General features: G+C 52.2%; 2 protein-coding genes across 4 annotated transcripts; one reads left to right on the top strand and one right to left on the bottom strand.

The window, feature by feature from the left end:
- The first annotated feature begins 1,744 nt into the window (after window positions 1-1,744).
- On the top strand, window positions 1,745-9,407 carry COX4I2 (cytochrome c oxidase subunit 4I2). The gene is made up of 5 exons (XM_075527798.1): window positions 1,745-1,860; window positions 2,845-2,926; window positions 4,139-4,303; window positions 8,431-8,562; window positions 9,181-9,407. The coding sequence occupies exons 2-5, from the start codon at window positions 2,845-2,847 to the stop codon at window positions 9,315-9,317; spliced, it is 516 nt and encodes a 171-aa protein (XP_075383913.1). The 5' UTR covers window positions 1,745-1,860; the 3' UTR covers window positions 9,318-9,407.
- A 5,930-nt stretch (window positions 9,408-15,337) lies between these two features.
- On the bottom strand, window positions 15,338-63,728 carry BCL2L1 (BCL2 like 1). Of its 3 annotated transcripts, none has more exons than XM_075563823.1 (3): window positions 63,607-63,728; window positions 61,381-62,081; window positions 15,338-16,870 (listed from the first exon to the last, which is right to left on the bottom strand). In XM_075563823.1, the coding sequence occupies exons 2-3, from the start codon at window positions 61,942-61,944 to the stop codon at window positions 16,733-16,735; spliced, it is 702 nt and encodes a 233-aa protein (XP_075419938.1). In that variant the 5' UTR covers window positions 61,945-62,081; window positions 63,607-63,728; the 3' UTR covers window positions 15,338-16,732. The 3 variants fall into 3 exon arrangements, with proteins under 3 accessions (XP_075419938.1, XP_075419939.1, XP_075419937.1); XM_075563824.1 differs by having other exon boundaries at window positions 63,494-63,630; XM_075563822.1 differs by lacking the exon at window positions 63,607-63,728 and adding an exon at window positions 62,383-63,274.
- Window positions 63,729-70,002: the final 6,274 nt, after the last annotated feature.

Here is a 70,002-nt window from a genome sequence, read left to right as displayed (position 1 = left end):
GTTCTCAACCTGTGGGTCGCAACCCCTTTGGGGGCCTAACGATCCTTTCACAGGGGTCGCCCGATTCATAACAGTAGCAAAATGACAGTGATGAAGTAACAACAAAAATAATGTTATGGTCGGGGTTCACCACAACACGAGGAACTGTATGAAAGGGTCGCAGCATGAGGAAGGTTGAGAACCACTGCTCTAGATAGTGGCGACGCCCTGAGGCCTCACCGGACTGTGGGAACCCAAGGGATGGTGGGAGCTGGGCACACCTCAACAGACCCGGAGCCCTGAGAGCTAGAAAGTACTCTTCCCTAGGCCAGAGGGGAACAGCCGTCATGTCCGAGCCCACCCCCAGTATGCCAACAGTCCCAGGCCACGCTGACTGGGCTGGACACAGGCTCTCCCCTGCTTCCCTGGCAGAGGTCTCACATTGTCTTTGGAATAAAGTTTAAGGTTCTCATCCAGTCTCTGGGGCTCTGCGTGGGAGTCCAGCCCCACGTCCTCTGCCCCCCCCCACTAGAGTCTGGACAAGCTGGCCCCCCTTCTGTTCTTGGTACCCACCTTGTGTCCTATCTCTGGACCTTGCACAGGACATCTCTTCTGCCTGAGGAGCACTGCTGGTGTCATGGTTACATGTCGGTGACCACGAGGTCAGCTGCTTGAACCCCCAGCAGCTCGGCGGGAGAAAGACGAGACGGTCTTCTCCCATAAAGAGTCTCAGAAACTTGCAGGGACAGTTCTCGCCGTTCCTCGCAGTCTCCAGCAGTCGGGAAAGGCTCAATCGACAGTGAGGTTTGGTGGTCTCTTTCTGTCTGAGCTGGACTCCGCCGGTACAGTAGAGGCTGGAGGGGGCTGGCTGTGCTCCCAGGCGACCCCCACCTCACACTGCGCGTGGAGAGCAGCACCAGCAGTTACCTGAGTCGTGGTAAGCCCGTGTGTCGGAGGGATCGGTAAAGGTAGCCCGTTGGGGTCTCAGTCACTGACTTTTAAGAAGTGAGAAAACTCACTGCCATCCAGTTGATGCTGACAGGTAGCGACCCTTAAGACAGGGTAGAACTGCCCCTGTGAGTTCCTGTGACTGCAAACTCTTTATGGGAGTAGAAAGCCCAATCTTTCTTCCTCGGAGCAGCTGGTGGTTTCGAACTGATGACTTTTCAGTTAGCAACCTCAACGCATTACTGCGACCACGCCCTCTGCTAGGGCTCCTCTCCTGGGCAGCAGGTCATAACAAGTCTTGGCTCAACATGTCCGATGCTCTTGTGTTAGCCGGTGCTTGCAGGAGGCCTGCGAGGTGGGAACTGTTGTTGGTTCCCTTTCACAGCAACTGACACCAGCTCAGAAAGGTTCCATGCAGTGGCGTTCTCCCTTTTGGGGTGGCGGGGAGGTACATCACAAACCAGCACCCAGACATTTGAGGGCCTCCTGGAAGACCCGGGTCCGAAAAGATTCAAAAAAAGAACATTCCAGGCCGAGGGGAAAGCAATGAACAAAGGTGTGGTGTTCGGGCCGGACGGGCCTGAGCCTGGGACGGCTCAGCTCGGAGGCTTGGCCAGAAGGGACACACAGGGAGCCAGGATAAGGCTGGCTGGCCTCCCAGGCGCTGTCAGCTCAGAGTCTCTGGAGGCAGGACCCCCACAGAAGGGAAGTCACTCTTTGGTCCTTCCCCTGACTGTAGCCTCCAGGGACTCCCACGCTCCCATGCTCCCTCCTGCATGAGGCAGGATCTTCCCAGGAGGGGTGGCGCCAGGGGCAGACTGTGGGGCGGGTCTAGGGGAGGCACGGAGAGCTCCCATCCCTGGGAAGGCCATTCTCCTCCGTTACCAGCTCCCCAGATTGGTGTCCCTGTCCAGCTGCTGCCGGGTCTGTAAGGTGAGCCAGTGGGTGGTGTCAGATCACTGCCTGTGGTAGGGGGCTTCTGGCAGGTCAGGGTTGGGGACTCCATGGGAGTTATTCTCTATGAGGCGGGTCTCTTTCCCCAAATGTAGATTTCCCTCCCTCTGCCTAGGTGTGGGGCGCCCCCCAGCTATCATATGTGGCGTGCCCCATCTAGTTACTCTTCTAGAAGTGGGACACCCCTTGTGGTTTGTTTTGGAGCACCCCTCTCCATAAATGTGGAGTCCCTCTTTCTTTTAGAGGTGGGTGTTTTGCCTTCTCTCTGTCTTGGTTTGGTCCTCCCCCTCCTGTAAAGCCTCTCTTGCTCGTGTCAGAGACACGTCTCCTGTCTCTGGGGCCGGGGGACCCCCACTTAAAGCCTCTCCCCACTCTCCATGGGATGCTGGACCCTGCCACTTCCTTGGGGTTGGGAGACTGGGCTCAGCTTGCTTCCCTCCCCTCCCCAGATCCAGTGGAACGGGCTCTCCAGCACGTAGGCAGCTAATTAGTGGTGGTGGTGGTGGGGATGGGGACCAGACCTTCCTGGCAGATGGCCCCGGTGCTGGGAAGGGAGATGTCTCCAGGACCTGCTCCCTCCAGACACCGACGCTTACCCAGGGACTTTTGGGAGCTGGTACTAGAAGGGTCTCCAGCTTAGACAACTGGGGCTGGAAAAAGAACTTGGGGTCCCAGACTCAAACTCTCAGTGCTGCTTCAAGAGAGAGGCCTCCTCCTACTTCTCAGATGGTGAATTGAAGTTCCAGGAGGCCTATGATCATGCCCTCCCCACCCCTGCCCCGCTCCTGGTTGATATCAGAGAGATAATGACAAAGTTGGAGGCGGGCCAGAGAGTGACCTTAAAATTCTTGGAGCCCCTCCCCACATCCCTGGAAAGAGGGGCTTGTAGTTTGGGTGCCAAGGCAGGCATCGTGGGGAGTGGCTGAGAACCCGGGGGCAGGACTCACCCATGTGCCCACCCAGATGCTCGCCAGAGCCCCCTGGAGCCTGATCCTGAGAAGCGGAGGACTCAGTACACGAGGGGTACACAGCCCCGGAGGCACTGGTAAGTCCCCGACCGCTTCCTCTCACCCGGACTCCAGGGCCAGGACACAGGGGTCCTGCAGCCTGCAGGCTGTCCCTGCCCTGCCACCCATTGGGCCCCCAAACCACTTCCCACAGCCTACTCCTTGGACCCAAGCCATGTTCCCTCACCCCCAAGGTTCCTCAGGGCCAGACCCCAAGCCCCAGGTCCCCAAGACCCTTGTGGGTGTGGGCAGAACCTTGGGCTCTAGGCCCTCCTTTTCAGTGCTCCTCAGAAGGACCCAGAGCAGGAGAGACTTGAGGCAGATAATAGAAGGGCCTTCCTGACCCTTACCAAACCAAACTGACTGCCATGCACTCATAGATACCCTGCAGGACGGGGCAGGCTGCCCTCTTGGGGTTCCGAGAGGAGAAGGAAAGCCTCGTCTTTCTCCTGCAGAAGGGCTGTTGGTTTTGAACTGCTGACCCTTTGGTTGGCAGCCCCATGTGCTATTCCTGCACCACCAGGCTCCTTGTCCTGATGGTCGTGACGTTCCTGAGCCCTTCCCGTGGGTCAGGCAGCCATGGGGGCACCACAGCGCAGTGCAGGTCACTGGCCTGAACCCACCAGTCACTGCTGGGGAGAGAGAGGAGGCTGTGTCTGCTTCTGTAAAGATTGGCCACCATGGAAACCCCAGGTGGCACATCCCCTGGGTCCCGGAGGCTCACAGGAGTTCGATTGACCGGACTAGGCACTGACCCCTCACGCTGTGACAAGCATGTCCATGGACTGACATAGATATCACAGCGGGCCTCTGAGTGGGGTGCTGGGCCGTTGTCTGGACGAACTGAGCACCAGACACCAGAAGCGCCAGGACTCCTTGCCCAGGAGGGATGGTGCCAAGGCCATCCCAACAAGGTGTTAATCGGCGCCTCTGATGTTGACAAGCAGGGGCATGTTGACTGAGACCACAGGGAACTTGTAGGTGCTCAGCCCTGGCCTCGAGCCTTCCCGCTCTGTGAATTTCACCCAGTTAACTAGCTGCCTGGTTTCTTTGTTAGTGCAATGGGGTAACCATCTTGCCTGGCCTAGAGTGACATTGTGTCGTGACTGAACACACCCCACCAGTGGGGCCCGAGACTGCTTCCCAGCAGAGAGGATGTGCCCAGAAATTCAACTCTCTCCATGAGCAGACTGATTTGAGCGTGCGGGGAGGGGGCAGCCTGGATTCAGCTCCCTCCCTGTCGCCCACAGCCCAGACTGAGGGCAAGATGCCCCCCTACACCAACTACCACGCCCAGCGCGCCTACCCGATGCCGGACGATCCGTACTGCACAGAGCTCAGCGCCGAGCAGCAGGCCCTGAAGGAGAAGGAGAAGGGCAGCTGGACCCAGCTGACGAAGGCCGAGAAGGTGGCCCGTGAGTGTCGGCGCCGGGCAGGGTGGACGGGAGATGGGGGTGTGTGTCTGAGGAGGACCCGTGAGGGAGCAGGGAGAGGCCCACAAGGACAGCCAGAAACCCTAGTCTCCTGAGTGTGCATGCAAAAGGTGAAGCGAATCCATTTGTTCATCCCCTCTTCCTTCCCTTCATGCACACCCTTCAGAAGCCCCTGTCTGTGCACAGCTTGGCGATGGCGGGGACCCAGGGGCTCCCTCAGCAGATGCTCCCCATCCAGGGGGACAGGGGACACAGGATATAGGGTTCGGATGGGGTGTGTGCCATGGCTGGGGAGGCCCGTGGGGGAGAGGGCTAGAATCTGGACTCCTCAGAGGAGGGCAGCTTCCCACTAGCCTGGAGGGTGAGAGGGAGGGGCACCAGGAAGTGGGGACATCACGGGGGAGGGTGTGGGTGGTGGCCCCACTGAGAGGGTGGGGGAACTGGAGCAGAAGGAGGCAGGTGAGGTGAGTGGGGCAGGGATTTGATCCTGGGAGGCAAGAGAGATTCGGGCCCCGTGTCCTGCCCGCCGGGAGTCTCCGTGGGATGACCTTGAGCTCTCTGTAGCCTTGGGTCCAGCCTGAACTCCTGCGTGTCTGGGGACTCTGGAGTGGAGGAGTGCACAGGATTCTCACCCCCATTCACTCAGCAAGGTGCTGCACACCCACTTCAGGGCCAGGTACCAGGCGCAGGGTTGGGAGCAGGCGGCTGGCGGAAGTTGGCCTGGTGAGAGCCGACCTTCCCAGACTCCTCTCCTGCTCTCTTCCTCCTTCTCTTGTTCTCCATCCACATGAAAAGGCCACAAGCCTCTTCTTAAGAATGCCATCCAAATGCCACATACACAAAGCCATGACTGAGGCTGGCATTCTTTCTAGCCCCCAGTTCAGTTAAGTCAGCGGTTCTCAACTTTCCTAAGGCCACGACCCTTGAATACAGTTCCTTGTGTGGTGTTGACCCCTCAACCTTAACATTATTTTCGTTGCTACTTCATCACTGTCATTTTGCTACTGTTATGAATCAGTTGACCCCTGTGAAAGGGCCTTCCAACCCCAAGGGGGTTGTGACCCACAGGTTGAGAACTGCTGAGTTAAGGAAATTGAGACTCAGAAAGGTGATGCCACTTGTAGACCGGGGTCCAGCTAGAGAGTGGCGGGGGCAAGATTGAAACCCCCCACCCGCCCCGCCACCGCTTGACCCCAGGACCGCGCTATCCTGGCGGGTGAGTGACAGCGGAGCTCAGTCAACATCTTCCTTTGACCACTGGAAATGCTGGGTTCTCAACTCTTGACCTTCTCCACTGGGTAGGACTCCTCCCTGCCCCCCACCTCAAATGTTTCCTTCACCAACTAACAGGGTGGGGTCGGTGGGGTCTGACCGCCCAAAAGGGTCAAAACAAAACAAAGCCAAAACCAGACTGACTGCTGTGGTTATGTTGCTCGGTCACCAGTCTGACACACCACCCGGCCCCGCACCACCCTCTCCACTGTTCCTCTGCCACGGTGCCAGTCCACTCCCCGAGGGCTGTCCTCCTTTTAGCTGCTCCTTACTTTACCAAACACGACGTCCTTCCCCAGGGATCGGTCTCTCTACATGAGATTAAGTCTTGCCCCCCTTATCTCTAAGGTTATACTTCTCCTGACTCACCGTGACCCTCTAGGACAGGGTAGAACTGCCCCAGTGAATTTCCGAGGCTGTAACTCTTTCCAGGAGTAGAAACCCATCTTTTTCTCCCGTGGAGCGGCTGGTGGTTTTGAACCGCTGACCCTGTGGTTTGCAGTCCAACACATAACCACTAGGCTACCAGGGAAAACCGAGCTCCACCTCAGCCTGTGAGGGGAGGGCAGCCATGTCCTCCGTCCTCCTCCCTCGTTCTTCCCAAGGTCCTCTGTACGCTTTTACCCAGCCCCCCACCCCACCCCAAACAGTCCTTTCTCCCTGTTCACACCACAGTCCCCGCCCTCTGGAAATGCCAATGCCTTCTGCTGGCTGGTCTTGTTCTCACACAGCCAGCCACCCACCAGGGCATCTTGCTCAAACCCAAGACAACTCGCCGGCTCCCCAAGGAGTTCTGCCGCCAGCGTTTCCCCTTTAGTTATTTATTTTCATATTTATTTAATGCCCCTTGGAAAGATCACACACAGAGAGCAACACATTAAAGGGATAGAGTGAAAAGATTCTCTTCCCTTCTACCCAATCCTCGGTGATCAGGCTCCTATGAGTATGTATGGAAGCCTTCCTGCCCCTTGTGGGAGGACCCCCGCCTCCCCCCGTGCCCTCCCTTCTGCACACTGTCACTTCACTGGGCGGTACAGCTTCATGGCATCTGGAAACTAAGGTGGCGCTCTCTGAAGTGAGGGAAGCCCCCCTCACTGCCCTGAGTCCATTCTGACGCACAGTCCAGTCCCATGGAGGACATCTGAGGCGCCGGTCTTTCCGGCAGCAGCCAGCCTCAGCGTTCTCCCAGAGCAGCTGGTGGGTCTGAGTGGCCGGCCCTGTAGTTCACAGCCCCTGGCTGAACTCTCAGGACCACTCGAGGTGAGAAAGTTAGCACTGAAGCCTGAAGCCGCAGCTGGTTGGACTGAAAGGTGTCTTCTGGCTACTGAATGGATGGAGGGAGAACAGGCAGGTGGACCAAGGAGGTGCCAGTCCAGGTGAGAGGCAGTGGAATTGTCTACCAGGGCATGGACCAAGGGGGTGAGGAAGTGGAAGGGCCTTTTTTAGGGTAATAATTATAGGACCCACTACTTATTTGGTGACAGAGACGTGGTAGCGCTGTTAAGTAAGCACTGGACTGCTGACCACAAGGTGGGCGGTTCTAACCTGCCAGCCACGCCGTGCGAGCAAGATGAGGCTGTGTGCTGCAGGGAATAAGGTGCACACTAATGGTGGTTGTGTAACACGAAGAGTATCATCAAGGGCACCAGATCACACAGGTAGGAGCTGTTGGATTGGAGCAGGTTTCGTTGCGTGTGTTTTTGCCACAATTAACAGAAAAGGACACTGGTCATAATGAGTACAGGAAGAAGAAAATGTTCTTTAATGGATGGATGGTGGTCACGATTGTACAACTCTTTTTTTTTTAAATTAAAAAAAATTTTTTTTGTACAACTCTTCTTGAGATGAGCGAACTATTGAATTGTAGGATATGTGGATGACGCGTCAATGAAACTTTAAAAAATAAGACTTGCAGCAGGGATGGGGGATCTTTTTTCTGCCAAGCACCATTGAGATGTTTGTAACATGATTTGCCAGCGGTCCTGGCATTTAATTAACTGCCCCCTCGTGGGATGACTGGAAGCGCTTCTCTGTGGGGGGGGCGTGCTGTCAGCGGACACTGATGATGGGCGTGACTGCTAACTGCAGGTCAGTCGTTCGAAACCACCTTCTCGGTGGCTCCTCGGGAGAAAGGTGCGGCTTTCTACTCCCGTAGGGTTCAGTCTCTCACCATGAGTAGCAGGAGAACATGTTCTGAAATCGATTGTGGTAATGACTGCACTGATCTTCTTAATACAACTGGATGATTGTGAAGTATATGTCAATAAAAGAAAAAAAATTTTAAGTTAGAAATCTTGGAAACCGAGAAGGGCAGTTCTTCTACCCTGTCCTATAGAGGCGCTATGAACTGGAATGGAACCGATGGCAGTGACGTTGTTTTAATATTTATATATAGAGAGAGACAGCCCGCGGATCCCACCCCTGATGGGCCATCTCAAAAACTCTCTCTACAGAGTTGGGATGAATCAGAACTGACTCAATGGCAGTGGGTTTGGGATCTGTTTGTGTTTGGGGGGGTGGTTATTTGTAGGTGCTGGGAAGTATGCAATTGTCTGGTCCCAGTTCACCCCACATCACCCTCGGAGGGAGACATCCACCCATTTCACAGATGAGAAGCAGAGGCCCAGGCAGTTGGCATGCCTGACCCAAGGCTCGGAGGCCAGCAGTGGGGACCGCTGTTCCAGGTGCTGGGGACGTAGCTGCAGTCACAGATGTCACTCACGCCCTGTACTTGCCTCCAGGGCCTCTCATCCACTGTGGGGAGGGGAGGGCCAGGACCCCTGGCTGGGGTCCCTGGGACAAATGTACTGATGCCACCCCCACGTCCCATCCTCCAGTTTACCACATCCAGTTCAACGAGACCTTCGCCGAGATGAACCGTCGCTCCAACGAGTGGAAGACGGTGATGGGCGGGGTCTTCTTCTTCGTGGGAGTCACAGCGCTGGTGATCTGGTGGCAGCGGGTCTTCGGTGAGTGGGTGGCCACCCCATCCCAGAGACCCGGGAACCATGGCGGCCCCTGGCTGAGCCCTAGCGCCCTTGGAAAGGGGAGGGGTCTCCCCAGGGCCTGGCAGTAGATGGGAGCCAACGCAGGTAGAATGCTAGGAGCCATCAGGAAGCACTGGTCAGGATCTGTCAGGCATGCCCATCGCTTTATAAGAACGATCACCCTGTCTCTGACAGACAACACCATGGGGCTCTGAGAGGTGAGGGGACTTGCTCAGTCACACAGCAAGTGGGTGGTGGGAGTTGGGATTTTAGATCCAGGCAGACTTCAGCCTGGGGCTCCTGATACCACTGGGCCACACAGGTAGGTGGGGAACCTAAGGCTCAGTCAGAGAGGGGACAGACCTTGGTGGCCCAGGTCACAGGGTGGTATCAGGCAGAACTGAGGTCGGAGTCCTGAGGTCCCTGGAATGATGCTTTGGGCAGGAGATTGGCTGTGCTAGCGGTGTGTGTGATGGAGACGTGGGGGGCACACGGGGAGGGGATGTGGGGTGATACGCAGGGTGGAGGGTGCTCCTCAGCAGGAGCTCTGTGGCGGAGACAGCCTGACAGGGTCCTCAGTCTCCCCCGTCCCCCTTCCAGTGTTCCCCGAGAAGCCCATCACGCTGACCGACCAGTGGAAGGCCCAGCAGCTCCAGCGCATCCTGGACATGAAGGGCAACCCTGTGCAAGGTCTGGCTGCCCGGTGGGACTACGACAAGAAGGAGTGGAAGAAGTGATAGTGCCCCCCAGGCCGACTCCCTGCAGTCCCACCCCTGAGGCCCCTCCTCTGCCTTCACCTCAATAAAACCGACCCGATTGATTGCTTTTGCCGGGCAACTCCAGCTCTGTCTTTACAAGGGGGTCGAGGGGGGGGGGAGGCTCAGTGGGGTGCTCAGCTGGCAGGAAGGTGGTGGTCCAGAGCCACACAGCACCTCACAGAAGAAAGGCCTGGTGATGGGTTGCCTTTGGAAGATGACAGCCTGTGAGTTGGCACTGACTCGATGGCAATCGTTGGCTTCTTTTGGGACCTAAAATTAACTAGCGTAGTAATCAAGGGGGCGAGACTAGGTCACTTACCAGCCTCTCAGCGCCCAGTGCGTCCGGGAGGGCTTCCTAGAGGAAGAGAGCCCTAGATGGAGACTTAAAGTTTAGGTGGGCTTAGGAAAGACAGAAGGGCAGGTGTTCCACGTAGAAAGAACTACTTGACAGGCTGTGTGCTAAGCGTGTGACTGAATGGAGCCAGGTGCTAACCGAGGCCCTGGGGCAGCAGCAGTGAACAGGACCAAGTCTTGGCCCTCAAGGAGGAGACCTGTTCCAGAGCGGGGAGCCGGGAACATAGATCAGGGAGTGTTACACGTAGCAGATCGCCCGGCGATCGATGATCAGAAGAAATAAGACAAATACAGGTACACAGAGTGCAGCGGGGACAGTTCCTTCCCACTTGTTTGGAGAGAGAGAGAGAGAGAGAGAGAGAGAGAGAGAGAGAGAGAGAGAGAGAGAGAGAGAGAGAGAGAGAGAGAGAGCGAGCGAGCGAGCGAGCGAGCAGGGTTTGCTCTCTGTCCACCGGCGTTTCTGGATCGCCAGCTTCTAGGACTCCAAGTGTGGGCTCCAAAGGGTTTGTGAGCAAATGGAATTCAGGAAGAAAGGACTTGTTACCCACACACTCTTCAAGCCTCCTCCTCTGGGGTAAACTGGAAACGTAGAGAAGCCACCTCTGTGGTTCCTGAGGTGCTGGGGTCCTTCGCCAGCCTGCTGCCTCCTTTGACGCATTGCGTCCTTACTGGGAGAAATAGGGAAGCATCCGTCTACCCCAGGCGCGGCGTGGCTGCGCATTAGGCTGGTGGGTCCTGGGGGAAAGATGAGCTTTTCCACTCTGGCAGAGGTTTCCTCTCAGAAGCGCCCAGGGGCAGTTCTCCCCTGTTCTATAGGGTTGCTGTGAGCTGGCATCGACCCGACAGCAGGGAGTTTGAAGTCTACCCATCTTCTCCGAAGCTGAGCGCCAGCGATTCATCCACTTCACACCTCTCTTTCAATCTAGTCCCGCCCCCTCCCCCCCTTACATTTCAAGACGTTGAAGAAATGGGCCATTCGTCCTGAGCAATTGTTTGTTCTGATCCCAGGCCACTGTATGATGCCATCCGGTGCCCCGGTGTTTTCTATAAACAGTGGTTAGATTCAGAGGTCTAATCAGATTTCGGTTTGAATTCTTTGGCAAGCATCTTTCGTGGGGCGGTGCTGAGCTCCTCTGCCAGGCCGTCAGCCGCCCCCACTGGCCAGTGCACAGACTCATTATTGACTTCTTAAGAAGGCAGATGGCTTTCAAATACAGTCCAAGACGCCCACCCCAATTCGCATTTCAAAGGTGTGATTTTGAGAGTCTGTGATACTATTCCCCCAACTCCCCCTGTCTATCGGATTCACAACGATCAAAGAGTGTGGGCAGATGTGCGTGAGAGTGGCGGAGACAGGCAGCTGCTCAGGACATCCAGCAAGACGACAGGATGGAATGGAGCCTGTGCACGGGTGTGAGGGTTAGGGTTGTTGCACCGTCGTGTTTAGATTAGCAAACATCGAAAACCACCCACCTGTCCCTTCCTCAGGCAGGGTGGTCCATCGGGTGTGCTATCAACACAGACAGAGTGGGGGCCGACGGCGTGTTGGTGCCCTTGGCCACCCTTGGAGGTAGGTCACCAGCAGCTTTGTGGACAGTGCTGCTGGGTCTCAGCCCCAGCCTGGACCAGGCCAAAAGCGCCAACTGCTGAGGACGGATAGCCCACGGCAGCTCTCACACAATAAAGGAGGGAGCTGGCGGATGGCATCCTGGGCCTTCTTGGCCCTCGGTGATGAAGCCAAGGATCAAATGTGGGAGGATCCCCATTTCCTGCAAGGGTCAACTTCCTCATTTTGCTCCCTATCCTAGCTCCCTGCCCCCACCCTGGTCTCATATCCCTACTTCCCTGGGATCACTCCCTAGACAACTTATTTGCTCCTGAATCCTTGTTGTAGCTTTACTTTGAAGGGAGATCCATTCGGACATAGCTAGAGCTTGGGCCATTGGTACGTCCCTAGTCCAGTCCTGCTAGGTCTTGGTCCAGAGTTCATCAGATGAGTGGGAGTAGGGGCCAGTGGTCTGACAGCAGAGCTTGAGAACATTTGTCTAGGATTCTAATGCCAGACAAGAAGCCATGGTAGTCATGGGTTAGATTAGTAGTTCGAACTCACCAGCCGCTCCTTGGAAGAGAGATGAGGCTTTCTGGTCCCATAAAGATCTACAGCTTCGGAAACCCAAAGGGGATGGTTGTATTGTGTGCTAGAGGGTCCCTAGGCGTCAGAATGGACCCTGTGGCAGTGACTTTTTGGATGGTGCCTCACACCATTTTACAACACAAGGCTCAATGCTCTGCACGAGCCTGCCAGGCTGCATGTATGCTCATCACACTCATTTTACAAGTCAAGAATGTCAGAGAGAGCCAGAGACACCAGCGAGTACATGGTGGATCCAGGCTTCTACTTCAGGCTGTCTGGCTTCTGAGTGGCTCCCTCGACCACTTCACCGTCCTACTCTCCTGTCTCTTCTTGGGTCCTCGTTGAGTACGGTCAAGGCGGGTCTGTTCCAGCCTGGACAGGGGTCAGCAGTCGAACTTGCCAGCCACCCTGGTAGCCAGGTCAGTGGGGCCTCTGACATTTGCACACCACGTGCCCAGGGAGCTTGGCACACAGCACAGGTGAGATTGTGAGAGGCCACTTGCAGACAGCCAACCAGCTGCAGGGGTGTCCTAGGCATCAATGATTCGCAGATTAGTCTTCTCAATATTCGTATTTATGATGATGATTTTTACAATGCAAGGGGGGGGACAGAATAGCTGTGGATGTTGGGGACGTGCTTTTTTTGACAGTGCAACTGAAGGCAAGACTTTCTAAGGGTCAGCTTGGGCACGTTCCACCTGCAACCCATTTTCAAACCATCTCGGGCTAGGTCATTACGATGTTTCCATTTTTTCCTATTCTATAGTCAAGCGAGAGATTTTTTCTTTCTTACATTAGGTCCATGTTCTCAGTAGTGGTGTTTTAAGAATAATTTCTTGAATTAGGAACTAGTTAAAACTTTGCCGTGGAGTCATCTGCATTTCTTAAGTAGTCTCAAGGCTCCTTATAATGGAATTACTCACGCTAATTATTTATGTGTGAACCTCCGGAAAGAAGATGGCTTAAATAATGTAAGAGGAATTAAATACTCCACATGCTCAGAATTCTCACATTAGTGTGCAGGTATATATTAAAGGGCAAAAAAGACATTTCATACATTATATATGTCCATTTTTATTATTTTGTCTATATTAAGAAAGAGTTCTTGCAATTATTGTCTCATGGAAAAACTGTGATGACTGGGGTCTAAAAACGGAGAGCTGGACCTTAATGGGATGTTTGACCATGAACCGCTCTGCTGATTTTTCCACATGACTTGACAATTTTTCCTAAATTTATATTGAATTTGGAGTATAAAAATGTAAACACTGACTGGGCTCTTTACACATTTTTTTCTGAAAATCATGAATCGGTATATCAAATGTTACAAAATACTATTTTGATAACTACCTAAATAATCCATTGGCTGTTCTGTGTTCATTTCCCAATACAGTCAATTCTATCAAAAGATCTCCTAATAGAGTCAACCGTGTTTACCTGGGGTGAGTCTTTTGTTATGATACATTATGTTCTTTAACATGTTGTCAGAATCTACTCCCCACTGCTGAGTGAACTCTGACTCATGGCAACCCTACAGGGCAGGGTCGAACTGCCCCTGTGGGTTTCTGAGGCTGTCAAGTTCTATGGGAGCAGAAAACTGCATCTTTCTCGCATGGAGCGACTGGTGGTTTTGAACTGCCTACCTTCTGGTCAGTGGCCAACATGTAATCCACTACGTTCCCAACCAGGGCTGTGTCAGTCCATCTTGAGGGTCTTCCTCTTTTTCATGGCCTTTGTACTTCACCACACAAAATGCCCTTTTCCAGAGACTGGTCTCTCCTGATAATGTCCAAAAACTGTGACAGGAAGTAGTGTAATACAAAGAAAGATACTGTATATACTCAAGTATAAGCTGACCCGAATATCAGCCGAAGCACCTTTTTACCACAAAAACTGCATTAAAAATGTGCTGCAAAACTCGTGATCTACAGAAATGGAATGACTCATAGGCAGCCCCAAGTCCTTCTAGCTTTCCCTCAGCGTGCAGTTGTTACATGCATCATGACACGTGAAATGTCTGGAATCACCGGTCAGAAGGCTGCGTGACAATTCACAACTGGAAGAAATGAAGTTGCCGGATGATCACTGAAGTTTAATCTTGAGGACAAGTGGGCCCACTACACGATGGTCTCTCTCATAGCCGTAGAGTTGACTTCGACTCACAACGACCCTACAGGGCCGCATAGAACTGTCCCATGAGCTTCTCAGATTGTAACTCTTTATGGGAGTAGAAAGTCTCATCTTTCAGCTGGTTTCGAATAGCAGTCGAACATGTAACTACTATGCCACGATCGCTCCTACTTTTGTATATTTGAAATTTCTGGCAGCAAAAAACCTTTGAAAAATGAGAAAACTACTTATGTACGAACATAGACACTTCCGGGATGTACTTGTATCTGTGCATTAGTCTAGATGTGAAAGGCCATTTCCAGAAGGTTATTGAGGTCCTGAGTGGCCTTGAGGGGAGGAGCGAGGGGTGCATCACCAGGGCAGTAGCTCATGGAGGTTGGAGGTGACTTTCAGCTCTGGGAGAACTGTGGCTACCCAGAAGTCGCTACCCAGAAGTCGTTCCCCAGGACTGTTGCCTACAGGTCCTTCTGGTAAGCAATGGAGGGTACCACAGGTGAGTTGGGTAGGTGGTTCCCAGACCCAGGTGCGGGGTGCCTTTCAGAACACATCCCCACAAGGCCACCAGGGGGCAGTCAAGATCGCTCCCAGCCCAGCCTCCAGCCCCATGCCCAATGGCCACGCCTGGAATTTTCACCCACCTTCCCAAGCCCTCCAACCGCAGCCACAAGGAACTTGGGGAGCAGTTCCAGGTGAGGAGTGTGCCCCACAGCCTGCTGGGTCATCAGGTTCAATCTTGATCACAATCGTGGGAGATGGGGGCTATGACATGCCCATTTCGTGGAAGGAAAGGCTGGTGCTTGGAGAGGTGAGGGTCAGGTCCGCGCAAGCCTGTCTTGCCAGAGCACGGGCCGATTTCCTCACAGGCACCCTTTGCCTCTCAACAGCCAGAGTGGTGTGGCCATTGTGCTGGTCAGGCTGTCCTTCCCATTAGAGCGGATGCGCCAGGCTTGTTGGCTGTAGATCCCATGGAGTGGGCCTTGTGCCTGGCAGCGCACGACTGTCAGTGCCTGATGAGGGGCGACTGCAGCTTCTCCCGAGGGCAAGCAATGCGTGCCTGTGTCTGCCCCGTCCACACCGACCCAAGTGCCTGGCACACACAGACCCTGGAACCTCGACCATGTACCTAACCCAGGTTCTTGCTCTTACATTCACCCCGCTGGGCGAGAGCAGACCCCAAAGGGTTTGGTGGCTGCCATTTTTGCACAACTTCCTTCCCTGGTGTTCAAATGGCCACCCTGACGGTCAGTCAGTCGGTCATCCAGCTCAGGACCTTCCGTACAGGTGGAGTGATCCAGCAATGGGACGGAGAAGAGGTCCTCCCCCAGTGGCAGTCCACCCCCACTGTCCCGCAACACCGAGTCCACAGAGTCCAGACTCCTGCTCACTGATTCAACACAGTTTATTACTGAACTGCACTTTCACCTTCACACGGATTATGTCAAAGAGCTGGAACAAGTGGGGGGATTAGGGAGGAGAGGGAGAGGCACCCCTCAGGAGCCGGGACCCCTGGCGGGCTTCCCTGGGCCAGGGCAGGGGAGGGAGCATCAGGCCGTCCAATCTTGGGGCCCCAGCTCTCCACGTGCACGCGCACAGCAAGCCAGCAGCTCCTCACACATAAATACAGACACGCTTAACAAAAATAGTATATCATCTTCACAAGGAATAAAAACTAGTCTTGAGTATGTACAGCAGAGAGCCCGGGGTGGCCAGGACCCCAGGGACGAGATAGGCCATGGGTGGAGCAGAAGAGGGAGGTCTGAAGGGTCCCTGGCCAGGTGGCTCTGGCCTTGGCAGCCCTGCTGCCCAGGCCAAGTGTGGGTGGGTGCCTCCAGCCCCCTCCGCCCCGGACGCAGCGTCTCCTTCCTGCTCGAGGTAGGGAAGACCCGAGGTTGCCGCAGCTACTCCCAGAGCCCTTCCTCCCTCTGGCGGGGGGTGGGGGTAGGGTGGGGTGGGGGGCATGGGCACTGGCCCAAGGCAAAGATGCCAAGGCTGACATCCTTGCAGAAAAGAGGCAGCTGGGGCCGTAAACAGCTCTGGGGCACCTGTCCTGGGCCCAGTTGGCCCCTTGGTCATGCTCACGGAGCCAGAGGAGAGGCAGGGCGTGGTGGTGCTAAGCTGCGGGGACCACCCTTGCTCTGGCCTGAGGGGCCTCCTGCTGTGAGTTTCCATCTTGGGAGGCCTGGCCCTCTCTCGGTGGCCTCTGGAGGCTTGGTGAGTCAGGATGTTGGCCAGGTCAGAGGTGGGAGCCTGGTCTTTCGTTGCTTTATCCTAAGCAGCCTGACTTTCTAATTCACCCAACTTGTGGCCCATACATAGCCTGAGGGGGTTGGAGATGGGAGGGAGGGAAGCCCAGGCCCAGGAGGGCGAGGGAAATGGTCAGTTCCGAGGCCACAGATATCACAACGAGGCAATCTAGTCTTTCTTTCCGGGAAGAGAGTGAGGAAACTTTCCAGCTCCCTGGCAGACAGCTGTCTTGGGAGGCCAGGGGCTGCGGGGCCTACCGAGCAGCAGGGCTCTCTTGTCCCGGCCACAACACCTGCCCCCACCTGGCAGCTTCCACAGAGAAGCCGTAGGTTTTGAGGCAGGAAAACTGAGGTGCGGGGAAAGGTGGCCCTCACAGAAGCGTGGGAGATTCTAGAAGAGTTAACTGTGGGGGGACCAGGTGGAAGCCCTGCCCTGTGGTGGGGGGTAGGCGAGGGCGGCATGTAGTGGTTCTCCTGGTGGCAATGGTGATGGAATGGAGGGGCGCTGAGGGGAAAGGGCTGTCAGTGTCTGGTCATTTCCGGCTGAAGAGCGAGCCCAGCAGAACCACACCAGCCACAGTCATGCCCGTCAGGAACCAGCGGTTGAAGCGCTCCTGGCCCTTCCGGCTCTCGGCTGCGGCATTGTTCCCATAGAGTCCCACGAAAGTGTCCTGCAGGGAGAGAGGAGGGGAGGGCATGTGAGTCCTCAGACAGTGACCTGAGTCGTGACGCGGGCCTCTTTCTTGACCCCCAACTGAGACTGACCATGTCATTTTACTACAGAGGAAACAGGTGCAGAGAGGGAAGGCACCCGGTCGATGGGCAGGCAGCTAGGACGTGGCTTACTCCCTGCACAGCCTCAAGTGGAAAGGGATGGGCAGGTCCAGGAACTGATAGGCCAGGAGGCTGACCAAGTTCAGGAAGGAGAGGATGCTGGGAGATGAGGGGCAGGCCTGGGTCCCTGCCTGGAAGCCACAGGCAAAGATTTGAGTCTAGGGAGGGTGACAGAGAGATAGGGCCCTGGTCTTCCCACAGCAAGGACAGGGGTGGGAACACAGCCTTATGGGGGGAAGCACAGGGTGAAGGAGAGGAACCAGATACTCAGATTCAAGAGGCTGTCAGGTAGAAAGGCCCAGTCCCCACCCAGGGGGCCTGCCTCTGAGCCCAGGGCAAAGTATACATTGACCTTCTGTCCTGAGGTCAAGGTCTTGAAGGGGTTGTGGGCTGTAGTTGGGGGGAAGGGCTTTGGAGTGCATGTCAATGGGAGCGCATGGTACCCACATTGCACCTTTGTAGCTGCAAGACAGGCTCACCCCCAATTACGGACTTTGAGGGGCTCAAACAGGGTCACCACCTTTGTCAGTGCTGGAACCAGGATCTAAGCCTGCTATCCAGTCCTCAGAAACAAGTACTTAATGTGGGTCCCAGGCCCATGTGCATGGCTCTGTAACTCCACACAGGGGTGGGGTGGCCTTTGTTGTCACCTGCTCCTCCCTACTGACCAAGTTGTGGCCACTCCCTGTCACAAGGCTCCACTCAGCCAGTTTGCTTACCTGTGACACCTGCCTGGCCCACTTCTAATCTTGCCCTCTCGCCACCTCCCCCCACATCCATGTTCCACAGAGACCTGAACAGAGATCAGCTCAGATGAGGGCACCTCCCAACTTGTTCCCAGCCCCGAGGTCCTGGCAGAGGCCCGCCCGATGAGAAGAATACTCAGCATGGTCGGGGCCACAAAGTGTATGGTCTAGTCGGGGGGGAAGGGCCTGGAGAAGCAGGCGGAGGGGGACAGCTCATACCACCCCCAAGCTCCCTTCCCCAAACTTCCCACCACACCTGGAATAAAATCCCCACTCCTGACCACTCCTCAGACCCTGCACACTCCACGCCACTGCTCATTCCCAGAGCGAGCTCGGTGCCTGCCTGCCTCCCTAACTCAGCAAGCTCATCTCCTCAGACAGCCCTCCACCTCCACCTCGCCTCTCCTCACTGTCTTCTTCCTTCCTTTGCTGTCCGTTCTTTTTCTTCCCAGTGCTTGCCATCACCCCATTCTAGCCTTTGTGCTTCAATGTGTTCAGCTGCGGACAGACTCCCCTCGCTCCCAGGGCCGTGCCTGGAGCAGCGCTGGCACACTAGGCGCTCCATAGCCCCGGGGGAGCAGAAAGCACAGGTTCCGGAGCAGAAAGCACAGGTTCCGGCAGTGTCACCCACCGTACTGTGCTGGGTCCTTAGATGCAGCAGTGGCAGCCCCATCCTGAGGATGAGATCGCTGAGTTCTGGGTAGGGAAGGCCCTGCCTGGGGCCACCCAGCTTGCAGGTGGCAGTGGCAGGACCAGAACCCAGGCCCGAGCACTGTCAGGAGGGGCTGAGGGAACTGGGAGGGAAAGGATGCTGGTGGGGCTGAGGCCGAGCCTGGATCTGGGGGCAGGAGGGCAGAGGCAGTAGCAGACGCCACCTCCCCGGTGACCATGCTGCTGCCCAGGCCCCCCTGCATCCTGAGTACTTAGCCTCCGTGGGGCTTGGCGGACAAGGACATTCTTAGGGGAGGTTTCCTTTTCCTGGTCCCAAGTGAAACAGACCCAGGTGAAGTCACAGAATAAGAATTCTGGCAAGGGGGCGGGGCGTGGTGGTGGTAATCCTGGACTGTGGGAAACCAAGGCCAGAGACCCTGGTGATCCCAGGGGGCCAAATGTCCCAAAAGAAACCAGGGACACTGGGGTTGCAGCCAAAGAGGGAGAGGCCTGGCTCCCTGGCTGGGAACTTTCCTGAAGCCGAAAGCTGGCAGCCACAGGAAATCATCAGCTCTGGGGCTGGGCTGGAGTAAACAGGCCCTGTTCCCACAAGGGCACAAAGCACTCACTGTCCAGGAACAGTCATTCCAGGGCGGAGGGAACATTCTCGCTTCAGTACCACAGAGAACATGCTGGGGCCCGCCCGCCCGCCCGCCCAGCCCCTCCCCTGCATTCCTGGCCTGGCACCGGGTACCGCACCAGGCACCCTTCCTTTCCTCCGATGCTTAGGAGCTCTTCCCTGAGGGCCACGGACTCTGGGGAAGGCTTCTGCCAGGAAAGCACAAGCAAAGCGGGCATGCTATTCCAGAGTCAGTCGGGGTCTGGGAGGCGGCAGCGTGGGTATATTTAGCCCCGGCTCACACGGCACCCTGGGAGACAAACAGCCATGTTCTCGGCGGGGGTGGGCGGCTGCTCTGGGTAAACAAACAGGCCTGCGGAGCAGCGCAGGCCTGGAGAAGCAGAGATAAGCTCACGGGCTTCAGGCTTCAGCTCCAGTGGCTCCCACTGGATTCAGCCAGGCCTGCCCTGGCAGGAGGGAAGGGGAGAGGACCCGGAGGGTGGGACATGGAGAGCATGCTCCTGTCACACAGGTTCCCAGCAAAGCCAGGTCCCAGGCTAGAACCAAGTGAGGCAGTTTCTCTGTCACTGTGACAGCTGCCACGGGGACCCATGTGGGTGTGGGTGTTTTCAGGGCTAAAGGCTGATGAGCACCAACGTTGACTAGTCACCCCAGCCGGGAAAGCCCACTTTCCCACTCTACAGGCTCCCACAGCTGTTAGGTGGCACAGCCTCCGACCATGGAGGCTAGGACTAGCTGTACATGGGGTGACCGGCCCCAAGCACCAACAGGGCTTCACGCCAACAGTGTCTCTGGCAGGCCACTCGCACTCAGTCTCCAAGACCCCACTGCGGAGACCCCTCCCCATCTATCCATCCACCCTCTTCCCCATGAGTGGCTGCATCTTTTGTGTCCCCAGGGTCCTGGACTTCCCTTCAGACCATATTTGTGGAACATCTACAAAGCACCCAGCCAGGCCCTGAAGATACTGCAGCGAACAAGTCCCCCAAGGCCTTGCTTTCCTGAGCAGTGCTAGTCTACGCATTCTCCACAGGGGTGCCATCACCTCCACACGCTCACTGCCACTGAGTCGAGGCCAGGTCACGGTGACCCTACAGGACAGGACAGCACTGCCCCTGTGGGTCTCTGAGACTGGAACTTGACATGGGCATAGAAAAGCCTGTTAGCAGCCTACTTGTAACCTGCCAAGTCACCCAGGGACCCTTCTGAGACCATCTCCATGGAGGCAAAAAGTATTGCTTTGAGGGTATTGTAGCGGTTGGTGCACCTGTAACAAATACACAGTTCAGCTGTGACATTTACACTTCATGGGGAAGGGGGACACTTAGGACAAAGTGTCTAAAAAGGCTCCTTAGGGTGGCCAAGAAGCACCCTTCGAGTCAGAAACAGAGAGGCTAACCAGAAGGAAGCCAGACCATCTGAGGGGATGGAGCTCAGAAGAAGTCACGGGCTGGAGACAGGGGATGTGGAGGTGGGCGCAGATGACGGGCAGGCCTGCTTGAGGACGGCCAGTATGCTCTAAGTTCAGAGTGACGAGGATCACAAACCTTAGGGAAGAGCATGTATGCCCAGCAGAGAGGGCAAGTGCAAAGGCCCCCGGGGCCAGGAGAGGCATGGAGTCTCTGTTAAAGGCCCCTGCCTGTCTGCGGGTCTCTCCATCAGCCTGGTGGCTCAGAGCAGGCAGGGACCACGGCTGAGCCCCCATCTGAAGCCTGAGGCCTGAGGCCTGTCCAAGCAGGCAGAGACTGACTTCGGCTAGGCTCCGCCCAGAGGCAGAGATTCAAAGGGTAGAGAAGTCCGGGATATGTTAAAGTTTTCAGGACTGTGCCCTGTGAGGAGGCCCTGTGAGGAGGCCCACGTGCCAGCTGACCACCCACACTAGCAGGCCCCAATGCACCAGCCCTTGCTTGAGTGTGCCCCGTGCTCCACTTCACGGCCTGCTCTTTACATGCCCACTCTGCTTCATGTTCCCAGGCCTCTTCCTAGCAGAGGGCTGAGAGCAGTTACTTCAGCTCAGCTGTCAACGAAAAACCTCCTCCCAGCTGCTTTCCGCTCGCTGACCAACCCTGGGCCAGCCACCGAGCGGAGGCCACATCCCTGTGACCCGCACAATTCCTCTTATGCAAGTGCTCTGTTTTTGTCCTGTGTCCATAATGGGATGGCGTGTGTCTTGTCATCTTTGTTCCAGAATCATCGCCACCCTATGAACAGAGAACGGCTCCTCAGGATTTCCAAGACTTTGAAACAAGGTGGTGACAATAGCTCCCTCGTGTGGAGCGGCTGGTGGGTTTGAACTACTAAACTCGTGGTTAGCAGCTCAACATTTAACCCATGTCCCCACCAGGACTACTATAAGCCCTAAGTGCCCCGATGGCAGTGGGTACTTTGGAGTACTTAAGAACCTTGCCCTGTGCCTGGGACACAACAGGCATCATTTGAATGGAATAGACAGTGAATGCTGTTTAGTTCTACATCTATTAACAATAGTCCCATTTTACAGATATGAAAATGAAGGTCCTCAAGTTACCCAAAGGTCTGCTGTCTAGGAAATGCCAGGGCTAGGGCCCTGCCAGCTCTGCCACAGAACACCTGGGGCTCACCCTGCCTGGGTACTCATTCGGCAAGGCATTGTCTTCAGCCCTTTGCACGGATTGCTCAGCGCCGGCTCCCACCGGCAGAGGTGGGCGTCCCTGCTAAGGGCTGCCTGGGAGCCCTGACCTACCCTGTCACACAACCTAGCACTGTGCCCCATGCCCTCCGATTCAAAAGGGCAGGCCTGGTGCATGCATGGCTATGGCACAAGGAGGTAGGGTCCTCTTGCTCACATCAGGGAAACTGCGGCTCAAACCTCCGGGACCTGCCCAGGGTGCGTAAGCAGGGAAGCAGGTTTGAAAGCCCAGCATGTTAGGCAGCAAACCCCACTACATTCTGGGGCAGGGCTCCAATCCGAGTCCCCACTCCTATAGGGAGGGGACTGTGGCCTGAGGCCGTCAGCTGACTGCAGAGCGCTGGCTGGTGGCCAGATGCGGGGGGACTGGGTGCCAGGGGAAGAGGCTGTGACGAAGACCTGGACCAGGAGGGAAAGTGAAACCCTCCCGTCCTGGCTTCAGAGGGGAACAAGCACCAATGTCAGACTTTCCTTCCTCTGGGGTGATGCAGAGGGGCCAGGCCCACGGCTTCCTTCCTGTGGGGTTATTTTGGGAAAGAGGTAGGTGGAGAAGAGGAAAGGGCCCTGAGCAGCACAGGGAAAGTGCTGTGCTCTGGCCTGGCTTTGTCAGTCTCCCACGGGCAGGCCCTGGATCACTTGCAAAGTCCCTCTGTGCCTGGCCTTAGTTTCCCTGATGGAGGGGCTGATAACGCCTGCCCAGTTGACATATAAGCCCCATGAGGAGCTGCGTAGGAGGTGGCAGGGTGGGGGTGGGGCAGAGAGAGCAGCCTTATCACTTTTGGCAGGGAGCAGCAGTCTGCAACTCGGAAGAAGTGAGGTTTGTGGTTGGAATCCACTTCCCCTGGCTTTCCGGGGTGGGGTGTGTGAGGGGGGAGCAGTGAGGGGAAGTCTTGGGCTCAGTGAGGGAGAGGACCCAGCCCTGGCAGGGGCCTTAGCAACTTCACTTTTGTACCTTAGCTCCATCTGCTCTGCCCTTTCAGTGACAGTCCTGCTGGAAGCAACTGGTGAGGCAAGGCACCTCTATGTTACTGGTTGAAGGGGCTGTCAGGGGGCCAAAGCCATGTGGATTTCGGGGAGTACTGAGGGTCATCTTCCTGTAGCCCTGCCCTGTCAGCTGCCAGCATCTCCTCCTGCTGCCTCCGTCACCACTAGCTCTGAGAAGCTGAGCCTGACAGATGTGCTTGTTGTGCAGAGAGGAGATAACACCTCCCAGGGAAATCAAGAGAGCTACAGGGCCCAGCAGTGCGGGTAAGGGGGTGTGGGCTCCACACAGCCCCAGCTGAGCACCACGGGAGCTGGGCTTGGGGGCAGAGAGAAGTCAGAAGAGAATTCCAGATGCTCCTTGGGGCCCCTGACCTCCATTTCGGGAGGATGGTGCTAACACTGCGGTTCTTTCCCCAGTCGCTTGCCTGCGGACCAGGCTCTGTGCAAGTGGCCCCTCCTCCCCCTGCCAGGCCGTGCCGTGCTACCCCAGTCCATCTCACGGGCGAGGAGCAGGCACCTTCCCCAGGTCACACAGGAAGGGATTTGAGTCCAGGCAGTCTGGCTCCAGTGCCCAAGCCCCTGACCACTGCTCCAGGTAGGGCGGCTGCCAGGCACTCACCCACATTCTCAGGGCTTCTGAGGCCTCGCTCATGCCACGGCTGGCAACTCTCTACTCCTTCATGAGTAAGCGACCACACCTCCTCACTCTTCTCCCAGGGTCTAGGGCAGAGGGCCCAAGGCAGACCCTTGGAATGGAACCAGAACTTCACAAGTGACCTGACACATCCACCCAACCCAACCTTCCACAAGAGACTCAAGCTCACCCCCAGCACACCCATTTCACAGACGAGCTTCAGACAGGCAGTGTCAAGGCCAGGCGCTGGTCTATTTCAGCCCTGACGGTTCAGGCTCGCTGTCTGCCACGTGGTGTGTCCATTCTTTGGCCAGTCCAATGGGAAAGTTTTCCTTTGCTGGGACCTGAAGCCTCTCTCCCTCGAGATTCCCCCCACTAGCTGGCCTTCCGGCTGGCTCTCTTTCCTCCAAATCGGTCCCAAGAGTGGCCACCAAGGCAACACGGGCAGAGGAAGCTCTGCCAGGCCCTCTCTGGCTCTGGGCCAGTTCCTGCTCCTCTCCAGATCTCAGCTCCCTCATTCATAAAATGGAAGTGCTGGCCTGAAGGGGGCCAAGGCTCACTATAAGATAACAAGTGAACTTTGCTCTACACCATGCTGGGCTGTACAGAGGCAGCAACTATGAGCTAGGTCTTGTAACGACTAACTTTCCTGGCCTTGAGCCTCCTCTGTAAACTGCGGACCGTTTTCTCCAAAGACAACTGTGTAGACTGAATGGCAACGTTACACAGAGCTTAGTGCCTGGCACACAGGAGACCCGGACCCTAAATCTGAATGTCAGTCAGGGTTACGCTTCCATCCTGTGGAGGCACAAATGGTTTCCTCTCTTGGCTATTAATTAACCTCTGGGGTTCAAATCTTCCCAGAGGCATCCTGGTAGGAAGGCTGGGTGGTCTGTCTCTACAAGAATGACCCCTCAGAAATCCGTGCGGTTTTAGAAAGAGGTGGGACTGACTCACCAGCAATAAGCCTGCTACAGGCTGTTGTTCTTATTGTTGTAATGATTAGATCTAGGCTCAGCGTGAGTCCTGGAGCCTTCTCTGGGGCCTGTGAGGGCCTGCAGGATTCCCTCAGCTTGGCCTTCATTCTTCACATGCCAGGATCAGGTTCAGCCTCGGGACCTCTGGCCACGTGGGTTTCTCTACTGAGCGCTCTTCTTACTCATCTCCCATGACTTCACCCACAGGTCACGTCTTTCACAGGGGCCTTCCCCTTCCCATCGAGCTGCCAGCTTCCTCTCCTACTTGACCATAGGATGTCACAAGCATGGAGAAGGCTGCACAGTCTGGCTGATTGGTGGCCTTTGAAGAGGGAAGACAGGCCAGTTGCACCCTCTCATCATACTCATTGCCGGGCAATCCGAAGAGGCCCTGAGACATCAGACCACTGGGGCAGGGTGGCAACACTCCCCAGGCCCCGAGTTCGACACAGAGGGCGGCAACTCTAAGGAACCGGGTCTTGGTTACTAGGGAAATTCCCTCTGCGGTTTCCTTCTGGGGTCTTTGCCTCAAGGGTTCCTTGGTCCAAAGTAGTTCCTCCCCATCCTTGGCAGCCCCAACCCTGCCCTGAGGGGGCCACATTGAGGGGAGGACTTATTGCCCCAAAGGAGTCTGAGCCCCTATCTCTGAGGCTGCAGGATTCCAGGGCAAGAGGCAAGTTCCATGCAGGGCTCTTTGTGGCCCGACCTCCTCACCCCAGTGCCACCTATCTTAACTCGCCTCTAACTAGCCCAGACAAGTCCTGGGTATTTTCAGCACCTTTATCTGATCGGAAATGTTTGGAATTCCATAGCAGAGGCAACAGCTTCAGAGGATTTGGGGAGGGCAGCAGCAACCCCCCCCCCCCCACCCAGTGAATTCACATGCACGGTGGCATTTTCCACATTCTGGTTCCTTGTTTATCTCTATACCGCCCCCCCCCCCCACCACACATCAAGGTACAGAGAGGCAAGATGCCCCAATGGTGCCAGGAGAGCCGGTATACCCAGTCTACAGCTGCTGCAGGGGGAACCCAGAGGCAGGTTTGCTGTTCACACCCAGCAATACACAGCAGAAGACGACCATGGCCACTCACAATCCCTCCTGATGTGGCATGTAGCCCGCCCTAAGTCACAATCCACAGAGATGTCAAGTTCAGCTCCCCCTCCCCCAACTGCTCAGGGAAACTGACTCAAGGGCCAGGGCAGAGCCTGTCCCAAGGCCTGCTGACATCTGGAGTCAGCCAGTGTGGGTTCTAATTCCAGCACAGGACAGGGAGCAAGAGAGACCTTTCGCCTCTGAGCCCGTTTTTTCCAGTGTAAAAGGCCAGCAGCTGCCCCTCCTGCACCGACGCAGTGAGCGTTAATGTGGCCTATGGTAGGCGCTCAGTATATGTTAGCCATTAGGACTGTTTTAATAGTCCCATTTGAGCGGCCTTATTTGTGCCCCTCCTGCTGCCTCTCATTAGTTGTAGCTATCAACAATAATAAAAAATAACCGCTAATATTGACTGAACCCATGCTTCAAAGCTCGCAGAATCTTGCCAGTAGTCTTGGGGACCCCTTAACTCTGAGGACACAAGACTCCAAGAGCCTGAGGTCATCTGCTAGTGTGGGAGGCTGTCAGCCTCCACAGCACGTACCATTTGCTGGGGCAGAGGTCAGAGGGAACTACGCTAAGTCTACTCTTCTCCCCTGTCACCCACCCAATACTTATGTAAGTAAGCTCAGGGACTGCCACAGGAGCAAGAAAAGCCTATAAACTGGCAGGAGTGCCAGGGACGAATGCAGAATGGAGAACACTGAGTTGGGGGTCAGGCTGGAGGAGGCCTCCTTGGAGAGTAGGTCAAGCAGGAGGCCAGAAGGCTGAGTGGAAGCCTGCTGGCTGGGCTGAAGTGTGAAAGGCCCCCTAACAGAAGGGAGCTTCTCTGGCTGTGAGAGAGCTGGCCCAGGTCAAACACCTGAGTCATGTCTCAGAGACCTCAGTCTGGGCCCTGGAGTCCCAGGGTTCTCAGGGAAGTCAGAGATGCCTAGGCAGGCAGGAAAAAAGTAAGGGTGTGAGGATGACTGCTCTGAGGTTGCTCCTGACCCCAACTCGGGCCCTACCAGGCCAGCCAGTCCCAGGTGAGTCCCTCCTTCTATCTGGTCTGTGTCTTAGAAACAGGGGATGTCAAGTAACTGTGTGTCTTTAGTGGAACTGTTAGCCGGGGTCGAACGTGGCCCTTTGTGAGCAGGAGACCTGTGGAGTTGCAGAAGGTCCAGGCAAGCTGCCCTGCTTTGCTGCAAACACTCATGCATCCAGCAAACCTTTGCAGCACCCACTGCGTGTCAGGTCCTGTTCTATGTGCTGGGATAAGGGACAAGGGGTGAATAAATCAGGTGAAAATTCCTTGAGTTTATACTAATCTGATGAGAAATGTTCCAGATGGTGGTAAGTACTAAAGTGACAAACGTGAAAAAAGAGGGGAGAACGAAACACAGAGGACAGGACTAGAGCTTCCCTGTCAGAGATAACTTAATGACGGGAGAGAAAGCTGGCAGCAGGAACACCAAGTCCAAAGGGCCTGAGGCAGGAAAGATGCTGGGATGGCTGGTGGGCTGAGGTCTGTAGTGTGTGGCCTTGTAGGCCACTGAGGTACTTGGGCTTCTCCTGTGAGAGGAGGTGTGATTTTGCCTTTGGTTCTTTAGGGTTCCCCTGGCTGCTGGGTAGAGATGTCCAGGGGGCTAGGGTGGAAGCCAGGGATCTAGTGAGAGCAGGCCCTCATGCAAGAGAGTCCCAGGTGGCTTAGCCAGAAGGGGGGGCAGAGAAGGTGGTGAGCAGTAGTCACAGCCAGAATTTTATTTCTGAAAGTAGAGTCGAAAGGATCTGCTAATGTGGAGTAGAAGTGGACTTACAGGCTGTGGCCTGTGGGAGCTGTGGGCCTCTCTGGCCCTCTGTTTCCCCGCACACAGAAATGGCAGGAAGGAAAGAGGGCCTGGAGGATTTCGTCCCACTCTGATGACTGTGGAGACCCAGAGGGAGAGAGACAAAGCTCCTCTCATGGAGCAAAACCATTTGCTCACCAGGTCCTGGAGCGGCTGGCGATGCGGGCGGAAGGTAAGGCTGGCAGAGTGAGGACAAAGGAGGGCAGGAGTTTGTGTAGGCTGGGGCTGCCCTACTCTCAGCAGACACCTCACCTGAACTCCAGCACCTGCCGGACTGCAAGTGGCCAGACGGGAAATGGGGGTGAGGGAACTTGCTCTACATCAGGAGGGAAGAGGCAGAAGGTGCTCAGTGAATGAGTAGGCAATGCAGTGCCAGCAGTCAAGAAGTGTACGAGAAGTTCCCAGTTCTTCTGAACTACTAGTGTACGCCTGGTCCCAAGGAACTCAGGAGGCACCATGCCTTAGATGTTGGGCCGGTAACTTCAAGATCAGTTCACACCCAGCAGCCTCCCCGTGGGAGCAAGAGGAGGCTACCTGCTCCTGGGAAGATTTATTTATAACCTCAAACACCCACAGAGGTTCACAAACTTATTTGGCCTAATGCCCCTTTTCAGGAGAAAAAAAAATTATTACGGCCCCCCTCTGGCAAGCAAAGACTTTCGTACTACATACAGCTCACAATCTGGGATAAAGTGTAGGCATCTGCTTTTGTAGCCCCCCTGGATCATTCCAGCCCATCCCCACCCCCAAGGGTGCTATCAATCACTTTTGGAAACACTGCCAGGGTCCATAGTAGGCTCTCAGTTCCTAGTCTTTGTGAACCAGTGACTACCAGCACTGAAATCGACCCAGCGAATTCTGGAGCGGCCAGAAGAGCTGGTCGACCCCCACCCGTGATTTCCCCATTGCAAACTATCTACTACTATGTACTGAGAATTTCTTTCAATTGACTCGACTTGCTTTAAAAAATTTTAAATAAATGTATTGAAAATGCTTAATCCCCACTCTTTTTTAAAAAAACATTTTATTAGGGGCTCATACAACTCTTATCACAATCCATACACATACATACATCAATTGTATAAAGCACATCCGTACATTCTTTGCCCTAATCCCCACTCTTTCAACCAGCGGGTCTCAACCTGTGGGTCTCAATCCCTTTGGGGGTCGAATGATCCTTTCACTGGAGTTGCCTGATTCATAACAGTAGCAAAATGACGGTTAAGAAGTAGCAATGAAAATAATTTTATGGTTTGTGGGGTCACCACCACATAAGGAACTGGATTAAAGGGTCACGGCATTAGGAAGGTTGAGAACCACTGCTCTAAACCAGGGGTCCTCAAACTTTTAAAACAGGGGGCCAGTTCACTGTCCCTCAGACCCGTTGGACTATAGTTAAAAAAAAAACTATGAACAAATTCCTATGCACACTGCACATGATCTTATTTTGAAGTAAAACAAACAGGGCAAAAACAGCCGGCGGGCTGGATAAGTGTCCTTGGCGAGCCACATGTGGCCCACGGGCTGTAGTTTGAGGACGCCTGCTCTAAAACAAAACAAACCTGCTGCTTCTGCATCTATTCTGTCTAATCAATGGAAGCTTCTTCCTACCAGGTGCCAACACCAAGCTTAGGAGTGACTTCCACTGCAATCATGAGGCCCAAGCCAACCTCATTTCTTGCCCGGGCCACTCTAATAGCCTCCTCACTACTGACCTTGCCCCTCTTTGGTCCCCGCACTATGCGGCAGACCCAGGGATCCTTGGGAAAAGCATCATCGATGTCCATCATCTGTGAGAAACTGGCCCCTCACCTTTTCACCTCACTCTGAGGAAGAGGCAAAGTGCTTCACTGAGGCTCACACACGCCTTCACCTGCACCACATTCTCATCTGCTGGCTCGGACTCTTCCTGAGGCAACCAAGCATGCGCCTCTCACAGAGGGCCCTCTGCCTGGAGAGCTATACCGCCCTTTAGCCTAGGCACCTCTGTTCCCGGCTCCTCCTCAGAGGTCTTGCCTCTCACCACCTACCCTGTCTCCTCCCTCCCCTAGACTGTCAGCTCTCTGAAGGCAGTTGGCTCTCCCCAGTAGCTAGACTGGTGCTCAGCACACTGTAAACCAGTCTCAGCCAGCTGCCCCGGTGTCGATTCCAACTCATGTAGATGACGACGGCTCCACAGGGCTTTCCAAAGGCAAGTAAGTGTTCTTTTTTTTTTTTTTCTCTTTCTTCTTTTGGGTTTTCTCTTCCCCTATTTAGTGCCCCCCTCCCAAAACTGGGTTGTCCAGGCTGTGGCTTATCAGGCCTTTCTTCCAAAGTGTCTTTGGGGCGTTCCAAACGGCCAGCGTTCGGGTTCCTAGGTGAGTGTCGCACCACTCGCATCACCCAGAGCCCCTGCAACACAGCAGACCCCAAGCATTTGATACGGAATGAGGGAGTGAAAAGACACCTTACATTACTACTACAAAGAGCCCAGTATTACCTGCCACGGGTTGAAAGCAACATAAACTGGTCATTGGTATGCTCAATGGGACATGGACTGATCTTTGTCTAACAGCCTTTGCAGAGGAGATTCCCCAGGCCCAGGGCAGGAGAAGCCTCGGCTTGCAGACAGTCCCCAGCGGCGGCTAGTCCACAGCACCCACAGGTGCACCCTCTTCCACTCACTGCCCTGGAACTACAGGCACTCCCTGCAGAGTGCGGGCAGAAACTGCCTGCTGGGAAAGGGGCAGCTGGATCTGGCTAACAGTCTGTCTTGGGGGCTAGAAAAGCACACCCCACTCCTGGCCCTCCACAGGGGTCAAGGAACTGGCTGTTCTGATGGCTGCAGAGAACAAAGGCCAAAGGAGGAGCATGCCAGGGGAGGAGCTTCTTGGGGTTGGCTGCCTTGTGGGGAACGGGCATGTAGGAACCTGTAGGTGAGGTCCAGGGAGACCAGACAGCTGAGAGCAGAAATAAAAACAGACTAGGTCCCCAAGGGTAGCAGATTCAATCCTGTAAACACCAGACAGGCATGGGGGTTCAGGTGCAGGTGTGGGGGCCCAGCTGAGCCCAGTCAGTGAGGATGACTCTAAGCTGAGCAGAGGCAGCATGAACTCTGCTACCATTCACACCAGGGACCAGAATACTATGTGGGGGTGGGGGAGGAAGTTGGGTAAAGGAAGAGCCACCCCAAGCTCCGTATTCCAAATGGTCTCTTCCAGCACCCTCCCTTTCCAGCCAGCTCCACCCAGCCAGGCCCTTGGAGATTTCATCCTCATTTGGAAGGGACCATCTTTTTCCAGCCCCATGTGGCCCAGCAAACAAGGGTGCAGGTGCAGGGGTGAAGCTGGAGCAGTAACTGCCAGGCCAGCAATGCCTGACCTACATCGCCTTGGTTGGTTGCATGCAGAGAAAAATACTAGGTGTTTCCGTTGCTCCTCACCAGGCGCAGCTGCCCAGGGAAGGCTTCAGAAGGCCCCGTGTCAGCAGGGCGAGATGGGTGGGAGCTGGCTGGGGCAGCGAGGAGGCTAGCCTCCAAATGGTTTCCAGGCTTTGGAGGCCTCTTTAGATTTCAGACACTTGATCAAATCTTTACCTTTTTTTCCTGCCAAGATTCTCCACTGAAACACCCCACCCTACCCCGCTTTATGATTCTAATATTTTCTTTAAAAGCAAGAATGAAGGAAAAGGCAAACATGATTCCGCCGTGAAAAGACTCTCCACACTAGAGCTGTTCTAATTGTATACCAGCCGACACTAGAACTAGCTCTTCATAGGAAAAAGGCCACTGGAAAACGGCACGGAGCTGTGCCTTCAGGGTCAAAAAAATTCCAAAAACCAAACTCACTGCCGTTGAGTCAATGCTGACACACATGACCCTACAGAACAGACTAGCACTGTCCCGGTGGGTTTCTGCGGCTGCAGCTCTTTGCCTCATCTTCTTCCTGCACAGCAGCTGGGGGTTTCCAATGCTGACCTTGTTTAGTACTCAGTGAGTAACCCGCCACACCACCAGGGCTCCTGAGAGTTGGGAAGCTGGGGCTTAATGCTGTACTGTGGTAGCTCAGTCTGGGCCCATGAACCTCAGCTTTCTCACCTGTCCAGTCTGAAGGAAGGACCAAGTGAGCTTTAAGGCCCCCTCTCTCTGTTCTGCAAGCTGTGATCCTAGCCTTCCCCCCTCCCCTCCCTCCCTGCAGGGAGCAGTGAAACGTAAGGACAAAGTATTAAGTTTGAACAAGAGAACTGTGTTCTAATCCCAGCATCGCCAATAATTCACTGTGTGGCCTTGGGCCAGCCTCCTCACCTCTTGAGAACCTCGCTTTCTTAATATGTACATCAAGGGTTCTAAAACATTGCTAAAACAACACACAATACTACAGGAAACCTTTGGTGTTATTACATCCCCATATGTTGTTCGAGGAGCCCTGGCAGCATAGGGGGTTCATGCTGGGTTGCTAGCCATGTGGTCAGCAGTTTGAAGCTACCTGCCGCTCAATGGGAGAAAGATGAGGCTTTCTACTGGAGTAAAGAGTTACAGTCTTGGAAATCCGCAGGGGCGGTTCTACAGTCCTACAGAGTTGACTGTCCTACAGAGTTGCTAGAGTAGGAATCAACTTGATGGCAGAAAGTTTATGTTGCTCAGCCCTCAACACATCCCTCCCCCTCAGAGAGCATTGTCCCAACGTGTGAACCCATCCTTGAGAATTACCAAGTTTTATGTGGTGTGCCACACGGACCAGCATAGTCTCCGGGGTTACAACCCCATGGTGAAGCTACATAATGCCTCTTGATTTACGGAACGCCTTGGATGTGCCGTGCGTGTGTTTAGAATCCACCTTTCACGGACGAGTTCGTTTGATGAAGGTCCCACAGACACACAGCGTTTGTTGGTGGGCTTTGGACCTAGCTCTAACCTGGGCTCTTCCCGAGGGGGAAATGTGCAGGTGCATGGCAGGTGAGGAGGACATGGGGTGTAGTCCAAGGAACCCGTTCCTTCCTCTCTAAGAGGAAGGCCCGCCTCCCTCTCTGTGTGTGGGCACACAGAAGCACTAACTCTGTGTGCTACGATGGTGTGGCCCCACATATGGAAGGAAAGGGGAAGGCACAGCTGTGCTATCTACGGATATTCTAGGCCCACTTCGTGCCTCTGGTCCTAGAAAAGCCCCATCTGTCGTCCTGGTCTCTCTTTCCAGGCTCCCTTTTACCTGGGGCTGGTAGGCCACCCAGCACACAGCCTGAGTGCTCTTCCCTTGTGGGGACCTGAGTTCCATTTGTCATCTACTTGCTATGCAACCTTGAGTTACTCACTTCGAGTGAGCCTCAGTCAGGCCCCATGCATAGAAAATGGGTACAGTTTGACGTACTGACCTCACGGTGCCCTGTGGCAGTTTGCCAGCTTGCTGATTCTGTATGTCTCTCCTCTCAGCTCCTCTAGCACTTGTGGTCTTCTCCATTCACTCTGACATATCCAACCTCATGCTTTAAGTTGTGGAGAGTCAGACACACTTGTACTTCATGTCTCTTCTCTACCCAGTGAACAGTGAGCACCTAACAGGTATTCAAAAGGCACCTGTTCTGCAGCTGGGGGGTGGGTCCTTTCGGAGGCAGTACCAGTGGGGGCCACCGCCAATGATCCTCACTTTTCATCAGGCATCATGCGGCGACACCTCTTTGGGCTTCACAGCACTGAGCCCGGGGAGCAAGGGACTACCCTTTACTAGAGCCTCTTCCTCTACAGTACGCACGGTGAGGTGAGGAAGCCAGGCTGGCACTTGGGCAAGGGCACCAGACAGCAGAGAACTGGGCAAGGGTCACAGGAAGTCAAGGGAGGCCCATGAGGCAACTGGACACCAAGGAGTTCGGAAAGCATTTCAGTCTGACAGACTGGGTCTGAATCGGTCCTTATTAGCGTTTGGCTTTCTGGCTCTTTCTGAGTCTATTGTGTCCTGTTTCTTAAACTGGCCATTGGAGACATGAATGTTTTCCAAGGTGCACCGACCCCAACCAAACCCAGTCATCCAGTGAGTTTGACTCACAGCAACCGTATAGAGGGCTTCTGAGGCTGTAAATCTTTTACAGGAGCCAAAAGAATTTTTATTCTGTGGGGTGCTTGGTGGCTTTGAACTGCTGACCTTGCCATTAGCAGTTCAATGCTTACCCAGGATGTCCTCAATAAATGGCAGCAACTCTGTATTGTCATAAAGGAACACCCTGACTAAAGTGCTTGGCTCCTAGCTCAAAGACTGGTAGTTTGGACCCACCAACCACTCAGGAGAAAAGGCCCGGAGATCTACTCCCATAAAGAACACAGATAGGAAACACTATGAGGCAGTTAGTTCTACTTTCTCTGATAGAGTACAACTGATGCTATACAGCAATAGTGTCGTATGTCTACCCATCATAGATGGATTGAGTCTATAGTTCTCTGACGGTGGCTAGTCACACACCAAGAACCAGTGAGGCTTAAGGCTCTCGACTGGCAATGCTGTGCTCTGTGCGACGTAAGTTTGCCATGCGTTGACTATACAGCATACATACGTGCATCCATCTGCCTGCCCTCCCCCATCATTTTGTCAATCAGATCTCTGAGCAGACAACCTTCTCCCAAAAGAACCCTAATTAAGGTTGGAAAAGAATCTACAAGCCACAGGCCTAAGTGGGTTACTGCTGGGGCTCCACGACTCTGTGGCTGTGGGGTTTTAGGGCCAGTCACTGACTCTGAGAGCCAGTCAGTCCTCACTTGTGTTAGGCTCTCAGGCCATCCGCCAGTGCTGCATCTCCGGGTGGGCAGCAGTCAAGGGCGCTCTTTAGCAGCACAGGCATTGACAGCTTTGAACTGGGTTTCACTCCCTGCTCTGACACTTAGTAGCTGCCCAGTGACCAGGGCACCCTGTTAGTAACCTTCCTGAGGCCTAGTTTTCTCATCTTAAAACCTTCTAGTTGGGTGCATAAGGGATGTGAGCTCATCCCTGTGCTTGGCAAAAAGTAACACTTGCCCTTGATACATGATAGCGCTGCGTCTTTGTATCCTGGGCCTGGTCTAAAAGGTGCACTGTGGGGGCCTGAAGAGAAGATGCTCCTGCAAAGTGCCACCACCCTGCGGGCTCAGACTGGCAAGGCCTATTAAAACCCTGAGGGCATACATCCTTTGGCCCTGCAGTCCCACTTCTAGTGAGTTATTGCCCACAGATATATTCTATGCACACAGGTGCTATTCTGAGTGCCATGATTGAGAAACCAGAGCAATGAATGCTAAGATAGAGCACAGGGTGGATTATGCTGCTATTAAAAAGGAAGAGGAGGCTCCTTATCGACTCAGAGGGGATGCTCTCTAAGGGAGAAAAGCAAGGTGGGTGTCTGCTTGTATCTATGGTCTCCTCTCTCAGGAAGGGAGCTGGGTGGAATATATTATCCGTCTATTTCAAAGCAATAAAAACATTGAAAGGATGGGGGCAGGGAAGCACAGGAGAAAGACACTGGAGACCCTTAGCTGAGAAATGAGTGGGACCCCCCCCCCCAAGGGATGGACTCTCTGGCCGGTTATTACAGTATCAGAGAAAAACAATAAAACCTGGTGCTTGGCTATTTGCATCCTGTGATACCAAAACACCACCACTACTGTGATGTACCAACTGCACTGTGGCTGCCACCAGCTGGGACTCTGTCTTTAGATGCTGTTAAGTGGGCGAGGGCCAGGATCCATGCCGAGGTTTTCTCTATTTGTGCTCTAGATTCAGTATGTCAAGGTACAACAAAACAAAAATGATCCCCCGGGAGCGGAGGGAAGCTTATCCTGGAGGGAGTGAGGCTGTCAGGCTTCAGGTAAAGGGCCTGTGAACGACCCCTGCTCCCGGATATCACCCTCTTCAGCCCCTACCACTTTCTGTCTGCATGCTAAGACCACCAGTCTATCAGGGATTCTTAGAAGTAGATGGAGACCAAATTGCCTCTGGAAGAAATACAAATGGCTGAGCCCTCTGGTGGCATTGTGGTTACATGGTGGGCTGCGATTTGCAAGAAATACAAATGGCTACTACAACATAAGAAGCTCTATCTCACAAGTAACCTTTGAAATTATCCTTGGCTAAGTTAACCTTTTTATTATAAGGATCAGGTGCCCTGGTGACGCTATTGGCTAAGCATTGAACAGCTAACCTTGAGGCCAGTGGTTCAAATCCACTAGTCGATCTATAAGAGAAGATGAGGCTGCCTACTCCTGTCAGGATTTACCAAGCCTGGGAAACCCCATAGCATTGCAATGAGTCAGAATTGACTTGGAAGTGGGCATGGTGAAACTACTTAGACCCAGACAAGTAGAAGGAGCCACCAGGCACCTATTAGTCAGCTTCAATAATTGTCAATTTGGTGCCAACTTGATTTTATTTGTTCCCCAACCACTCTCCCTCAGCCCTAGATTACTTTGAAGCAAATCCCGGATACAACTCAGTATGTATCTATAAAAAACATTTTAGAGAGGGAGGAAAAAACCAAGCTCACACCACAAAAGCATTACCATGTTCTGCCTCTAAAAACAAAACAAAAACACCAACACATCTTGTTTCAAGTTTTAAATGCAGAAAGAATTTGATCAAAACTCTTTCCTTAAGAGGGCACCTTTGTTCCATGTGAAATATTAATGCGGCATAGATAATAAACTCTAGGTATAAGTCAAGTCATAAATAATTCAGATTGGCAGACCTTTAAAACCTACTGAAATAAAAATACTCCACAAACAAAAACACTAAGGTGACATGGCAGTCAACTTCAGATCTACTAAGGACTTAAATTTGAAAGGCAAAACTTAAACTTTTTAGAGAAAATTCAGACAAATGTCTTTAGGACCAGAGAAGGAAGGCTTTCTCCAACGAGACATAAGAGGTACAAAAGGTAAGAAAAAAAAAGGCCAGTAAGCTCAACTGCATTTAAATGAAGATGTTCCAGCCATGAAAAGACTTCATATGAAGAAAGTAAGAAGGCAAACTATAAACAGAGATTTTATTTGTAACACGTGGCGATAAAAGGTTGGAATTTAGAAATATAACAAGTATGAAAAAAGAAATTCTACAAAGCCATTAAAAAAACCACATGAAAAAAAAGAGCAAAAGATCTTAGCATGTATTTCATGAAAGAAGAATCATGAATGGTCAGTAGGTGAAAGAAAAGCTTCTCACCCCCAATTGTAATCTGAGAAATGTAAATTAAAACCACAAGATGCCATCTCACACCCACCAGTCTATAAAAATTTTAAATGCTGGCCTGACAGAGCATTAGCAAAGCTGTCAAGCAATGGAAGCTGGGGAGCTGCTAGAGGCTGGGTCAACGCGTGCAAACACAGAAGCAAACACATTGGTATTACCTTAAAAACAAACAAAAGTGCCTTCAAGTGATTCCCTCATCGGTCAGGGTCTGTGCGCCTTTGGAATTTCAGAAGGTCTTCCCCTTCTGGGTGCATCAGAACCTCCAACCTTCAGCTAGCAGCCAGTAGGATTAACCTTTTGCATCACCCAAGGCACACAGTCTACAGCAATGCTGCCCAAAGATGGGCTCTGGGCCAGCAGCAGCAGGGATGGAGCTAGAAATGCAAATTCTCAGGGCCCCACCTCAGACCTAAGAATTCGCTGAGCTGGGGGGTGGAGCTGGCAATCAGTGTTCTAATTCTCAGGGGCCAAATGCAAGTTTGGGAACCACTGCCCAGGTGCACCCCAGCAGACACACACACAGAATGTTCCTAACAGTACTGTTTGAAAGAGCAAAAACAATGAAACAACTTAAATAACCACTGAGGCAGACTAGCATTCTGATTTACAGTGACTCTATACGCCAGAGAATTGGTTCAGAGACATGCCAAGGCTGTAAAGTCCTAACAGAAGCAGATTGCCACATCTTTCTCCTGTGATGAGGTTGGGGGTGGGGAGTGGGGGAGGTCAAACTCTTGACCTTTCGGTTGGCAACTGAGTGCTTTAACCACTGTGTTATCAGGGCACCATATAACCACACAAAGGGATATGAAACCAAAGGAGCTGCAGGTAGGTACGTACACACACACCCCACCCCCACCCCCAAGTGGGGCTAGATCCCATGATACTGACTGGTAAAAGCAAAGTGCAGAAGAATATATATATAGTAAGTTCTTTTACCCCCCCCCTCCAGACAGATTTCTTGAGCATGCTGCAAAAAGCATTTATAAAATTATTCTATTGTTTAGCAACATACACAATGTTAGTACAGCTATAAAAAAAAAAGAAAAAGAATGATAAACACCAAACTCAAGAAAATGGGTAGGGTAGGGGTGGCTGTCATTGGGGAATGGCACCAAGGGACTTTTACCAAGGGGAAATAAGAAAAAAAAAAAAAAAGCCCAAGTCCATTGCCATCAAGTGGACTTGGCCCTACAGGTTTCTACGGCCTCTGCATTCCTAAACAAGGTGCTGAGTTTACAAGCAATGGTTTTCCTATTTGTAAAACTACATAGATGCATTAGACATTCTTTGGTGGACTTGTGATCGATTTCTTGAACTGCAATTGCTAACTCTGGCTACGTAAGCAGTGCGCAAAGGGTTAAGCCTGCTTCTCTGCCAGTGGGTGGGAGGATGGCAGCAGCTGGGGCACAGTGGGAGTTGCTGGCTCCAGCTGGCTCTAGCCTGAATCCGGCCTGGATCAAGCACCACGCCCAGGAACTGGCACCTGTGGGGGGCTCTCTGGACAGGTGGCACCTGCAGCCCTTGGTGACCGGATACATGTGAGGGTCCAGGACCAGTCAGATGGAAGATGGGCCACCTCCGGTTGCAATCCCTCCATCTCTCCGGCATGGAGCTGGTGAGCCAGAGCAGAGGGTGGGGGTAGGGAAGTAAGTGGGTGAGCTGGGCTCTGGGGACCAAGGGAGGATGGTGGGCTTAGCACCTGCTGAGAATGAGATTAGGTTTCTTGGGAAGGGCTCATCTATCTCATGCCCCCTGAAAGCTGTCTCCTTGTGGCTTTTCTCTGCTGGACAGATGGTGTCTGAGCTGCCTCTCGGAGGGTGGGCTCCTTGAGGATGGTGGGCGTGGCCTGATTTCTGGAGGCTTGTTAGGCCCAGGAGTCTCTGCTTTCCAACAACACAATGATGATCAGAGCTCACACTTACTAAGCAGGGCTTCCAATGTGCCAGGCAACTATCCTAAGCCTGCACACAAACAAATTACCCTGTCTGGTTTTCACAGCTGCTGACTGCCCAGTCCGGTTTACTAGGCAGTAGGTTTGAGGAAACTGAGATTTGGTAAAAGTTAAATATGCACCCAAAGTCAAACAGCAAACAGCCTGAGACCTGGACACAGACAGCCGGACCCCCAAGTCATTCCTGGTCATGGCCACATCCCCCCCTCTTTCAGGGCCCCTCTCCCTTGCTCTTAATCCTTGCCCTTTCGTGACAAATCCAGTTGGCACAACCTTCAAAGTATATCGAAGCTCCAACCATTGCTCACCATTTACCTCACCTCCGCCCTTGTACAAACCAACATCAGCCACCTGACCAGATTTCTCACTGGGAGGCAGGTCCTATGCTTGCTCCTAGAGTGTGTTCTTCACATAGCAATCCGAGAGAGCTGCCCCCTACCACCCTGCATGGCTCTAGGTCTTTCCAGGGCCCTCGGCTCCTTCCATCAGTCTTGTGGCCCACTTGACCTGGCCCCCGACTGCCTCTCCTCTCTCACCCCTTTCGCACCTGTTTACCCTGCTCCAGCCACACTGGCCTTGCTGTACTTTCAATATGCCAAACCCCCCCAAACCCACAGCATCGAGTCGATTTCTATTCATAGCAATTCGGTATAGGGTTTCTGAGGCTCTAAATCTTTACAGGGTGCAGACAGCCTCATCTTTCTCCTGAGGAAAAAGCTGGTGGTTGTGAACCACTGACCTGGTCAGGGATCCTTTCATGCACTTGCTTTGGAACTTGCTGCTCCTTCTGCCCACAACACTCTTCTTGCAAATATCTGCATGGATCATGCCTCTCACGCCAACCAGACTCATTGTCACCTATTAGAGGGGCTTTCCTGATCACCCTACTTAAAGACCCCCCCCATCTCCACCCTGGAGCTCTGGTGGTATAGTGGGCTATACATTGAGCTGTAAACCTTAATGTCAGCAGTTCAAACCCACCAGCCACTCTACAGGAGAAAGATGAGGCTGTCTACTCCTGTAAAGATTTAATGTCACGAAAACCTCAACAGGTGGTCTACTCTGCCCTGTAGGGTCTCTATGAGTCAGAAGAGATGCAATGGCAGAGTGTGGGTTTGTTCTGAACTCCCTAACCTATTTCAATCTACTAAAGACCACCTGAAGTGCTCATTTATTGAGGATCGGTCTCTGCCACTGGAATGTTCACTCCATGAAATGAGGACTTTGCTTCACTCACAGTGTATGTCCAACCTGCAGCGTATGCCAGGCACTCAATAAATATTTGTTAATGAGTGAGCGAATGAACAACACCCCACAGGAAATGACTCAGATTCAGAGCGAATGAAGGCCTGCCTGAAGGTCCTTGGCTTTCTTAACCCTGGGAACCTTCAGTAGTCCCAAGGCAGTGGTCAATGTCCTTCCTTGTTACGAAATATCAGTTCATAGCATCACCGCTGTCATTGACCAGCACTCACTGTGAGACACACTGAGACACACACACACACACACACACACACACACACACACACACACACACACACACACACACGGCACACGGAGATCAGGTGCTGTGGTCTCTCAGGAACTTAATTTCAAGGTAACTGCCCTCACCATTGCTGCTCCAACCAGGTCCCCCAAACCTGTGTCCACCCGGTACACATTAGCTTTCCTCTCATCTATGACGAGGTCCTGGAGGGTGTGGAACACAGGAATGACAGAATCCGACCTACATGTTAAGAACACTGGATGCCGCATGGACAACAGACTGGAAGAAGCAAGGGCAGAGCAGAAGGCAGGGCCTGGGCGAGAGATGCTGGCAGATGTGAGAAGGGGAGTAGCCATGGTGGTACCCTCTGGTAGCTACTTCTCAGGCTTGGCCTAGGGCAGTTTCTGCCCATAGAAGAAATAGCTATAGCACAGGCTGGGCTGGCTACTCCGTATGTCATTGCTCAAAACAGTACACATCATGCATCCTCCTAACATTCCTGTGAGGTGTGTTTTAGTATTCCCGCTTTTACAGCTAAGGAAACTGAGGTTTAGAGAGGTAGTCACCCATCAAAGATGACACGGCATCCCAAGGCTACTTTCTTGGCCCTGGACTGGGCTGCTTCCTGCCAGCATCACCTGCAGCCTATCCAGTCTCCAACGTCCAGTTCTGAGCTTGCCTTTCCCTGGAATCCAACTCCCAAACCTTTACTCAATGGCCGGGCGGCCTCCCACCAGGGAACCCATGCACCTAGTTGCCCTCTAAAACGGGCTCACTGCTGTTTCCCCTAACACCCAAACACCCCAAGGAGTCAAGTGTCCTCATAACAGCCACCACTTTATCCAGGAAGACAGTGAAGCTGACAGAGGCAAAGTCACAGAGGAAGGAGCTGTCTGCTGCTCAGTCTACTTGCATAGCACCGAACTACCCTCAACTTTCTTTGGATGGTCTTTCTTTGTACGCGTGTTCTCACTGGAGTTTGTTTGGGGGTCAAGGGTGGCTCTCCAACAGATCCTAGTCCTATGGCTGCTCTGCTCTGAAATGGTAGCTTTCTGTCCCTTTGATCAGACTTGCAGAGCTCTGTAGTTCAAACCCACAAATAACATTTTGCTTGCTTGCCCTACAGGGCTGGGGCTCGGCCTGAGCCCTGGACTTCAGCAAAGGAGATTTACAATAAACTCACTGCCATCGAGTTGATTTGGACTCACAGTGACCCTAGAGGGCAGAGTAGAACTGCCCCCAGGGGTTCCAACATCATAACTCTTCACAGTAGTAGAAAATGTCCACTTTCTCTGGCAGAGCGGCTGGTGGTTTCGAACTGCTGTCCTTGTGTTTAGCAGCCCGAAGCATAACCCACTATGCTACCAGGGATACATCTGCTACATCACCCAAATGAACGGAGAAGGCACTTGGGGTAGTCAAAGATTCAGGGCAAGGCCCTTCTATGAATCGTCCTATCTCTCAAGGACACTTTCCTCCCTTAGTTTGAGAAGTCACGAGGACAGCTTCCTCTGAGCACATGCACCTGACAGCTCTGTAAGAGCAGGGGCACTGTTCTAGGCCTGACCTTCGCAGACAGGTAGAGCACTAGACCCCAGCCTCAGTCTGAAGAGACATGCAGAGCAGGAAGGAAGGAGCAATGACTTTCAGTTCCCGTAATGTGTCTAGAGGCAGCAGCTGATTCAGCTAGATGATGTCACCTCCCCAAACCTCCTGACCAGCAGCTGCGATGGTAAAAGCAGGAAACTGGGGGCTGGCTGGGTCTGAACAGGCCTCTGGCAAAGGCCTCCCAGTAAGCCCAGGCTCTGGGAGCGCCCCTGCAGGTAAACTGAAGCAGGCCTTCAAGAGCCATCTCCCAGAAGCACTACTCCATTCTCCTTTTGCTAAACTGCTTTCTGCTGGTCCCCAAACAGCCATGTTTCTTATCCTCCAAGAGTGGAGCCGTGAAAAACCTGGCTTTGGAGAGGGACCTAGTGGGTCTGAATCCAGGTTTCAGTGTGCACAAGCCACAGGAGCCCACCCAGGCGATGTCATCTCCGTGTCCTCACTGAAGAGAGTAGGGCCAACAGGCTGGGTGGGAGCACTCAATTAGAAAATGCTGTCGAGTGCCTGGCATGAGTTAGGTGCTTAATAAATTGAAGTCCCCATCAGTCCCTTTCGGTCTCTGTGGAGGAAATGAGAAAGACTGTCTTCATCCATAGCACAGGGCAACAAAGGCAGAGCTGGGACCATTAGGGTCAGAATTAAGTGCCTGAATGTGCCTGAGCCTTGCATGAGCCAGGTTCAATCCTGCCTTGGTGCTCTCTGCCTCAAAATCTTTGCTGCACACCTTCCCAGGCAGTGTCTCCTCAGTCTGTCCTCAAGCTCAGCTGTCGCCTCTTCCCAGAGGCCTTTCTTAACCACCCTGCAGACCGCTGCTACCTAGAGCCTCTGCCACTCAGATTTAGTTTCCTTACACCGTGTATATATAACCCACCAACAGAAATCTAGCCTGAGTTTCTTGTGCTCTCTTCCCTAAAGAGAGCTCTGTGAGACTGGGCTCAACGATCTTGTTCACCACCACACTCCTGGCACTTAGCACAGGGCCTGCCATATACTTGGGGCTATTTCACTGCCAGTGAGGCAATTCTGGCTCATAGGAGCCTGATAGAAGTGCCCCTGTGAGCTTCCCACACTAACTCTTTACAGGAGTAGAAAGCAGCTGGTGGTTTCAAACTGCTGACCTTGCAGATAGCAGCCCAACATGTAACATAACACCACTTGGGCTCTGGTGCTCAGTATACACCTGCTAAATCACCGAAGGAATGCCTTGAGATGGACAAAGGCTAAACTGTCAGTGTCAGTTCCAGACCCTGGACCGCCCTTTGGATACCAGCACTGGCAACCAGTGAACCAGCAGGCTGCCGGCAATGTGACCTACTGGATCCCAGGGCTGCTCAGAAAGGTCTTGGAATCCTTCTTTGGCGCTTGAGATGCCCATAAATCTGGCTCCAGCTGACCTTTCTGGCTTTACTGCCTAATGACAGACACCCCTCCATGATGGTCTCTGTTCACGGGTCTCTTCTTGAGGGCTGATCCCAGCCTGCACAACTTCACTCATGGACTCTGCTTCACTCGGCTCTGTGTTAAGTTCTAGCTCCAATCCTGCCCCTTCTGTGAAGGCCTTCACTTACGGTATTTGGCATTTCATGTTTATTGCTGGTTTTCCCAAGTCCTCTTTCCACATGCAGGATGTTGTTTCGCCCTAGCCCAACTGGAAGGGCCTCAGGAGCAGAACCAGGTCTTGAGAGGCAAGAGCTCAATAAGTGCACCTTCTGGAACAAGAGTCCTTGACACAGAGCTGGCTGCCTTCAGAGGGCGAGGAGGAGGTCCAGGCTCCTCCCTGCTGGACAGTCCTAGAGTTGTGCGTGCGTTTCCATGAAATCGAACATACACAACCATAATTTTCAAGATTCTGGACTGATGGGTCCTAAGGAGGGCTAGGGCAGACTGTTCAGTGGCGTACAGCTGTGGGAACTCATCTTGGTTCTGGTTCTTTCCCTGTCACTTGATCACCTCCTTCATTCCCTGGGTTTGTCTGACTTTCCCTAAGTTGCCTCCAATTCCTTGTAAAGCAGACCAAGACTTCAAGAAAAGAATGAGAGCCAGCTAATTTTCTTTAAATACCAAAAGTGATGTTTCGCACAACTCCTTCTAACAGCTACGGGTAAACGGCGACAACAAGGCATACAGATCAGAGTGCAGTGCCCGGCACCAGCAAGTCCTCAAAAGGCAGATGGAAAGAAAAGTGGCCCTTCTCACCAGGGCCCCAGTCTCCTCATGTGTAAAACGGAAAGACCGGCTCAGGCTGCTTCTTTTCGACAATCACTCCCTCTAAATGGATTTGCTGGATGTTTATTACCTGTAAGGAGAAGTTCCAGCACAGGAACGGCAATGAGGAATAAACCCTGGAGCTTAACGTCTATCATCATGGGGCTTACATTCTAGTGGAAAAAGGGAAAAAGGGAAAACAGGCACACAGAAAATTGCGGAGAGGTCAGAAGATAACACACGAAGGCACCAGACCAGAGAGTGGCTGGGGAGAAGGTTGCTCTAGAGCAGCGGTTCTCAACCTGGGGTCATCCGATTCATAATAGTAGCAAATTACAGTGATGAAGTAGCAACAAAAATAATGTTATGGTTGGGGGTCACCACAACATGAGGAACTGTTTTAGAGGGTGGCGGCATTAGGAAAGTGGAGAACCTCTGCTGTAGGCAAGATAGTCAAGGCAGCGGTCTGGAGGGGTGACACTTGAGTGGAGCCAAGTGAAGGTACCAGCAAGGCCAAGAGACAATACAGGACCTATGTGACAAGAGACAGGAACAGCAAGGAGCAGGAGGAACTGCTCTGAGTGATGGGGGTGGAGAGTCTCTGGAGGCGTCAGAAGCAAGAATATGAAGAGGTCAGAACTTGGTTTGAAAGGACCATTCTGGCTGTAGTGTTGGGGCAGGAATGGTTTTTCTAAGGTCCCTTTTTCCAGCTCTAAACTTCTGACTCCCCCAACCCCATCATTCGAGGCTCTCAAACTGGTGACTTGTGAAAGAAAGCTGGAAACCTTCTGGCTAGAGAGGAGCTGAGGAGGCACAGGGGTCCAGTAGAAAATCAGTGCCCCTTGGTCTGCAGGAGGTGGAAGGAGTGGCCCCCTTGGGGAGGGGTGGGGATCCCAGCTTGGAAAGCATCCCTAAACCACCTGTATTATTTCAGCCTCCCTCATGGAAGTCTCTACAATGAGACAATGTTCTGGAATGCACCCCACCCCACCCCACCCCCAACACACACACCTAATCTTCCATTTACAGAGCATAGATGTACTTTGCATTCCTCTCAGGATTTAACTCAAGCCTGGCCTACAGGAAATGGTCGATAAAGAGCTACTGACTGATTAATGAAGAGAGGGAATATTCTCAGCCATTAAGCAAATATAAATGAGTACTATGAGTACTGTGTTGGTCTCCCGGGGAGCAAGGTGATTAAGATGGGCTTCTGGCCTTCACTGCGTTCAGAATTCAGAAGCTCGACCAAAGCCAGCAGAGCCCGACACAACAGCCACAGCAGTGACATAAACTCGGCCTGTCCTTATCAGAGGCAGGACCTGTGTGGGCTTTGGCGCCACACTGCCCAGGGTCACTACCACTAGCTGCGCACTTACAGACCGAGGTCTTATCTACGCCTCCCCTCCCTCCTCTGTACACTGAAGCGCCAGTGCTCAATACATGTTAGCTGTTCTTGACTACTGCCAATCGTCCTCTGACATCCATCTGGACTCGACTCCACAGGTTGGCCTCTTTTCATCCTGACAAGGGCCCTCAGAGGTTGTGCTGTCCCGTTCCTTTTTCAGTCAGGAAAACAGAGGCTCAGTAAGAGGGGGCGGGGGTGGTGGTGGACAACACACATATACCAAAGAGCAAACAGGTGGCAGGTGCTGGAGCCCAAAGTCAAACCCTGCACAGTTCAAGTCCAGAGCCAGGTGCAGGACAAGATGCTGGCGGTGAGAAGGAGCTCCAGCATGCAGCAGGGCACCATGAAGGGAATGATGAACCCCCAACTGTCGGAGCCTGGAGGGAAAGGGGCCGCTTCCTTCTCCCTGAAGGAGCACGAGGAGGTTTCAATGGGGCTGATCTTGGTTTGGGGCCTGGGATCAGCTACTCACTTAGCTCTGGGTTGACATGGGTCACCCTCACTGTGGCTTGGGGAACTAATTTGGAACGTCAACTTCCACCACAACCTCCGACCCAGAAAGTGCCCGCAGGTGTCCACACACCCGCACTAGCAGGCAGCACCGGCCCCTGGGCTATCCCTTGTCTGGCCTCCCCAGTTCTCAAGTTTCACACTCAGCAGCCAGCCCAGGGGCTCATGCCTATACCTGCTGCTTGCTCCGGTCCCAGGAAACCCTGAGCCTGAGCCCTAGGCTCCCCCAAGCCTTGCCCACTGGGGCCATTTTTCTGGCATCTTTGACTCGGTAGGTCTGAGGGCTCCATCTGAAACGTGGGTGCTGGGAGCAAAAGGAAACTCTCCTGCATAGCAGTAAACAGAACGGGGGGGTGTGTGTGTTCTTGTTCAGAATCAGAGGGGAGGGTGAGGTCAGCTGAACACTGAACTAGACTCCGCGCCCCCCTCCCCCAGAAGGCCAGCCTAGGCAGATGAGGATGTGCCAAGTGAGGAGTTAATGCTCATCTCTACTTCCTACCTGAGTTACATCCAGAGGCCTGCCCTCCCCTGGCGATTTGACTACATAGGGATGGCTCTCAATGACTGAGTCATCGAGTGACCAAGCCACACAGTGAGAAGAAAAGGGTTCAAACTGCCCACCCTTCAGTTAGCAACTGAGCACTTAACTACTGCCCCATTAGGGCTCCTATACAACCCCAAACCAGACCAAGCCACTGCCATCAGTTGATTCCAACTCACAGTGACCCTATAGATGAGTGATTCTCGACCGCTTTGGGGGTGGGAGGGTGTCAAACATCCCTTTCACAGGGGTCCTCTAAGATCATCGGAAAACATTAAGATTTACATTACAATTCATGACAGTAGCAAAATTACAATTATGAAGTAGCACTGAAAATAACTATGGTTGGGGTCACCACCACTGTCTTAGAGGGTCGTGGCATTAGGAAGGTTGAGGACCACTGCTGTAGAGTGTCCATTTTTACGAGGGAAGATGGCTTTAATCATTTGCCCGTGTTGACGGTGGTGGGTTTGAATCACTGACCTGGCACTTAGAAGTCCCATGCTGACCTGACAGCGCCACCAGGGCTCCCTAGCTCCTTTATTAGTTGGTAACAGTGAATAAACCTGCTTCTGCCTTCAGTCAGCTCAGAACACCTTGCTTATTAGCCTTTCCTCCAACAATCTTGGGAAATGAGTACTACTTCAATGAGGAGGCTTTTAAAAAATTGTGGGAAGCCCCTAATAAATTGTTTTTAAAAAATTGTGGAAAATAGAATTTTAAAATATGAGCTTTTCCCAAAAAACTTTTGGAAACTCCATCATGTGCGAGACTTCGCAAAGCAGAGTCACATGTCTAATGAAGCTAGAGGAGTGGCAGGTCAGGAGAGCAAGCTATCCCAAAGTGCTTGTTGGTTGAGTGAATACATGAATGACCCAGCTATGCCTATGACCTCAGTCAGGAACCAGCCACAAGGACAAACAGTTCTCAAAGTGCTTTTTCATCTATCATTTCCTTGGACCTCCCTGCTAGCTGAGCAGAGGCAAGGCGTGTGTTATCTCTCTTCACCAGATGAGGCAAGAGGCCGCTTGCTTGGTGGGGAGGCTGTGGCCATGGAGCAAACAAGGAGTGGGGGCATCCTGGACACAGTGCAGAGTCCTCAACCCACAAGGCTTTGTTTGATAGCGCACACATGTGCCAATCCTGCTCCGTGCTGGGTATGCCCGTAAGCTGGGTATGCCCGTAAGCGTTCAGTGAATCTGCCATTCAGGTTCTGAGGCCACAGTGATGAGTAAAGCAACCAAGGAGGTGCGTACCTGCCTTCTTGGAGGCACTTGGCAAAGATCAAAGAAAAGCTGTCCATTGCCTAATACCTAGTGAGCAACACAAGCCAAGCCCCTACCATATGCAAGGTGTCACTTGGGGTCCTGGTAGAGGAAGCAGGGGATGGGTTGTGTGCCAAGGACTTCATCTTCTGGTATCTTCAAATCTCCAAGCCCTTCATCTAAAGGGCACCTACAGATTCTGTCAGCCCCAAAGTCTGCTCTGGGAGAGGAGCTCCAGTGGAGATGGGGACAACCTGTCACCTGTGAATGCACTCGGATAACTAATCCTGGGCGCTAGCCTACAGGGTGATTACACCACGCTCAGTACTCCAAGGATCTTAGCAGGTATTTCCATGCTCATAGGTCTTTCAAGAAAGGTCATTACCCAATACAGATCATTATCCCCTTGTTACAGATGAGGAAATCAAGGCTGGGAGAGAGTCGGTCATTTGCTCCATGTCAACTATTGAGCACGAGGCACTGGGTCGTCCAATCTCGTGCCTGGCTCTTCAAAGTGATGAAATTTCTTCCAGGAAGACACTCAAGGCAGCCAGGAGCTGCTCTTGCCCTGGAGAGCTGGGGCCTGCAGAGTCCCCAACATTCTCACCCACTGAGCTCCCTCCCCTCAGGTCTCAGCAGAGAACTGTGCTGGGGAGGGAGCACCAGGATGAGTCGGCAAGCCATCCCTCGGGCAACGAGAGGCCCAGGACTCCTTCCTCACTGTTCTGAACCTCAGGGGAAGATGGTTGTGACCTCCATTTCCACCCCCTCAGCCCCAGGAGAGTGCCTGCCCGTGGGGGAGGGGCCCAGCAGGGAAGCAGGGGAGACTGTGATTGGACTGTGCCTCCCTGGGGCAAGAGGCCCGAGCATGTGATGTGGCACACGTGGTTGTCCTTCACATGGAACCCCCTCAGGGGAATGCCAGGGTCCCCTTGGGGCCGGAGAAGCCTCGAGAAGAGAGACTGGCACAGCCCTGAACTGCACAGCTAAGCTAACCATTTCTAAGCCACGCAACTAGGTCATTGGGTTCCTGGAGACGCCAGCTGGGGCTGGGGGCAGGGGAGGGAAATTTGCAGCCTCCAGGATCCCTACTTCCCTTCAGGCCCCGCCCTCCCCGAAATCTGCACCTGCTCCCAGACTGGCCCCTCCTCCAGCTGGGCCCAGCTGTCAACGGCTCCCAGTGCCCCGCCCCTGCCTCCCAAGGCCGGAACCACCGGGCTGCTGGGACAAGAGGCACCTGATTGCCACCTGAGCCCTAACAGAGGGGGCCCTGCAAGCAGAGGAGTGGTCTCTCAGGAAGGGGGATTCTTACTCCAGTAGGGCAGCAAGAGGCCCCGCCCCTTCAGACCTGCCCAGGGTACCCTCCTGGCACAGTCGCTGCAGGTGGCAGGAGACAGGTGATGTTTACCCTGTGAAGTCAGGGTTGCCAAAAGGCTTCAATGAAGTCTTTGAATCTGCACCTGGCCCTGAGACCCGAAATAACTACCAGGACAGCCTACTTGGTCTGCAGGTGCTTCTGCTTTTATCTCCAGGGGCACTGCCTGCTGAGTCCCAGATGGCAAAGGATTCTCTTTCCCAGGGGTTTTTGGAAACCTGGCTGATCTCAAGGGCACTCTGGGCCTCTGCCCAATGGGTCTACTGCCATCACTAGTACCCCAACCCATGGCCCAGTGACCTCCACCATCAGTCCTCCATCTCCACCCCTCTTAGCTCTCTCCAGTTCTACCGTCTCACTAGGTCTCAATAATTCCATTTTCTGGATTCACGTGGGTGGTTCTTATACACCTAAGCCCGCCCCTTCTTTTCATGCATTTTAAAGCTTTCCTCAGAAGCTAGAATAGTCTCTAACACTGACTGAGCAGACTGTAGGCCAGACACTAAGCTAGGTAGCATACAAATTTTCACTCACTCACTCACTCACTCACCAGATTTCCTCAGAGGCTGCTCTGAGGAGGGAGGGGTTCAAAAAGTCCATGAAATAAAGTCTCCTAATTCCACTTTTCCACATACTTTTGGAAGCTCCCAACCACTCTGCTGGATGCTAAGGAGGAGGGCAACAAAATGAGAAACTGCCCCTATGCGCTGGTCACGTATGCTTTCCGAGTACAGTACACTAAATATGTCCACCTGGGTGACCTATGGGTGGTGGCCTTTGAATTGAGAGCTGCCTGGCTGTCGACAGCCCTTGTCAAATCCAGGGGAAGAGTGAGCCAGGCAGAGAAAACGGCAAGCTTATGATGAGGAGACAGACACTGAAGGCAAAGTGGGAATTGCATGAAGCCACCGGTTGAGAGCTACGATATCCCAGCCCCAGTGGCCTGTCCCCTCCCAGACCCCTTCTACTGTTGGTTCAGGAAAGAATCTGGGTTGGTGATGAAGCTGGTTAGTAGGTGACTGGGTGGCTGATGGTGGAGTTGGGTCCATTTGGCCAGGACCCAGGTTACCTGGGGGATGCAGCCAGTGGGTCTGACCTCTCACGACTGGGGCCTCCATCACAGAGTTGGCAGTTTGCCGTCTGCCAGTCACCACATGCTTTGCATCTAGTCCTGCTGCTTCAAAGGAGTTTGCATCCTTAAGAGCAGAGACACAGCTTTGATGGCCTGCACCTAACAACAACCAGCCCTCGTGTTCACTGAGCAGAGCCTGGCCAGCCCTTTGTCAGACACTCAGGGTAAAGAAGTCGGTTAGGACCTCCCAGTTAACGACACAGGAGCGTGAGGGTGGGTTTTGGCATAGGACACCTCTGAAGATGACACCCAGCCCATCTCTTATAGGTCTGGTTACTGCGGTCTCTTGGGGCCCCTGATTCTCCATCTTTGCACCGGAAGAGTTGTAAGGCCCTATGGAGATGATTACATCAGGGGCCTGGTACAGAGCAAGTCATCAAACACACTCGCTGTTGTCACTATTGCTAATACCACATGTCTGCATGTCCCTTTCTCATTTTAAGACTCTGAAAGGATGGTATTTCTGGCTCTAATTTAGGGAGGGACAGTAAAGTTGATTTGCCTAGGGTTATGCTGCTAGCAAAAAGTCAGACTAGGTTTCAAATCTGAGTCTGGAGTTTGGTCGACAGGTGGGTCCAGGATGGTCAATACATTACTAACAAATGCCTCCTCGCCTGGTGTGCCTGGGAACTAGGCCTTGGATGGGTTAGGCACATACCTGATTCAGATGTGAGCGGGTGGCCACCAGCCAGGCCATGGTGTGGGGCACAGAAACGGACTTCAAACTTTGAGGGACGGGACTAAGCCTCATTTATCTTGGCAGCCACAGGATCTTGGCTCTCAGTGCACTCAGTTTTCATCGGTATTTGCTGACCTAGCAAATTACACCACACCGAGGACGGCTCCATAGGTCCTAAAAGGACGCAGCCTGCCATCACACCAGGGGAGAAGCCAGAATGTGGGTGCCCAGACTGACTCTGCTATGCTGTGGAACCAGCCTCCATGCCTTCGCTTTGTCCTGGGAATGGGACTGAACAGGCTCATTGGACCTTTCTCACCGTGAAGTGACATCTATAAAAGAGCCTCGCAAACAACAAAATAACTGGTCATTGTATTACCGACAACTAAGGCAGCACATGCATGTGAACGTTGGCTATTGAATAAGGAAGAATGATGAGGAATTGATGTGTTTGAATTATGGTGTTGGAGAATACTGGAAATTACCAGACTGCCAAAAGGACAAACAAATCTATCTTGGAAGAAGTACAGTCAGAGTGCTCCTTAGAAGCAAAGATGGCGAGACTTCGTCTCATGGTACTTTGGCCATGTTGCTAGGAAGGATCATGTTTGGTAAAGTGGAAGGGCAGAGAAAAAGTGGATGGCCTTCCTGAGATGCACTGACACAGGGGCTGCAACAATGGGGTCAAATGTAGGATTAATGGCAAGGATGGCAGGCCAGGCAGCGCTTCATTCGGCTGAGAGCCGGAACCGACCCTATGGCACCCAACAACAGTGAAGTCCAACAGCTTTGCGCTGGAATCTCGCTCTTCCAAGTACTCGCCTGGACATGACACTGTTCTCACCCATAAAACAAGGATGATGTCACCTTCCTTGTAGGGTTTTTCCAGAGCCAGAGCTCCTATTAAACACCTACTTTAGAGTAAGGCGGGCCTGGGTTCAGATCTTGGCCCTGTCTCCTGATAGCTCTGGGTCTCCTGAATTTATAAGGTTGTTGGGATTGTCACACAGAGATGATGTCAGTAAAAGGCCCGGGACATAGTAAGCCCTGGATGAATGCCAACCATCATGGAGACACAGGAGGGGGGAGGCACTCATCCCTCTCAGGCTGTGCTACTTCCAAACTCTGCTGCCCAGGGGAAGCAGATTAACCTGGGCATCTCAGCTCCCTGGCTTGTCAACTGGGGATAATAATAGTGCCTCCTTCAGAGTGTTGCTGTGAGAATGGAATAAATACATACATGTGAGGCACACTGAACAATGCCTGGCATAGAGTAAGCACTCAATAAATGTTAGCTGCTATTAATAGCAATGCTAACAATAAAATTAATCACCAAGTGGAAGAAGAGGGAAGGACTGCTCAATCCTGGGACACAGGCACCCCATGGTATTATTCCAGGGAAGTCCCTGGACAGCTGGTTGTAGACAGCAAGTTCTCAAGTCTCTTAAAGAAAGAGATCTTCTATGGAAAAGATGGGAGGCTGGGTGCTCCCAAACCAAATCCCAGTCCTGCTGCCCAGAGGGCCAGCCCCTGGGGAGGGATACAGGCTCCTTGGAAGGGACACTGTGTTCCTGCCTCCGCCTGACTCAGGGGAACAAAGGCACGTGTGTGTGGCCTGGGAGGAGGGGGGGGATGTTTCCTTTCAATAGCGGAACAAAGGATCTGAGACATAGTTGACTTTGTTCCAATCCCCTCCCAGGCCAGCTCCCATTCCTCAGATGATTGTCCAACAAGGTTTGCAACCTTTGGGCTTCCTCCTGAAAGGTAACTGCGGGGGAGGGGAAGGCAGGTCAGTCTCACTCTGCCCTCAGCCATCAGTCTCTAGGAGGCAGGATTTAAATGCAGCCAAACCTCTAAGGCATCTCTTTAGGAGCCTCTGTCCTGGGCAGGTTAGCTGTGGCTGAAACTGTTGGGAACCCAGGAGAGAAGTCTCAGAGTTCTGAGGGACTCCACACATAGTCCAAGGTGAGGTTGGTAGGAACGGTGAGAAAGAAGGCCTTTTCTCAATTGAACAGGGGATACTTAACAGGTTGGAGGAGAAGCGATGGTGTGAGAGGAAAGGAGTCAACAAGGGGAAAGGGAGAGCTGTCCCCCAAAAGTGGTTTTTGAGGGGCGCCTCTAAGGACAGTGCTTTCCAGTTTCCACTCTCTCACCGGCAGGAATCTGCTGCAGGGCTGGGACAGGAAGCAGTCCATGGAAGTCACTGCAAAGGCATTTCCTGAAGAGCCAGTGAAAAATCTCTAGTTCCGAGGGGAGCTCTGGAGCCTGCCCAAAAGGCCCTGTAGCTTGGAGCTCACGGTCAGGCTCCAGCTTGGCCTACGCTCCTCATTGGGGATGAAACTGAGGCAGTTTCTTTCTGCAAATACACTGCTGGTAAAAACCCAACCCAACCCAAAATGGGATGTAATGAGCCAGGAGCCAGATAATCTAACCCCCCAGGATGAGGACGTCAGTACTGCGGCCAACTGTGGCAGGCAAGATTCTGAGGGGCTTACATGAAAATTAACTCAGGGAGTTTTCCAGAGCACACTCTTCCAGGTGGGCACTGTCATTACAGTCCTTTACAGATAAGGAAAACACAGACACAGAGAGGGTAAGAGGCTTGTCCAAGATCACACAGCAAGTTAAGTGGTCAAGTTCAGAACCAAAAGGCTGAACTGTACCTCTTCCTCCTGATGTGCCCTGGGCCGGGTTGTTTAACTCGCAGGACTGATTTCACAATGAGAAATGGAGGTGGCAGGCGTTCTGCTCACCTCCCAGCATGGCCTTGAGCATCAAAAGGCCAGGTAGATAGGAAAATGCTTTGTAAGCTGTGAAATGCTACCTAAGTGTGTGTGTGTGTGTGTGTGTGTGTGTGTGAACCCTACATTGAAACTTGCATCTATTGACAGAAAAGAGACCTCTTGGAATCAAAAGGCCAGGTGGATAGGAAAATGCTTTGTAAGCTGTGAAATGCTACCTAAGTGTGTGTGTGTGTGTGTGTGTGTGTGTGAACCGTACATTGAAACTTGCATCTATTGACAGAAAAGAGACCTCTTGGAATCTAAGCGGATTGAATTGAGTCCTCCAAAAAGATGTGCTGTCAATTCTGACCTCTACGCCTATGGTGCATTTGAGTTACGGCGGTGACGGTGAATACTGAAAGTACCACGGGCTGCCAACAGAACCAACAAATGTGCGTACGGCCAGAATGCCTCTTAGAAACAAGGACTTTATCTCACATACTTTGACAGGTTGTCCAGTGGGAACACATATGACACTAGTCACAGAGTATTTCTAGAAACACGGAGAGTCAACGTGCTTCTGGTGAAGCTGTAAAAGAAAATGCTGGACATGTGATAGGGCAAAGGAGGAAGGACAATGTTTTTTATAGAGCGGCAAGTGACTTGTCTGAACTGTGCTCAAATGTTTAGTGGACGACAGAACTTGTAAGTGATGAACTTGGGTATCTAGCTGATGAGATTGCTAGGCAAGATTTTGAAGGGACCACATGACTTTTCCTCACTTACAGTCAAATGTGAGAGATGGTCTTAAAATGAACTGTGCAACACGAGACCAGAACTTAAATGATTCGGAAACTTCGGCTGTACAAGCTAAAGACGTGTGTCCTAGAATGTTCACCAAGGACGAAGCTACACGATCTTTTGTTAAGAGTAAGTCTATGACAGACACACCTCATCAGCTCTCACAGCCGATAATTTATCACCTTAGGCCAAAGGGGAAAAAGATAGAAAGGAAAGACCACTGTCCGTCTCTGGCATTTTATAGGCAGGAAGCAGCCAAAGGAGCTACATACACGTGCGGTCTTCCAAGAAAAGAAGACGACCCTCCCTGAAGCAGCTTGGAGGCCAGCAGAACTGTTGAAAGGCCTTGGACCATAGGAAGCAGGGCTTTCTCGCTTTCAAAGGAAGGGGCCCCACCAGTCTTCTGGCTCTCAAAGGGTGGGCTCATGGCCTCCATGGTTTCAGTATGGGTTACTGTTAAGGTATGCCAGCGGGTGGGGCCACCACTCAAAGATGTGATGGTGGGTTTACCAGGGTGGTTACTGCCATTCCGATGGACTAGGAGAATAGGGTCCCCCAAGCCAAGAGAGCAGAGTTGTTTCTTCTCGGAATCCAAAGGCCAACATGCAGAGTCTGGAAGATGGACCAATGCTTAGATAGTCCTAAAGAACAGAGAATGATTTTCAAGCTTTGAGAGTCCATGTAGTTTGTTTTACTGGGTTTGGGACTTCCCTGTTGTCCCTTCTTGCTCTCCAATGTCTCCCATTTGTGATGGACGTCTACCTCATGCCTATTTGGCCATTGTACTTTGGAAAACAGACAACTTGTTATCTAGAGGACTTCTCTCCCAGGATAGAATCCGCTTAAAAGTCTCACCAACATTTTATTTGGATGACTCAGAAGATAAAATTTTGGGCTTGGAGTGGATTTACGACTTTTGGGCTCATCTCTTTTGAAGTAAAAAAGAGATTAGACAAGTAAAGCAGAGATGGGATAAAACAGATGCCAAGACAAATGGAGAACCCCAAGGAGGCAGCAGCAGAGGCTGAAGAGACCAGGGCCTTCCTCCAGAGGTGACGGAGAGAAAGCTTTTCCCTAGAGTCAGCACACAGAATTCGGACATCTAGCCTCCTAATTGAGAGAAACGAAATGTGTTTGGCTCAAGCCATCTGAAAGGACCAGGATCCTAACTCCGGGCTGGTACCTGTGACACCACCCTCATGCAAATAGTATGAGACTCCTACCATGACAAACACTGCTAGGGCCTGCCCTTCGTGCCAGAGGGCCCCCATAGAGTTTAGAAAAAGGAGATTCTGTGAACGGGTCTCTGACACAAATTCTGCTGTGAAGGTCAGAATTGTGGTATCTATGTGGCATCGGCTGTATGTATCTCAGACATACTTCCTTGGGCGTTCACTATCACTGGGGTGGAGGGATTATTCACTGCTCCAAGGCTCAGAGAGGTCAAGAAGCTTGCCCCAGGATCACACAGCTACACAGGGAGAAGTAGTACCTGAACCCAGGTCAGTTTCAGTTTTCAGATAGAAATATTCCTACAGTGGATGAGGACTACTTACCAGGGTCCCACATTGGAGAGAACTCTTCCCAAAGCACATCTAGCTTGCTTAGTCCCAACTGTATAATCATCAAGTGGTTCTAAACTGGCTGGATCCAGCAATATTCAATGTGCATTAAGTCTGTTATGATTCTCCAGTCCCTCCTCACCAGATCCATCTCTACTTCCTGGTCCCAGTCACTATCCTTTCTCACCTGGCAGCTGCATCAGCCTCTTCAAGGAGCTCCCTGCTAAATTCAGACCCTATCAAGCTGCTCAAAATCTCCTTTTGGTTTCCTCTTACAGTCAGGCCAAGTCCTCACCAGGGCCCATCAGGCCCCTTGTAATCCGACCCCTGGCTACCTCTCACCTCAGAGATTCTAACACTGCCCCCCTTGTTCTTCCTGCTTGCCACCTTGGTCTTCGTGCTTGCCCTTGAACATGTCAAGCTTACTTCCTCAGTCCGTTCCTTAGGCTTAAAACACTCTTTCTCCAGATACTCACATGACTCACTGTCTTATCTGGGCTCAAATATCACCTTTTGGCAATTCTTCTCTGATCACTCATTTAAAACTGCAACCTCACCTCCCTTGTCAGGCATACTTTGTGCCCTTACCTGTTTTATTTTCTTCCTAGGACTGGTCATCTCCTGATCTGTGTTATGTGTTTATATATTGAGAGCTCCATGAAAACAGAAACTTAGTTTTGTTTACTGTTGCACCCCCAGTACCTAGGACAGTGTCTGGTACATAAGAGGTGCTCAATGAACACTTTTCTAAACCAATTAAGAGATTATTAGGCAAAGGGAAACTCCCATTATCATGATTAAGACTTGGTAAGTAACTGTTTTTTCAGAAAGTCAGTGGGCACCTCTTTCACTGGGAAAGTGCTATGCCCAAGACCTCTCTGGGCAATACCAGAGAGACAGGAATGGGTGGGCAAGATGTGGACTCTTCCTTCCCTCAGGAAGCTCCTAAACCTGACAGATGACTGTCAGAAATGTCCTCCTTACACTAATTCAAACCCTACCACTGTTAACTTCCTCTCATTTATACAAGTTTTTCTGGGTACTACACCCAGGGTGGGGAAGGTGGGGCGGGGCTTAGTCTTTCAGCTATTTGAAGCCAGAGCATATTCTCATGGGTCTTCTCATCCTTGAGCTAAGCCAGCGGAGCTGCCTGCTTCTGACGTGACAACTGGGATTGGGAAGACAGACAGTCGGCTGGAGGGAGAGAAGGGCAGATGATCTAGGAGCAGAGTGGTTTCTTCAAAGACAAGAGGAGGAGGAGTGCTCAGGGAGGGAGGGAGGGCTCTGTGGCATTAGGTCGGAGGTTGGGATGGGAACAGGAGCACTGCTAAGTAAGGTAAGCAGATTATGTTTCTTTAGAGGAGTAGCTCACGGGGGAAATACCACAGTTGCTTACAGAAAGAGCAGGATGGAAGGCTGAGAGCACTGGAAAAACCAGAGAGGGAGTGCACAGAGAGGGACACGTAAGTCCATTGGGCTCGGGGCAGATGCCTGCTGACGGGACCGCTGGTGATGTGCCCATGCAAAGTCAAGAAAGCCCTCCACTGCCCAATGGGTCCCTGAAAAACACCTGGGTAATTTTCAACCCAAAGCTGAAGGGCTCTACAAGGCTCCTGGGGAAATGAAGCCCAGGGAGGCTGGAAAAGCCTGTGGTGGTGAGTTTCCTGAGCCATCTAAAATGTACACCGAGAAGAAACGGGGGTTCCGAGGGGGAGACCCTGAGACACTTCCACCTCATTTGGGGACCTGAATGAGATTACTAAAAATTTCCACGTTTGGGGTTTCTAATGGGGTTTCCCCAAGAAAACCGCAGAACTGCCTACAGCTGCTAAGTATCTGCAAAGTGAGCTGAGGTGTTTGAGCTCCCCAGTCAGCCATGCACACTGACGAAGCCGGATGAGGCAAGAGGAGACCTGCAGGAGCTAGGGGACCAGGGAGCCACACCTCCTGGGACAGGGCAAGTTAGGTTTCTCCTTATCCACACTGTCCATTGCTTCAAGGATGGTGTTTCCATCAGGTTGAGGGATTCCCCCAGGGCAGCTATCTCAGAAGGCCCACCTAGTCCTCACCCTTCAACTGTGGACACTCCCCCTGGAAAGCACCAGAAACAATTCTGTCCTCAGGGAAAGTCACACCATCGCCTGCATCCATTCTAGGGGCTAGCTCTGCTTCTCCAGGAAACAAAGTTCAGGGCCCCGAGGGAGGTAGCCCTTGTCATTAAGAGAGATGATCCCACTCTACAATTAAGGTACAGCAAGGGCTTTTGTTCTAGGTCCTTTACTGGAGTCCAGCTCTGTGGCTGGCTACCATTATTCCACTTTACAGGCGGGAGAGAAGATGGACAAAACAGATAACAGGTTCAGCACCTCCCCAGGTGACTCCAGATAGGTGGAGGTGTGGCCGAGAGTCTAGAGTTCCAGCCCATGAAGCTTTACCCGCCCCCCCCCCCCCAATTAAGCAGCAAGACCTGGGGCAGATCATCTCCTCCCCACAGGCACATCACTGACAGGACTTCAACCAGGAAAACAAGGAACAAGAAGCCCATTCTGGCGGGGCAAACCCCTGATCTCCACTGGGATACTAGCAGTGCCTGAGTTTTACCAGGGCCAGAAGCTGAGGCGACCCACACACGCCTCTGGGAACCTGCTACCATTCCTCTCGCCCCGACTTGAACAATGTTAGGACCACAGCCCATAGAGTAAGCACTGTCACAGGCATGCTTTGCTTGGCCTCAAAAGCCTCGCTGGCTTTCTGTACCAATTGGTCTGGGCTACTTGTTTCTTCCTTGGACAACTTGATGCGGGAGAGTTTAGTTTTCGGAATCACTCAGCCGTTTAACTGGCTGAGGAACACCTGGGGCCTCTTTAAGTCATTAGGAGCTTCAGATCTGAAAACAGAAGGAAAACCATTGACTATGCTATAGACTAAATTGTGTAACCCAATAATGTGTGTTGTGACTCCTAGCTTCCATGACAATGGGCTGTCCTGGACTCCATGTCATTAGAGATACGGAGATTCAATAAGCAAGCAAAAGAGGCAGATGTGGGGAAAGACAGATGCCAAGGCACATGAATATCTCCAAGGATCTTGAAGCTGGAGTGACAAGAACCCAGGCCTGACAGAAAAAGCTTTCCCCTAGACCTGACACCCGACTTCAGACGTCCCACTTCCTGAGAGAATACATTTCTGTTCACCAAAGCCACTGGACTTGTGGGATTTCTATCAAAGCTATTATGTGGAATATCTGAAATAGTACCTGGGTCCACGAGGGAATGTATTATATCTGGCTTACGACCAGCACCTAGAACAGTGCCTGCACGATGCGCAAGGTGTATTTGCTACGTAAGTACAGCCAATACACTGCTAATAAGTACTTAGAAAAACCCAATTTTATCCCCATTGCCTACAATCATCGTTAAACATCACCTCCATGAACACTGATCGCATACCTCAGGATGAACTGGCCTGTTAACTCCCCCCTCAAGAACTTCCCACCCTCAGCCTCAGCCTCAGCTTATGAGATGCCACCTTGGTGGCCAGCCTGAACTGGCTCAGAGCAGGATGGTGGCTAAGCAGGAAGTGGGAGGGGACCTTCTCTTCAGGCTCAAAGGGTCTGGAATCAAATGTTCTTTACCCACTGGCCTCGGGGAGAATGTGCGCCCAGAAACGGCCCTGACATAACTGGCTCTTCTGCACACACCTCTTCTGTTCACCAGGAGGAAGTGACATGCGGTATGTTGTCCAACGGGCTCTGGTAATTTTTGAACAAAGAGAAGGAAAGTAGAATTTCACTCTAGTGGAGAACTGATGAACCTGCCCACGGCTGCTGGGTCCCAGAGCTTTCCCTGGACAAAACCGGGCAGCTGGCAATCCTCTGGTCAGGGTGGCCCCCTGTAGGAGCTGGCTGGCAGTCTGAGTGCCTCTCCCAGACAGCCTTTGTGTAGAGCTGGCAACAACCCACCTGGTGTTAGGACCATGGCCACAGTCAGAGCAAGTGGGCAGATGGGCCATCTTGGAGATGCCTCAGGCTCAGAGGGTGTGTCTGAAGCTTTGGAATCCAGCCCCTCCTCTAATCAGCTGAACATATACTTGCCCCCAAAGAGGAGGAAATAGGAGAGGTCACTCCACAAACCTACAGGAACTATTTAATCATTTATCCTCCCAGGGGAGTTCACTGACAGAATGGCTTTCAAGGCCGCTCAGCCTCAGCTCCAGGGAGCTTTCTACCTCTAGCCTCTCCATCGCTAAAGCCCCGACAGCTGCCCTTCATTGACTCCATCCTGGGGCCTTTTAACAGAGCTGGCGAAGGGTAGGAGCTGATGATGTTGCAGAGAAATGGGAAATGAGAGCAAGGGGGGCGGGGATCTAGGGCAAGCTGGGGAGGGCGCTTACTCAGTGGCAGAATGAAGAGGCGGCCACGCCCTGGGCCTGGCCCAGACAGACAACTGCATTCCTGGCATTCCCAGAGTCCACCAGGCATGGCCTTTTGCACATCAACTCCTTCAATAGATGACTTATTTCCCCAGCCTGCTCAATTGCCTGGGGGTTGCGGGGCAGCAGGGCCACGGGAAGCCAGGACCTCCTCTAGGCTGGGTTCACAGTGGAGAACCTAGACTGGCCCCTTGAAATACAGACGCTCTCATCAGCACCTCATCCTGATCCCCAGGAGGGATGCCTGGGGCAGGGCTAAGGTCTCACTCTGGGCCCTGAAAGTGCTTGGGACCCATAAAAACGACTTGACTCAACTGGTTGGCCTTAAGACACTGCATTCCCTTCCTCCCAAGGTTTACAACTTGCTGCAAGGCAAGGCAGGTTTGTTGTGCTTTCTTCAGGGAGACAAACTGAGGCTCAAGAAGGTCCCATGGCCTGTCCAAGGCCTCACGGCTACTTAAATGACAAGGCTGGGCCTCACCTCTGTGTCAGGTTGATTCCAGAGCTTGTCACCAAATCTCAATGGCCCCCAGAAAACCCCTAGACTGGGTTCTTGCTTTGCCAGCTGAGCCCAGTGAAGGGGCCCCAGAACTCTGGCCAGCAACAGCAACAGGCAGAACAGCTGGAGCTCCCTAACCGACCCCAGGCAGTGAAGTGCAAAGTCCCGGGCTTAATGTGTGACCCAGCAAGGGCTCTGCAAACAAGCCAACCATGCAGAAAGCTGCACACTTGGGGCAAATGCTGCAGGCTGGCCCAGCCTCCACGACCTGAAAATCAGCCTCTCCTCAGCCATTCCAGATGCAGGTGGGAACTTCTGGCCGGGGAGAAAAGATGTATGTATGTAGGGTGGTGGTGGTGGGGGAGGGAGGTGTGTGTGTGGGGGGGGGGAGGGAGGGGAGGTTGAGGATCACAGATGCTCACACTCTCCAACTCACTCATCACTCCTTTGGGTGGTGGAGCATGGTGTCAGGGTAAGGGAACACTGGACTAACTTCTCACACTCCTGGGCTTTGAGCTGAATGAACACAGAGGCCGTTTTCCTTTGCAAAGAAACTGGAGCACCAGCCTGAAAGAGTAGGATCAAGGAGGTGACCAGAATGAAAGATGCCAGGCCCTTCAAGAACTGGGTCAACTGGATTGCCTCACAGTTAACCCCTTGTGGTGACTCACCTCTCAGAAGTCGACTCTCCCAATGATCACCCCCCCACCCCCACCCTCAGGGAAAGACAGAGCAGAAAAGCAGTGGGGACCTACAAGGGGCGTGGTCCTTACCCAGCCGCCGTTCTCCTGGATCCAAGGCTCTAGGTGGTCATTCAGGTAAGTAGCCATCCAAGTTGCGATCCGACTCACCAATACCTGCATCTCCTTGTCTACGCTTTCCACGCACAGTGCCCCACCGAAGGAGAAAAAGGCCACGATGCGACCCCAGTTCACCCCGTCCCGGAAGAGTTCATTCACTACCTGCTCAAAGCTCTGATACGCTGTCCCTGGGGTGATGTGGAGCTGGGACGTCAGGTCACTGAATGCCCGCCGGTAGCGCAGTTCAAACTCATCGCCGGCCTCCCGCAGAGCTTGCTTCACAGAGGCCATGGGGATCACCTCCCGGGCATCCAGGCTGCTGCTGTGGCCAGTGGCCCCATTCACCGCAGGGCTGTCTGCCCGGCGCCAGGAGGGGTTGCCATTGAGGACACTGGGGGTCTCCAGCTCTGCTTCAGTCCCTTCAGAGGCCCCAGTCCTGTTCTCCTCCACATCACTGAACTGACTCCAACTGTATCCTTTCTGGGAGAGCTTGTAGGACAGAAAGTCCACCACCAGCTCCCGGTTGTTCTGAGACATTTTTCTTTATAATAGGGATGAGCTCCACCTGTCCATTGTCCAAAACACCTGCTCTCTCACTGTGGCTGCTCTCAGCTTAGTGGTTCTCTGCTGAGATCCAAAGGCAAGATAAGGTTCCGAAGGGAGCGACCGAGCTTCTGGGGAAAGGAAAACAAAATGAGTCCATCTGCCATCTACCCTCCAGCATCATCCCATTTCCCCGCCAGGTACCGGAGCGGACACTGCGGCAGCTCTTATGTAAGGACTGGGTCTCGCTTCGCCGAGACTTCCACAAAAGTCAAACCGAAAGCCTGCCCCCACCCCCGCCGGCTCTGCAACATCACACCGGCCTCTCTTCATTCCAGCCCTCCCGCCCCCGCCCCCACCCGCCCTTTTTCTCCGAAAAGCCCTTCCTCGGAAAGTCACCCTGGCGGGCAGTCCCCCTACACCACCACCTACATTCAAATCCTTCTCGGCGGCTGCCGGCGGCGGGCAGGTGCAGCCCCCGGAAGATCTTTTGTATCATAGGTCGCGAAAGGCGGAGGCGGCCGGGATGCCGGTAACTCAGCCGGCCTCGCGACGGCTGGTAATAAAAACAGCCCCGGCCGGAGGGCTCATGCGACCCGGCTGCCTGGGAACCCCGCGGGCGACACCGGAACCGCTCCGCTCAGGAGCCGGCCCCCTCGCTGGCTTCCTCCTCCATCGCCGGGATCGAGGGCGGCCGCTGGGGCAGTGGCGGCCTCCTACCAGCCGGGAGCCCAGCCCCCTCGCGCTTGCACGCCCCTTGGCGCTGGCTCTCCGCCTCCTACAGGGAGCCAGGAGAACTCCGGGCCGCCGCGGCCGGCCTTTCCTTTCTTTCTTTTTTTTAAGGGACCAGCTCAGGGCGAGGCTTCTGAAACCCTGCAGGGACTTCTGAATGGGGCTCAAGGTTTCGGTGGGAGGAAGAAGGCTGAGGAAGCGGCCTCGGATGGGCGATCTGGCTTCCGAAAGGCCATCCCCGGCCCTTTCCAGAAGGCTGACGGCCAGGCCTCCCCCACAAACGCCGCCGGTTTTCTCTGAATTCCCCAGTGGACGTGGCAATGGGAGAGCGCCCGGTCCTCCATTCCCCACCCGGACACAATGGCCGCCGGCGCCCGGCACAAAGACCGGGTGAGGGTGAGGCGCCCGGCCTCTCCTCGGGTCAGGAAGTGGGGTCGAAGGCCGTTCGGAGCCCCCCACACGCCGAGAGCACGTTTTCCCAGGGACAGGCCCACGGCGGCTTCCTGACGCCCCCGGGCGGGCTCAGGGGCCCGGGGCTAGAGCTCCAAAGCCGGGAGTGAGTCTCGGCTGCGGCCTCGCGCCTTCGCGGGCACGCTAGGCCGGGTACCCGCCGGGCCACCGCCCCGTTGCTAAGCAACCTCCTTTCCTCCGGGGCTCCCCCCTCACTAGACCTTTCTGGGAGGAGGGGTCTTGCCCCCGGCGGCCCGCTCAAGTGTGGCCAATCAACGAGCCCAACAGGCACGGAAGCGGGACGGCGAGAGCTCCCATTGGGCGCGGCGCCTGTCACGCACAGGGGAGGCGGCGCGCTCACCTGCGAGCCCCGCGAGCCGTGGGGGGCCACATCCCCCTCCTTGGGCCCCGTAGTTGGCAGACGCGGGAGCTCTTCGCGGCCGACTTCCGCGCCGCGGACCGGGACTGGCCTACCTGGCTTACTGCTCTCGTCGTCTCTTCCGAATAAGCCGGCCTCAGTTTCCCCTGAAGAGACCGGGGGAACTTGCAAGCTCAGTCACTTCCGGTTCTGCGGCAGCGCGCGCGAGCCCGAGACGCAAAGGGAGCGCGCGCCTTAAGTAACTAGCGTCAAGGCCAGGGAGAGAGCGCCCCCTTGTGGAATATCTGAGGGCATTTGGAGTCGTAAATAATTGGCATTTAAGGTTTACTTCATTCATTCGTCTCTTTCATCAAGCCGGTAATTTGTATCGAGAAAGCATCTCTTTGTGGCTGCGAGTAGAAGCCTGGGTTCTGCAACAATTAAGCACCGGAATGTCGAGGATTCCAGCTCACCAGCTATCTTGCGGTTGTTCTGCGGGAGAAAAATATATGGCAGTCGGCTTCCACAAAAAATTTACAACCTTATGATCGTGTCCCCAACAAGAAAATTCTACATCTTACTTTAATGAATAGCGAGCTGGCAAGCAGCCATCTAAGATTCAACCATTGACCGCTTCCCACCTGTAGCAAAGTAGAGAGAAGAAAGTCAAAGACAAGGAAATAATTACTTTAGTCACAGCTGCCACTACCTTGAGACCAGGAGAAGTAGATGATGCCTGGCTATCACTACTGACTGCTCTGATCAGAATCACAGTAGAAACTCCTGGGCGGAGGGAGAAGAAAAAAGCAGAACAAAATACAAAATAATAAACAAAGCCAGACACTGGTCTAATGAAGACTGATGGAAACCTGAGACTATGGCCTTTAGAATCCCCTTCAAGGCTGGAACCGAACCCATACGTGGGATCAGCCTTCAACCAAACAGTACACAGGCCTATACAGTGAATGATAACATCGGGGAGGAATGTACTGCTCAGTACAATCAACTGTGGGAGACCAAAAGGGCAGTTTTTGCTTAAAAACAGTTTTGAAAGCAGGGAAGAAAAAAAAAGAAAAATGGAGCCCAGGGAGGAAGTGGGAAGAATGCTGTTACATTGCCGGGATTGCAACCAATGTTGTGTAACAAAATGAACATAAATTGTTGAAAACAAATTTGGTCTGTAAACTTCCACCCAAATGAAAACAAAAATGTCCTCAGAACCATTAAAATAAAACCCTCTTAAAAATGCCTACAATGAGTGGGGGGAGGGAGACTCTGGATAGGGCAAGATATGACAAAATAACGATGTATAAATTACCAAGGGCACATTGAGAGGGGGGAGCGGGGAGGGAGGGGAAAAAAAAAAGAGGACCTGATGCAAAGGGCTTAAGTGGAGAGCAAATGCTTTGAGAATGATCGGGGCGGGGAATGTATGGATGTGCTTTATACAATTAATGTATGTATATGTGTGGATTGTGATGAGTTGTGTGAGTCCCTAATAAAATGTAAAAAAAGAAAAAAAAAAGAATGACAAGGGCAACAAATGCATAAGGGTGCTTTGCTCAATTGATGTATGTATGGATTGTGATAAGAGTTGTATGAGCCCCAATAAAAATATTTATTAATTTTTTTAAATGCTTACAATGAGAGATTTACAGCCTTAAAAACCCCATGGGGACAGTTCGACTCTGTCCTGTAGGAGTGCTATGCACCTGTCCCTTACTGGCCACAGGTGTGACTTGAGAATATTCTCTCTGGGACGCCAACTCGGTCCATTGGGCAATTTACTCAATTGCTCTGTGCCTCAGTTTCTTCACCGGTGAAATGGGTTCTTGTGAGGATTGAGAGAGCTGGTATTTGCAAAGTGCAGGCAACAGTGCAATATATGCTGTATAAAATGTAGACTCCAAATATTGATTGTTTAGCTTTTTGCAAACAGGATTGGGAACCCAGCAGACATGGTCCATGTTTTCCTGCGACAATCTAGAGAGGTGGAGAAAGTAAGTAAATAACTAATTAGTGATGAGTACTAGGAAGAAAACAATCAGAATAGAGTGATTTATTGCTTTAGGGTAGTCAGGGGGGAGACATTCATTCATGATGATTTGTATAAGGGATCCAGGGAGCAGAGCACCTCTTCTCTTCGAAGAGATGACATTGAACTTAAAACTTGAAGGATAAGAGAATGTCAGCTTAGAGAATGGGCTCTGGGAGCAGCCGCCTTGGTAGAAGGGCGGCATTGCAAATGTCCTGAGGTAGAAAAATCTTGGCGTGTGCCTCAAGCTGAATGAGAAGCAGTGCAATCGATTAAAGATGAGTTGGAATTGATTCTCAGCATAGACAGGTGTTTTGTGTTCATTTCATTATACAGGTGTATAAGGACACTGAATGTGAAAAATACATGAAAGTACAGAAGTAAACCAAACCCCTTTTCTCATTCCTGCTTTTCACTCATCGACGCCATTACCCTTTCCCATGTGGCCTTTCAGCGATGGTTGCAAGAGTCACAGCAGGTAGGTTTAAATATTTTACTCCACGTTTAAATTAAAAAAAAAACAAACAACTCACTGCCATGGAGTTGACTAAGGCTCATAATGACCTTACAGGATAGGGTAAAACTGCCTCTGAGGGCTTCCAAAGCTGTAAATCTACCAGAGCAGAAAGCCTCATCTTTCTCACAGATAGAATATGGTGATTTTGAACTGCTGAACCTGTGGTTAGCAGCCCAATGTGTAACTACTACACCAGCAGGGCTCCTACAACACCTGTTATAAGTACTTACACACTTGTTTCCTCCTCACCTCCCCGCACCGGGCCCCAGCTCTACAATTTGAAGCTGCCTCAGGTTTTTAAGTTAATGCACAACTTTATAAAGACCGCCATAATTTACTGGCTCTGCCTCCTTCTTGGGAACATTTCAGTAGATGCTAAGTTTTCCCTGTTACAGATGGTAAGGCAATAATTCCTCCCTTCGTTATTCTGCATATGTAGGAGTTTATTGCTGCAAGTGAGTTGCTGGGTAAATGCATATATGTGGGTGTCTGTCGTGGAGGTTGGCATACTGTTTTATATAGCACCAGTACCAGTTTCCTGTCCCATAGTAAGGGACAAGAAAGCCCATTTCCTCTCACCCTGATCTACACAGGCTATGACGGAACATTTTGATCCTTGCAAATTGGTTGGGTAAAAAGTGAGAGGTGCGTTTGTTTTTCAGTTCTTTGGTGAGGAGTGAAATTGAGGTCCTTTTCATCTTCTTGAAGAACTTTTTTTGGGATGTGCCTTAGTGACTTCTCTATTTATATAAATCATCCGCCTCCTTTTCTGTTGGTCTTTCTGCTGAATTTTCCCTTCATCGACTTATAGGGATTTGTATTCTTTTTCTCCTTATACACCTGATTTGTAAATATTTCTTCTGCTGGTTTGTTTATTACCACGAGAAAACCATTTAATTCCTATGTGTTTTATCCAACTTTTCCTTTGGGGCTTCTTGGTTATATTTAGGAAGGCCTTCTCCAGTTCAATTTTATGAAAATAATTCTGCATGCTTTTAAAGTTTTACCTGGCTACATAGTTTACATTTACCTTCGCATCCATCCTAAATTTGTGTTGGTATAAGGTTTGAGTAAGAATTCAGATCCCCTGCCCCCAAATAACTACTCAATTAGTTGTTAATACCATATATAGACTCCCACCATCTTCTCCTCATTCCTTTGAAATACTTGTGTGATCATAGACTACGTTCTAGAATGTTTGGGGGATAATTTCTGAACTTTCCACTCTGTTCCATAGGAGGCTTTTCTGTTGGGGCAGGGCATGGTGGTCTTAGGCTTAAACCACCCGTGGGTCATAATATTTTCTACGTTACCAGTGTCATTCTGGGTGGTGGAAACGGTTAACAAACTCAGCTGCTAAGGGAAGGTTTGGAGGCATGCATCCTCCCTAGGCCACCTTGCAAGAAAGGCGTGGTGATCGGCTTTAATGGTGATCCACCACGGAAAACCTCATGGACTGTAGTTCTGAGCTACCTAGGGTCACCAGGAGCTGGAATCAACTACCCAACAAGTAGTTTTCAGTGCGCTTTGGGAGTCTAGCAGAGTTAAGATCACCCCTGCCCGGAGGTATGGGATCTCCTGGGCTGTCCCAAAAAGAGAGTCAACATTTGTCTATCATAAGAAGCAAAAGCCCATGATATAACCTAGGTCATGAATGTGATGGTTGAGACAGGAGTGGTGATAAAGGAGGTTGACTGTAAATGTGTATCTGTCTGTGAAGGACACTAATGATGAGACTCGAGTTTTGTTTTTCTTTTTAACTAAGAAAGGACATGGAGACATAGATATATTGTAAAGACTGATGGACTAATGAGAGAATATGGTCTCTGTACTCCTTCCAAGTGGTTAGGCACAGCACTATGAACCCAAACCCAGTCTGGATTTTCCTAGATTGCATCCTTATGTTTCATTGAATATTACTTTAAAAACAGGACAATTTTATAACTCACTCAAACCACACCCACTGCCCTCAAGTGGATTCCAACTCATAGGGACCCAGGAGAACAGAGTAGAACCTCCGTAGGCTGTTTCCTGAGGCTGTAAATCTCGAAGAGAGCAGATAAGCTCATGTTTTTCCCAGAGTGCTCTCAGCTCACTTGCTGCCATGGAACTGACTTCAATTCCCAGAGTAGAACTGCACCCGTGGGTTTCCAAGGCTATACATCTTCCCTGGAGTAGAAAGCCTCATCTTTCTCTCTTGGAGTGACTGGTGGTTTTGAACTGCTGAGTTTGAGGTTAGCAGTCCATCCTGTAACCTATTATGTCACCAGGGCTCCATAAAGTTAGTATTTATGAGTTGTTTGACACCTCCCTCTCTTTATCATTGACATTAATAGATGTTTCAAAATTCAGATACCACTTCTTGTGTCTTCCCATTAAGTTCTGTGATAAAAATCGATAGCGTCTTTCATTGTGATTTCCCTGAACTTAAAAAAAAATCATTTTATTAGGGGCTCATACAACTCCTATCACAATCCATACATACATCAATTGTGTAAAGCACATTTGTACATTCATTGCCCTCATCATTCTCAAAACATTTGTTCTCCACTTAAGCCCCTGGCATCAGGTCCTCTATTTTCCCCTCCCTCCCTGTTCCCCCTCCCTCCTGAACCCTTGATAATCTATAAATTATTATTTTGTCATATCTTATCCTGTCAGATGTCTCCCTTTACTCACTTTTCTGTTGTCCATCCCCAGGGAGGAGGTCACATGTAGATCCTTGTAATGAGTTCCCCCTTTCTAACCACCCTCCGTCTATGCTCCCAGTATCACCACTCACACCACTGGTCCTGAAGGGATCATTCACCCTGGATTCCCTGTCCTTCCAGTTCCTATCTGTACCCGTATACATCCTCTGGTCTAGCCAGACTTGCAAGAGAGAATTCGGATCATGATAGGGTGGGGGAGGGGGGGAGGAAGCATTTAGGAACTAGAGGAAAGATGTATTTTTCATCGTTGTCACATCGCACCCTGACTGACTCGTCTCCTCCCTGAGACCCTTCTGGCAGGGGAGCTCCAGTGGCCTACAAATGGGCTTTGGGTCGCCACTCCGCACTTCCCCACCCCTCATTCACTATGGTAAAATTTTTTGTTCTGATGATGCCTGATACCTGATCCCTTTGACACCTTGTGATTGCACAGGTTGGTGTGCTTCTTCCATGTGGGCTTTATTGCTTCTGAGCTAGATGGCCGCTTGTTTACCTTCAAGCCTTTAAGACCCCAGACACTATCTCTTTTGATAGCCGGGCACCATCAACTTTCTTCTCCCTGAACTTTTAACATCTTTCCAATCTTGGATCTCCATATTCATTAACAAAGCTTGTACTAAAAACTAAACCATTGTTCTCCACTCCATTCCCACACGGTGTGACCCTGCAGGACCAGGGAGAACTGTCGTGGGGTTTCTAAAGTTGTAAACCTTTATGGAAGCAGACTGTCTTTCTTCAGCAGTAACTTTTGGGTTTGAATTGCCAACTTTTGGTTTATCAGGTGAGTGCTTACTTACTACTGTGCCAGCAGGGCTCCTTTACAAGGTTTATGATCCCATTTAGTTATTTTAAAAAATTTATTTAATAAAGTTTTACTGTTTTAAGTCCTGGTGGTGCAAAAGTCAAGCATTAGGCTGCTCACAAAAAGGTTAGTGGTTCAAACCCATCCAGAGGCACCTTCTGTGGCCATCTGGTCTTCTAAAGATTAACCCAAAATACTAAATCCACTGTCATCAAGTTAAATCGAAATCAACTGGACAGCAATTACAACAAAAAGATTTTAGGCTTATATTTCTAAACTGTCATTTTGTTTGCTATTTATGAAAGAGAAGTTTTTGTTACCATTCTCATCTTCTAATGAATTAATGATGATGTCAAGTAAGGACCCAGTCAATCAGTTGTCATCTAGTGGATTCTGAGTTATGGCAAATCTCATCTCCACTTTTGTGATTTTAGACTTCTCTCTTTT

This window comes from Tenrec ecaudatus, chromosome 12, assembly GCF_050624435.1.
Source record: "Tenrec ecaudatus isolate mTenEca1 chromosome 12, mTenEca1.hap1, whole genome shotgun sequence".
Classification (NCBI taxonomy): Eukaryota; Metazoa; Chordata; class Mammalia; order Afrosoricida; family Tenrecidae; genus Tenrec; species Tenrec ecaudatus.
The sequence above is the reverse complement of the archived record's forward strand: the minus strand, read 5'-3'. Positions and strand labels throughout refer to the sequence as shown.

Bases quoted from the DNA above. Each gene is read 5' to 3' on its own strand.
- BCL2L1 (XM_075563823.1), bottom strand. From the start codon at position 61,944: ATGTCTCAGAACAACCGGGAGCTGGTGGTGGACTTTCTGTCCTACAAG. The intron at 16,871-61,380 runs GTAAGGACCACG...CTCTCCCTGCAG, and splicing joins TCCAGGAGAACGGCGGCTGG to GACACTTTCGTGGGACTCTA.
- COX4I2 (XM_075527798.1), top strand. From the start codon at position 2,845: ATGCTCGCCAGAGCCCCCTGGAGCCTGATCCTGAGAAGCGGAGGACTC. The intron at 2,927-4,138 runs GTAAGTCCCCGA...TGTCGCCCACAG, and splicing joins ACACAGCCCCGGAGGCACTG to CCCAGACTGAGGGCAAGATG. The intron at 4,304-8,430 runs GTGAGTGTCGGC...CCCATCCTCCAG, and splicing joins GAAGGCCGAGAAGGTGGCCC to TTTACCACATCCAGTTCAAC.